This window comes from Notamacropus eugenii, chromosome 5 (assembly GCF_028372415.1).
Source record: "Notamacropus eugenii isolate mMacEug1 chromosome 5, mMacEug1.pri_v2, whole genome shotgun sequence".
Lineage (NCBI taxonomy): Eukaryota > Metazoa > Chordata > Mammalia > Diprotodontia > Macropodidae > Notamacropus > Notamacropus eugenii.
This window is the reverse complement of record NC_092876.1, coordinates 4,192,501-4,256,759: the sequence shown is the minus strand read 5'-3', so window position 1 is coordinate 4,256,759 and position 64,259 is coordinate 4,192,501. Positions and strand designations below refer to the sequence as shown.

Below are 64,259 nucleotides of genomic sequence, written 5' to 3'. Positions count from 1 at the left end.
GGAATTGATCAATTAATTAATTAAATCATAAAATGTATGCATTCAGCTTGTTGCCTTTTCTCTAACCAAGTTTTCAGGTCAATAGTTATGGCGCCCAAACGTGGATTGGAACTGAGGAACAGGAAGGACATTTCCTCATCTCGCCAACGCCAGGACTCCGGCGCCAATTGGAACTGTTTTTCCTAGAGTCCTGGGCCTTGACGGGGTTGGGGTAAGTCCTTCCATTCCCAGCTTCCAAAGGACTCAAAAATTCCCTTTAAAGATAACCGCAGGACAGAGACCACTCTGCGTGAAAACGCCTCTGCATTAATTAGGTCTCCTCTGAAGATCGATCTAGGGAAACCAGCTAGCTATGGGTCAGTCAAAAACTAGAAGTAGAAATCCGGCTGACAAGACCCCTGCTTCTTATGTGTCATGCCGTTACCAACCTGATGATCACAGGTATTACTAGCACTAGTGTTAATCAATTAAAGACAGCCCTAAATTATGTTGGCCACCACAGGGCTCTTTTGGACCGGTCAAAGTTACTTTATCTTATAACCAAATTAAGTTTAAAGACCAACAAAACAACTAGCCAGCAGCGAGAATGTTTCATCCTGGGCTTGCTGACTTGGCTGAGCGAGAACAAAAGACAGGTAGCCTCTTCCCTGTAAGGCTGGGAGCTGCTTCAGCACCTAGCCATGTCCTGGCAAAAATCCTTTCTTCTTCAAGGGCTCCAGTCTGTCCTTCCCTTCACTCCCTCCATCCTATTCCTTGCCCCTTTCCTCCCTCCCCCTTCTCTTGAAGGCCTCTGATCTAGGGAAACCGATGGCACCTAGATGCAGTCTTTCCCCCTCGCCTTCCCCTACCTTAGCCCTGAGGAAGGCAGCCTCTGTTCAAGCCTCTGTTGCCTCCCTCCTCCCCATTCCCCGTCCCCACCTTCCTTTAAGGACTCTGGTCTTGAAGAGGACAGTTACAATCCACCTAAGAACTAGAGGCCTTGAACTTATTCCCATAGGGCCTGTTTCTTTAAGGTACTCAGAAACTTTGGGGCACCAAGGCTCCCCACCCCTCCAACGACCACAGGGGTGCTCTGAGGAAAGGCTGTAGGATTCCCCTTTACTATCAGGTCTTGAATTCTTGAAACCTCATTGTCTCAAAATAATAATAGCCAATTCATGATGGGGATTTCTAGCAAGTTTCTAATTGCCTTCTCTCTCTGGGTTGTTTTTTTGTGAGCTCAGTTTGTATTTGTCCTGTTGTCAATCTGTCCATCAGTATATGTCCCTGTCCATATTGTGTGTGCTTTGAATGTCTATTATCTTGTAAGATTTAAATGCAAGCAGCCAGACTTTAGGAGCTGCAGCTAGGGAAATAGACAAAATTTTAACACTTTTCTTTGTTGTTCCGGTCTGGCCAACCTGGAATTACAATGAAAAGTTAGATCATCTGAGGTAAAATCATTTTAGCAGATTTGTACGTTGTGAGATTAATCATAAAACATATCAGGAACTGATCATTTGAAATAACTCCTGCCAGGCCTAGAGGCCTGAGGGCTACCCGAGTCTTACCTTACCTGTCCCAGGTCTTCGGTTGGCCAAACTGGATAAACATATGAGAGAAGAGACTTTCCAGAGTCGAACAAGGGTTAGGCTTTATTCAGGGTCCTGGTTACATGTGCAGGGGAAACTCTTCCTTAGGAGGGAGAGAGAAGTCTCCCAAGGAGGCAAAGATCTTACAGTAAGAGATTGGAAGCAGAAGTGTAAGTGGGGAGAGAGGGGAAGGGGAGAGCGAAGAGAGGAAAAACGGAGCCTTCTGTCCTGTCAGGGCCCCTCCGCGCTAAGAGTGCCTTCAGGCTTTCCTGACCCTAATTAAGCTCTCTGGCCGCGTAGTTTGCACCTGAATACTGTGCCTGTTAGATAACAATAGGTGTGCCCAGATCCGGGACAGTCTTGGGGGCGGGGATGCTCCTCCCATCACGTTTCTCACAGGAAGAGGCGGAAATACACGAGATAGCTCGGTCTCACTCCTCGATTCCCTGGTGTTTCATGGGGGGCCTCATGAGAACTCTAAGATTTAGAAGTTCCCACCTTTACCCGCCCGAGACTGTCCACATGGAATTGAGCTTCCATCCTCAACAAACTCCTAAGATTGTGGGTAGCCCACCTTTCTAGGTAAAGCCTGGAAATGCCACCTAGGTCCTAGACATTCCGCCCGCCCTGTCCCAGCACTTGCATATCGCCTTAGGGGCTCAATAAATTCTGCTGCTGTGGGAGGCTGGGGGAAACATGGAAGAATCAGGCCTGTAGCGAGCCTTCTCTACACTCTGCCTGCGAAAGTCACCACTGGGATATCAGTTTCTCTGCTCTTGGTAAGCTTCACTTCTCTGTTTCAGTTGCAAAAAGTATTTTATCTCTGTTTGACCCATTTTCTGATTTGTAAAAATAATTGTGCTTGTTGTTATGGGATCAAAATGATAAAATGATTGTAAAATGCTTAACATAATGACTGGTATATGTGACATACAACATTATTATCTCTCTAAAGTAATTGTTACCTTTGAAGTGGTTTTAATTGCTAAAAGTAATAAGATCAATAATTTCTGGAAATGCAGATTATACCATCTGCAGTTATTGTTGTGTTAAAACTGTATTTCTAGGATTGTATTTCTGAATTTCTCTTAGATTGTGAAAACTGAGTGACCACTGTAATCTAGAAATAGTGTTAGACAAAGCAATTTTTAATTTGAATTTTGTTGAAACTAGAAGATGTTGGGAAAATTGTGTAACACCAGTTATGTTACTTTATCAGTCCTGCTAACTTTGTCTTATAATGTTTTGTAACTGTCATTTAGAAAACCAGGTATTTTCACCCTTGTCTTTTAAAAAAGTTAAAGCTTAACAATTTGGCTATCTTCTGTGAAGCTGTAGGATTGTTAACTAAGTTATTTGGGATTACTGTTTGAATGCCGAAACCTAAAATTGTTAAGTGGTTCCTATGTATGGAAAGGAGGGAATGGAGTGAAAACTTTATTTAGATTCCCTCTGCCCATTCAGAACAGTCCTCCCATTCCTGTGGGTAAGATCATCAGTTCTAGTAAAGGAATTTGGTTGGTTAATGCAAATTCTAAACAATGAATATTACTTGCACAGAAGTTGTAATAGATAGAGAGAATTTTTAATAATTGGCTTTTACATCAGGACAAGTTTTAAATTTGAGAAGGAAAGATGTTAAATGGAATCCCTTATGTGTGTGTGTCCTGGTAAATCTTCATTGCTTATTGTAACTCCAAGAGAGTGGAAATAACTGTTATCTGACTGTAGGTTGTGATTAGTGAGACTTGCTGTTTAAGGTGAAGTCATTTGGGACCACAACTATTTTTGGTTTTGAGTTTGAATTTGGGTGTAGTTGTCTGCATTAAATCAGTATCTGAGACAAATGCCAAAAGCTACTCAGAGGGAATGTGATCCTGTACTGTTAACAGGTGAAGTTTGTATCTGGAAAGGAAACACCGAGGGGACAATTCTAAACTCAATCTAGGATGGGATCCCCCTGGCTCAGTTTCCCTATTGTGTTCCTTTAAAAAGGAATGTTTCTCACCTGTCTATTCCTGAGTCTGGCTATGAAACAGATACTGCATGATTGGAGAATTTCACTCGTATCTGAATTCAAACAGAGTAAAGGATGTTTTATCCTGTCACATTTGATATGTCACATGTCCCTGCTTTCTCCTTCTATAGCAAATTTCTGTGGTCAATAACAAGGGACCAGCAAAATATGTGAGCCTTTTGTATAATCTTACTGGGAAATCTAATATTATTTTTATCTGAAATTAGAACATGTGCAGAAGTTTATGTAAACTACTTAAGACTCACCTTAAGATGTTCCCATTGTTTAAAAAAGGATTTTAAAAGCAAGTGTTTTTCTGTGAGTCAGACTCTTACATCTAAGAATACTGCAGTAATTAAGAATTCAGTTTGTTATAATACTTTGGAAATTCATATTACTCAAGAACATTTTGGTAACAACTCAGCTTTAATGAATTCCAGTTTTAAAGGTTTATTTTTGCTTGAGAAAAAAAAAAGAGATATCAAGCATTTTAAAAGTTTCCAACTAGTTTTCTTCATAAGAGTTTAGTGAACATCAGAGTAAATTCTAAACTGTTTTTAAGGAAGGGAAATACTTTTAGAAGAAATGTTTTGAAAAATCATGTGTGATTCTTAGAAGGCCTGCTAAAGCTTCAAAATAATATACTGTTAAATTAAGCTGTTTTGATCTGACTATGTAGTCATTTTATGGCCTAAATTAGAGTTAAAAGTTTGCGTTTGAATTTATTATGTAAAAGATTTAATTCCTGAAGTATCTCATTCTTCCAGAGTGAGTATAATTAGGGAAGAATAACAACTTGTGAAACAGACATAATTCCATCAAACTATAAATTTAGTCATTAACCTCTTTGTTTTGTTTAAGCTGGAATGAGATTCCAGTACAGTTATGCTAGTAAAAAGTAATAACTTATGAGCTATCTTGTCTTATGGTTAAAATGTAAAAGCAAGTGGAAGAATAGGATTGAGAGATTTGGAAAGATAAATTAAGTTCTGTTTGAAACTATGAAAGGTAGATAAGATTTGGGAATAAATATGGGTTATCCAAACCCCTCTTGCTCCTAGATAGTTGTTCTGGACACTTTTGTGTCAGTTTCAGATGGTTTAAAGTATGAGGAAGTAGTTTATCTGAGGGATAGCAGCCAATATTGATTTGCTGTATGACTGGGACTGCAATTTACTACTGTTTGAAGCTCTGATTACAGGAATACTTGTCTAAGTTATCATAAAGCCAATTGACATGTGCTGCAGGCTAATGGTGGATGCATGGAAAGGTTTTGAAGACGACCTTGGACACGGCCAAGGTAGGATCTTCCTAACTTTATTTTCCAAATGTGCTATTTCCTTTCTGAAAAAGGAAATTCCCCACCTGATTACTCTGAAGCCCTGCTTTCAGCACCTGGTGACCTCACGTGTCAGATAATAGCTTATTCCTGGAATCAACCAGAACTAAGGAAATCCTTTCCTTCTGTTAATATTGTCCCTCTCTTTTTCTTTTATAGCAAATCTTTGTAATTAAGAAGTTCTGTAAGTACAACTAAATCTATCAAATAGTAAATGGAAATTGGAGCATCTCTGAGTTACTAAAATGGGACGCAGGAATGAATAGCTTACAATCTTAACCTGCTTCCTGGCCAAATAAAAATAAATATAATATAGAGATAATATCAAGGAAATGATTAGACAAAGTAATAAGAGCAAATTTTGAGAAAAAGTAACTGATTCCTCTAAGAATTATATACAGGAGTATATGATTGGCTTCTAAAATTTATCATGCTTTTGATAATAAGATCTCAAATCTGGATTTTTGCACAAGACTGTATAAGACAGTGGTAAATTATTTCTTCTCTGTTAAAGCACCTGTCCAATAATTTAAGGGACAGATGAGTTCGTTTTATGGTTATATTTTAAAAGATTCTTATTGCAGGTAGAAGATTTAGGTAAAAACAGAAACAGCAAATAAGATAAACTGAAATTTTCTGAAATTTCAAAAATGGAGAACAAATTTTAAGTAATTGTACTAATTTATGTTGTCAGAAGTATCTGGGAACTTCTAGATCTGAACTAGAAAGGCAGAATTCTCTTTTTGAACTGTCCCAAGAATAAAACCTATTGTCAAAGAAAAGATATCTAGGTATCAGATAACTACATGAGAAATCTGGGATTCAAAGTTTTGTTTAAGAATTGGTTACTGGGATACAAGGAACTTCATGTTAGTTAACATTGGTAATTGTTTAGTTAGCACTGATTTGTATGGTTCATGTTTAAGCTTTCTTGTTTATCTTGATGACATGTGAATCTCCTTTTTTCAAAACAAGCCTATTGTGAGCCATCTAAGTTTAATTGTACCTGACTTAATGTAAAAATGCAATTTTGTGAACTGAAAAAAAAACTTCACTGTGTTGTTTGAGCCTAGCCCTGCATGGCTGGGAAACTGAACTATTGCTAAGTGCCTTTAGCCATATTAACTATGTTGTATTGTTTCATGCCAACTATCAAATCATATGTTTTCTGGGAGACCGTGTCAGGTTTTCTGTGTAGACTCTTGGATCCGTCTGTCACCTGCATTGCCCCTGCTCCTGTGTGGACCATGCCCTCCAAGTTTGAAAGGGCCTGAAGAAGATGACATCAGACAAAGACAGCTTCCCCAAAACCTACATGAAGATTTAGTTTTTCATATCTTTGTTGGTCTGCAGGTGAAGCCTTCGGCTTGCCTTTGACCAAAAGGAGGGAATGTTAATATTTAATATAATTTTTAGACTTTAATAAGGGCTAAAGTTTGAATTAAGAAGAGTCTGGACCTAATAGTCTCCTTTGTTTAGAGGATGCCTACACCTTGGGTTGTGAATAAACAATTTCAAAGGCCTGTTTAGGACAGGATGTCTGCAATCTGGGTGATGGGACTTTTCCTTACCTTGAATCACAAAGGCATGCTAAGAAAGGAAGATGCCCATAGCCTGGGATCACAAAACCCAATTACAATGTGTTTACAGTGTGAGAACTCCTTTCTCCTGGCAAAATGTACTTAAGACAGTCAATTTCTGTACTAAGTCAGCCAGTTCTGATCCTGGCTCCGTAGCGCTATGTAACTGTTATCTTTATGGGGAATTGCTTAATTAATTAAATCATAAAATGTATGCATTTAGCCTGTTGCCTTTTCTCTAACCAAGTTTTCAGGTCCACATCCTCTAGAAATCATTTTTCCAAATTAAGAGCATAACTTAGAGCATGATTTCCTCCACATCCCCAAATGGAAAAATGTGAAGCAAAGTAAAAACACAAACAATGTTACAGTTTCAACACATGAAACAAAGTTGCCAGTCAAAGAATCATTCAGTTAATTATTTCAGATATGAAAACCACTGTATCCATTTCTCCTTGACCCTGTAGCCTGAATGCATTCAAAGAGAACAACAGGGTGATTCGATCCACTTCCATTTAATTTTCATTCTTTCAGCTCCTAAACGCATCCTCTCACAATGCAACATTCATCTGCCCTTAGCTGGTCAAACATCCCAATGATCCGAAACGTGCTGATCCAAGTGACTGCATTTTGGGAACAACATCCATTATGAAACAGCAGAACTCAGCTTGGCTGGGAATCATGTGCTTTCCTGGCCACCTCCAGGTCGTCTCTTCCTCGCTCTCCCCCTCCCATCTCCTAAGTCCCCAATCAGGTGGTAGTGATGACGGAGAGCTGACGGACCTGGTGGGTGGCGGCCCAGGTGGAATCAGAGCCCGGGGGAGGAGTTTGGAGGCCTGGGAGGGCTCTGGGGCAGGGGAGGGATCATCCCACTGAGGAAGGTAATTGACCTGAAGGAGGGCAGGGCTTGGGGAGGAGGGGCAGGCAGGGTCCTGAGCTCCTGACCCTGGGTGTGACTGGAGGAAAGGGCCCACCCTGGGACCTCGGGGGCCGGGCAGAGGGTGGGAGGAACCTCCCCAGGGGGCTGGCTGCAAACAGGAACTTGTGCTGAGGTGGCTCCGCCTTCTTCCTCCCTCAGATCTGAGATTTCTGTTCCAGAACCTAAGTCTCGCCGCCTTCTCCTGGACCTAAGATCTCTACCCTCTGGACGCCAGCTCTGTGCGTGCAAGTCCCAGGTAGGTTCGATCCGTGCTGGCTGTCTCTACCCCTGAGTCTCCTCCTCTGACCGCGTGATCAGTGCCCCCTTGGTCCGATCCTCCCTCCAGGCCTGGCTGCAGGACAAGTTTCCCTCTGCCCACGCTTTTCCAGACTCCCAGTCACCTGCCAAATGACCAGGGTCAGCCTCCCCAGGCTTAAGATGGGGTCACCCTTTCCCCAAATTCAAACCTTAACCACCGGGACCCAGGAATCCTGTCTCCCTGCCCCCATTTTCGGTTCGGGACTCAGTAGTTCTTCCTTCAGAGCAGTCCCCTGGAAGGATCCAAAGTTCTACCTGCCCTGAGAGTAAGTATTAAAGATCTTACCCAGAATTCCAAGGACAAACCAGTGAAGCCAGGACAGGAATTAGATTTTCGGATCCTGTTGTCTATAAGTAACTGGCACACTGGCCAGGGGAAAATACAGCTTTTTACTCCCTTTCCCCAACGCAAATCCTGCCCCTGATGCCCCAATGGATTGGGGAGGAGGGAGGTTAAAGAGGCTGTTTTCTAACAAAAGACGGTTGACAACCAGTGGGAGCTGAGGATTTAGCTCAAAGTGTCCACAACGAAGGTGCCACTGTCCGAGGTGACGAACCTGGAGTTAGTGGATCTCCTTCTTAAATGGACTTTCCCTGGCAGTTTTTTTTACACAGAGAACAAAGAAAAGGGGAATCCTGTTTAGATATGTTAATCCCCCACAGCTTTCTTTTCCAATTCAGTTAGCCTTAAGCATACTGTGGAAAGAAAATCTAATCAGTTCTTACCTGGGGACCCCACTTCGGATGCTGGAACCTGGCCCGCCCTTACCTGGACCTGCAGCTCCTGGGCTGCTTCCCTATCAGACCCCAGCCTCTGGCTCCTGAGCTCTCCCAGAGAGTCCCAGAGTCCTCCCCAGCTCCTAGTTAGACCCCAGAACACAGCAGTTTTGCTCTCCCAAGCTCAGTGTCCCCTGGACCCTTCTGTCTTTGCAGTGTCCCTGACCTCCCAGCCATGAGCTGGGGTAGAATGTCTTCTTGCCAGACCCTACCTGGGCTCCCCTTCCCCAGGTTTCCTGCTTTCCTGACCCTTCTTCTTGCAGAACCCTCAGGGTCTGAATTGGGTCTCCCAGCCTCAAGCTTCCCCTGGACATTCCCTGGGGGCTCCATCTCAAAGCCCTCCCCATCCCTAAGGTTCCCTCCTTCCTAGGTGAGGCAATCAGTCTGTTGTCTAGATGTGTGTGCATTAGTTGGAGAGATGGGGTACAGGGAGGGCAGTGGACCAGCTGGAGGGAGATCTCTGATTCAGGAACCAGTGATACTCTGACTGGTCTCATCCCCCCTGGGATCCCAAGCCGCTTCTGAATCCTGGGTCTCTGAAAGAGAATGGGGGAGGGGAAGGGGACAGAAGAGGAGGAGCAGGAGAGGGTGGGACCATCTACCTTACTGGTAGGTTAGAGTCTCTGCACTGAGGGCAAGGCCTGACCCTCTGTCAATCCCTATAGCCCAGCCTGCTGCCTTGGAAGAAAAGGGAAAGACTCTGCCCCTCTGGGATCCTCCCTCTCCAGCTCAGCCTGCAGAGCACCAAGGCCTGGCCCAAGCAGGGAACCTACAGCTAGAGGAAATGGCCCCTGGGAGTCCCAGCACCCCAGCCCAGGTGAGTGTGCTCTGACCTCAGACTTGACCAGCATCAACCAAAGAAGCCATCTCCGTAGACAAACAGGGATTGCCTTGAACGCTGCAGTCTCCTCCCTACGGAGTGTTTCTTTACCAAAATAGGCAGAAAATTGAGAACGGTAGGAACAACATTGCTCTGTTCTCTCCTTCTGTATTTTGAACTGATTCAAACGCATCACAGGCACTAACTCCCTCCATCCCAATGGCTGCCTTCCCATGTGTAAGGTTTCCCTCATGATCCCTGAGGCACAGGGATGACTACTTCACTCATTCCTCTCTGTGCTGTAGGGATCTTGCCTCTGCTGCCTTTATCCATGCCTAGCAGCCCTCCCTTCATCCATAGAACTGCTTCCCCTTCCTCTTTGCTTCTTTGGCCAGGCTCTTCTTGCCCGGCCTGGAAGACAGGGGGCTGTGCTTGTCCCCCAGGGTCAGAGCTACACAAACAGTTTATCTGTCTGGTGCACACTGACCAGTCCTGCCCTGTAGCTGGTTAGACTCTCAAGGGCACACTGAGAGGGCAGTGAGGGCTGAAAGGACCAAATGCTAGGAGCTGGGGCTGGGGGTTTGGGGTCCTGGCCTCCTGCATGCTCTGGTCCAGTGTTTCTGGAAAATACACAACTCAAGAAAACAAATTAAGTTAGGTTCTGGGTCACATTCACAGGTTCCCAGGCCCTTAGCAGAGCTGTTTGGACCAGGCCAAAGGAAACAGTGCCTTCTTTAGTTATTACTTAATTATCATTAGTCAAGGGTCTAGCCCTTCCCTTGTTAGAGAGGATGCAGGGAAAGGACTGAGTTTGGGGAGCTATTCAAAGTCCTAGGAGTTTTCTTTTCCAATGAGGGAAGGGGGATACTGAGGGAGACACTCCATTCTTGTCAGAGGCGTCAGACTGGAAGGTAAAGACACAATGCTGTGATTTATTTTCTCCCCCAAATCTACTTTTGACCATCTCACAACAACCCTGTATGGGAGGTGTTCTTAGTATCTTTATTTCACACTTCAGGATACTGAGGCAAACAGAGATTCAATGATTTACCTGGGTCTCACAGAGAATAAGTGCCTGAGACTGGATTTGCACTCAGATCTTCATGATCTTCTACTATTTCCTAGCCACCCCAACATTGTCTTTATGTGCCCATCTCCCCACAACCCTTCCAGCATTGATTGCTTCCAGTTTTTGTCATTTTTCTCAATTTTGTACAGTGTGAGATGAAGCCATCAGGTTGTTTTGGTTTACCTTTCTTGTCTCAGTGGTTTGGAGCATTTTCTCCTGTGGTTGGGAATATGTGGTAGTTCTTCTTTTGAGAAATCTTTGTTATGTCCTTTGATCATTTATGTATTGGGGAATGGATATTTGATGGTGTTTTTGAGTTGTTTCAGTCATGTCTGATTCTTTGTGACACCTTTGACACAATCCACCAGCAGTGCATTAGCGTCCCAGTTTTCCTACTTCTTCCAATAGTTATCATTTTCCATTTCTGTTTTATTAGCCAATTTAATAAATGAAGTGGTAACCTAGAGTTGTTTTAACTTTAACTTTCTGTAATCAATAGGAATTTGTAGTATTTTCATATGACTATACTTTTGATTTCTTTGTCTGAAACCTGCCTGTTCATATCCTTTGACCTTTTATTAATTGGGTCATGACTGGTGTTCTTGTAATTCGACTCAGAGCTCTATATGTTTGAGAAATGAGGTCTTTATTAGAGATACATGCTTTAAAAATTTTTCCCCAGTTGTCAGTTTTCCTTCTAATCTTGGTTTTTTAAATTTTGTTTCTGCAAAAAACATTTTTAATTTGATACAATCAAAATTATCCATTACTAGTAATGGAGTTTATGGGTAAGTTCATTCCATTCATATTTACAGCTTTGCTAACTGTGTATTTCCTTCCATCTTATTTTTCCTCTGTTTATCCTTCTCTCTCTCTCTCTCTCTCTCTCTCTCTCTCTCTCTCTCTCTCTGTCTTTTACCATCTCCCCTCACCAGTGCTTTGCTTCTGACCAATGCTTCCCCCAATCTGCCCTTCCTTCTTTCAATCCTGCCCCTTATTTGTCCCTGTCCCTTTTTACTTCCTTATAAGATGAGATAGATTTCTGTGCCAAACTGAACATGTACATTATTCTCTCTTTGAGCCAATTTTCATAAGAGTAAGGTTCAGATCCTCCCTTCCTACCTCCCCCTTCACTGTAATAACCTTTATTTGCCGCTTTTATGTGAGATAATTCAGCCCCTTCTACCTCTCCGTTCCCTTTTTGGGAATGTAATTCTCTTTCTGATCCCTTAATTTTATTTTTTCTTGAATATCATCTCATCACTGTCAGTGTATACTCCTCCTCATTGCTGTCATATTCATGAAGGCCTTCAGAGTTTCGCATGTAGGAATGTAAGCAGTTTAACGTGTTTGAATCTCTTCTGTTTTCTCTTTCCTGTTTACTTTTTGATGTGCTTCTCTTGAGTCTTGCATTGGAGATCAATTTTTTTGTTCAACCCTGGTCTTTTTGTTAGGAATGCTTGATTATTTTTTATTTACTGAATGTTCATTTTTACCCTGAAGGGTTTCACTCAGTTTTTCTGGGCGTGTGATGACTTGGTTATAATCCTAGTTCTTTTGTCATGCTGAATTATCATTCCACACCCTCTGATTTTTTTAATGTATAAGTTGCTCAATTTTGTATTAGCCTGACTGTGGTTCCATTATTTTTGGGTTGCTTCTTTCTGGCTACTTACACTCTTTTCTTCTTGACCTGGGAGGTTTGGAATTCAGTTATAATATTGCTGGGAGCTTTTATTGTGGGATCATTTTCAGGAGGTAATTGGTGGGTTCTTTCAATTTCTATTTTACCCTCTGGCTCTAAGATATCAGGGCTGTTTTCCTTGATAATATTTTTGCCCAGAAAATACCAAATGAGGTCATGGAGGGTAAGACACAACTGAACAACAGCGACATCCTTATGGAATGTCTTGTATAATATGGTGTAAGATGTTGGTCTACTCCTAATTTCCTTCCTGACTGCTTTCGGGTTTTCTCAGCAGTTTTTTTTTAACCTAATAAAGAGTCTTGCCCTAAGGAGTCTGTTTTCCACTTTACCAATCTCTGAGTTAATGAGTTCTAGTCATTCTGAATCTTCCTTGTTTAGTCTCTTCCATTCCTTTCTCTTTCTCTCTCTTTTTTTAATTTTGCTGATACCTTATTGTTTTGATGACCAGTGCTGTATACCATAGTTTGAAGTCTGGAACTGCTCTTCCCCCTATGTCCTTACTTCTTTTCGTCATTCCCCTGAAAACTATAGGTCTTCTGTTTTTTCTGGATGAATTTTGTCATTTTTTTCAGCCCTGTAAAATAACTTTTTCATAATTTTCTTGTTATTGATGTTCCTGGCACAGATACTGGAGTGGTTTTCTTTATCTCTCTCCAGCTCATTTTATAGATGAAGGAACTGAGGCAGAGTTAAATGAACTGCCCAGGATCACACAGCTAGTAAGGATCTGAGGCCAAATTGGAACTCATATTTCATTGTTTCCAGACCCAACATTCTATCCACTCTGCCTGCTAGCTGCCCCCCAAATTTCATTACTATTAGAAGTGTAAATAGCATTATTAAGTATACTTTTACGTTTGTATCTTTTGTGGCCCCTGAACCAATTTCCATTCTTATTTTCTTGCGGAATGAAAAGATATATTGATAATTTCTGCCTTTTTACATTTGTTTGGAGGATCTTTGTGCCCTAATCTATGGTTAATTCTTGCTAAAGTTCCATGTGGTGCAAAGAAACAAATAATGTCTTCTGTTCTGATTTTTTTTCTAAATATATTTCAGACTTTTTTTAAAGTCCTTGAACATCCACTTTTTGTCCCACATTGCTAAGCCCATATGTGCAGCATAGGCCACCCTGGGCTCCGTACTGGACTTCACTGCTGTCTGAAACACATTCCTCCATTCCGTCCTCATTTCTAGTGGTTTTAGAATAGTGTTGCATAAAGCTAGTCCTTACAGCTAAGCCAGACTAACATAGATATTTTCTCAAGTCTAGGTTATCTATAGATTTAGTGAATACACAGGTTGATAAGACTTTATCATTTAATAGGAGATAATTTACAGTGAAACATATATCTTTGTAGGACTAAAATCATCATGAGATAGTAAGACTCAAGCTGAAAGGGGATATTGAAAGCCTGAGTTCCTCTTCCCAGTCTTAGTGCATTGGCTCCTTTTCACTTTCTACCTTGAGTAGTGGAGTCTTCCAAGGTTGGGTTTCCCTTTCTGGCAGCTGGAGGATGGGGTGTGACTGCTCACTGGAAATCACAAGCTCCTCATTTCCAGGCTTTCTTCAAGCTACAGGCTCCTTTGAAGTAATATTTTGGGTGCAAAACTCATCAGTTACAGAGCAGGGAGTATACTCCATGTGATAGATAGGTTGATTGACACAGGATGAATCTGGGTTAAGAAAACCCAGGTTTTCTTAGACTTGTCTAATTTCTTTATTTTCAAAACATGCTTCCTAAGATGGTTGTAATTTTTCTCTTCCATTTTCTGTTATAAAAATAAACTCTATAAGTCACACCTTTGTCAAGAATTACTGAGGAATTAATTGACCTTACAGATAATCTGTCAATTGTTACAATTAAGTAGTTATTTACTAGCAAATTTGCACCTCAGATTATTTTCTATTTCAGATAGCTAATTTTAATAGTTGACCTCCTGCTTTGCCAGGGCTAGCTCAGTGTTCAGAGGCTTCCAAGGAAAGTATGGGAAAGAAGAGGTATTAGGCTGCCTACTAAACTGGAAGTTTACCAAACTATTGTGTTGACCTCATTTTTGTGTGCCTATGAAAGCCACACAGTCTACCAGTGCCATGTAGGAAACTGAATCACTTCCATATGAATTGTCTTAGGAAGATTCTGAAGGTCACCTTGCAGGATAAAGATACCAGACACTGAGGTCCTTTCTCAAGTTAGACTGCCAAGCATTCCCACTCTACTGCATAGAGCACAACTCTGATGGACTGGCCATGTTGTTCAAATGCCAACAGCATGTTTGCCTAAAAGACTCTTTCATGGAGAACTCATGCAAAGAAGGTGCTCATACTGTGGTCAGAAGAAGGGATACAAGGACATTCCCAAGGTCTCTCTGAAGAACTTTGTAATCAATTCTGAGATATGGGAGACACTGACAAGAACCACCCAGCATGGCCTGCCCACATCAAAGAATGTGCTGGGCTGTGTGAGCAAAGGAGAAGTATAGTAGCTCAAAACAATGGGGAACTGTGCAAATTTGGAGCCATCTCCACCCCAGATGTTCACATGGATTATTTGTGCCTGACCTTTGGGGTCTTCTGGGCCCCATTAGTCTGATCCTCCATGGTCAGACACACCTTGACCCTGACATAAGGATTTCATTTGGTCCTCTTGGAGCAAAACGAACCACAGAAATGACCAACTATGTAACTAAATATAATAATAAAAAATACAGGTTATTGACGAGTGAAGGATATAAAAAACTGAATAGATGTATGCATCAGTGTAACCACAGGTAACTCTCCTTCACTTGAAAGGAAAGTCTCATATCCTTCAGTTCAGTCCAGAATGTAATGACTGTGTCTCATGAATCCTTTTCATGTTTGATCTAGAGAAGGCTTTGTTTCAGCTTCTCAGGAAATAAACAACATCTTTTCTTTTTCTTTCCTCTCTTTTCTATAATTGCACATAAATGCCTCCCCCCAAATGCACTGTCCTTGCCATCTTCTCACAAATTCCTCACACAACCTGCTGTACAACATACCACTTTCATTTCTAAGAAGGCAGAAATTTCATATCATCTTCTGTCCATTTCTTCCACAATGCCACTTCCAAAACACATACTTTGTTTGAGATTCCAGAGACGCATTCCACAGTAAAAGGTTTCTCAACTTTATTCCAGCTGATCACATCAAATGCTTTTCTCAACATTCCACTGGGCTCTTAGTTACTGGTTTCAGGTGTTGACTCTGACACTCAGCAGGGGTACAACCTTTGGGTAAATCTACTTTTTCAGTTTTCTCCTCTCACTTGAAAGTTAGACTGTATGAATTCTGGAGTCTCAGCTCTAAATCCTGTGACTTTTGATGGTTTAGGAGTGGGTGACATTCAAGGATGTGGCTGTGAACTTTACCCCAGAGGAGTGGGGCCTCTTGGACCATTCTCAGAAGGAATTGTACAAGGAGATCATGTTGGAGAATGCTGGGAACCTGCTCTCCCTGGGTAAGGACACTTCCCCTGGCCACTCTGAGTCTGCTACAAGCGGGAATGACTTCATTTCTGAGTTTGCTGACTTGGGAGCATTTATCAGTTTCTAGACAGAAAGTGTTGCTCTCATGTGTCCTAGAGACAGGGTCCTGCTACTGCCTGGGTTTACTATAAAAGGTCAGTACAGTGGGTGAAGAGAAGGTGGAGTTTTCCTGGTTGCTTCTGTCTCTTGCCAATTCTTGGGAGTTTGAGGTCAAAGTTCAGATCAGAGTTGATGTGGAAGGTGTGGAAGTCCTCCTCCATCAGGTAGTCCAGCCTGTCCCTGCATGTGAATTGTGTCTGCCCAATATATCTGCACGCTGCTCAGGTGGCTTTGCCCTGCACCCCCTTCCTCTTTGGGGAGGGGCTAAGTATTTAAGACATTCGCCTTTGGGAGAAGCCTGAGTTGGTAGCTCCCAGCTCCCACCTGTGCCTGGTAGGGCACGTTTGTCCTTCCCCTTCCTTTCCATTGCCCCAAATTCCAGCCCAGATGGTGGGAAAGGAAGGAAGGAAATCAGCACTTCTGTTCAGCTGCTGTTCCCCAGCTGTTGTGCTCGGTGCTTTCTTTACAATATGATGTCGTTACGTGACATTATCTCCATTCAACATGTGAGAAAACTGCAAAATTTGCACTAAGATTCCTTGAGTTCCCCAGCAGGAGAATGTCACCAGCAGAGGCAAAGACTCCCTGAATGAACAGGAACAAGGTTGTTATAGCTTTCAGAGAGTGAGGAGCAGGGGAGGGGCCAGGGCTAAAGCTGACTCAGCAAGGTCCCTTTTGCTGGAGCTCAAGGCTGATCTGGCATGACCTATTCTGGGTTACTTGCATGACAAGCATTGAATAAACCAAGTGTGAGTGAACATGAGGGAGTGATTCTCAAAGCAGAGTAACTTTCTCCTAAAGAGAAGTAAATTCCAAGGTTTTCTCCGTCCTCAACCCTGATTCTCCATGCCCAGGGCTGCCAGTTCCCAGAGAAGATCTGCTTTCTTGTTTGGAGGGAAGGGGAGCACCCTGGCTGCTGAAGCAAGAAGTCCTGAGCAGCTGCCATCCAGGTGAGTTAGGGGAAAACAGGTGTGAGAAGTATGGTTACAAGAAGCTGCTAGGTGTAGAGGTGAAGCAAGTGCTAGAGCTGGGGGCAGGAAGATCTTTCTTGGAAATCTTTTTGAGACACTTTTTGGCAGTGGGATCCTGGACAAGTCACTGAGCCACTGAACTTCAGTTTCCCCATCTATAAAATGAGGGAGTTGGACACTATGTCCTAGAAACTCTCTTCCAAGGAAGAATCTCTGATCCTATAAAAAGGCATTATTTGGAATTTGGGGGCAGGAAGTTCCTGAAAGTGCAAAAAATCATTAGCCTTTCTAATATGGGCTTTTTCATAGATCTTCTTCAAAGTCAGTGAACGTTTATTAAGTGCCTGCTGTGTGCCAGACCCTTTGCCAAGCACCAGGGGTATAAGGGATACAAGGAACTTCCCCTGCTCTCCTGGAGATCAGACTGGGGGGGCAGACAACATGCCAACAGCAATATACAAACCTGGCATGGACAGGACAAATTGGAGCTCTTTGAGAAAGGGAAGGCCCTAAAGGGAAGGAGGATTGGAATGGCTCATTGTGGAAGGTGGCTTCCAGCTGGGGCTTCAGGGAAGCCAGGGCAAGCATTCTAGACATGGGGATGGTGAGGAAAAATGGTGAGGTGCAGGGAGGAGGGAGAGGTTCCTGTTCACAGATCAGAAGGGAGGCTCATTCCACTGAATGGTAGCATATATAGAGGGAAAATAAGATGAGGGAAGACAGGAAGTGTAGGATAGAGGTAGATGATTAGCAGCCCTAGAGAGGATTTCATATTTGATCCTTTTGCTAGGGAGCCACAGGAGTTTGTTCAGTAGATGGTGACATGGTCAGTACAGAACTTTAGGAAGATTGATTTGACAGGTGGTTGGAGGAATGACTGGTATGGAAGAGACTTGAGGCAGCTGTAGCAAGCAGCAGGTTCTTGAAATACCTCAGGTGTGAGGTGATTGGGACCTCAACCAAGACAGTGGCTGTGTTGAAAGAGAAGGGGGTGTATGGGAGAGACGTTAGCAAGGTGGAATCACAGGACTTTGCAGCAGATTGAATGTGGGGCTCAGGAATGTGAATGTGTGAGAGTCAGTGACAACTGTAGGGTATTTCCTTAACAGCCCACAATATTGGCACGCAGCCTTGGAGAACATTAGGAAAGCAGAAAGAGGGGAAGGCTGGGTGAAGAAGTTTAGTTTGGAGAACAGTAGGAGAAATGTCACAGAGAGAAAGAGACAGAGAAAGAGAGAGAGAGAGACTCTGTCAGTGGCTGCAGAAAAATCAAGAAGCATGAGGATGATGACACTGCCAGTGGATTTATTAACTTGGAAACCTTTGGTGATTTGGGGGAGCAGAGTTTCCATTGAACAATGAAGTTCGGCGCTAGACTGCCACGAATTTCAGAGAAACCAAAGGAGTTGGAGACCCCAGATGTCAGGGGGTGGTGTCTCCTGTTGTTCGGCTGTGAAATAGAAAAAGAGAAGTGATAGGGATATATTTCTTAGGCTGAACGGATCCAGTGACTATATGTTGAGGTTTAGAGAGAAATGGTTTTATTTGTGGCACTAGGGGAGGAGTCATTAGTGCAGGAGAGATTGAAGAGCAGGGAAATAATGGGTGTGCTGGAGTGGCAGTATACTGAGGAAGATGACATGCTGGAATTTGCTGATTTACAGGGAAAGGAGTTTGCTTTAGTTCAAAGAGGGAGGCCCAGGTCATCTGATAGTGGTATCCAAAAGGAAAAGAAGGCACCTGATTTATGGAAGGAGGAGGCTCAGATAGCTCTTGTAAAGTATCCAATTGTTTTTTTTTACTTTTTCAAGGATATTTTATTTTTTCAAGGTGGGTTTATGTATAGTCATGATCATATACTTATATTTCAATTTGTAACAAGATTATACAGTCCTTTGCTACAGTTAACTCCATGAAGGCCAGTATTGTATCTCTATACCGTTGCATCTCTCCTGTTCCATAGCACAAATTTTTTCTAATATAATAATTTTTTATCTAATATGATAATTTTTTCTAAATAATTTTTTCCCCAATTACATGCTAAAACAATTTTTAACCTTGGGGTTTCTTTTAAGCTTTGAGTTCCAAATTCTATCCCTCTCCCTTCCCTGAGATTTTAAGCAATCTGTTAAAAGTTATACGTGTGTAATCATGTAAAATCCTTCCATGTTCATTTTGTACCAGAAGACTCAAAAAAATAAAAAATAAGGTGGAAAATATGTATGATTCAATATGTTTTCAGACAACATCGGTTCTTTCTTATCATGAGTCCTTCCAGATTGTCTTGGATGGTTGTGGTGCTGAAAACCTCCAAGTCATTCACAGTTCTTCACTGTACAGCGTTGTTATTGCTGTGTGCAGTGTTCTCCTGGTTCTTCTCACTGCACTTCGCATCAGCTCGTGTGTCTTTTCAGGTTTTTCTGAAATCATCCCACTCACCATTACTTACGATGAATAGTATCCCAAGAGTATTCCATCACAATCATATACCACAACTTCTTCAGCCAATCTCCAGTTAATGGGCATGCCCTCAATTTCCAGTTCTTTGCCACCACAAAAAGAACCACTATAAATATTTTTGTACTAATAGGTCTTTTCCCTTTTTCTTTAAAAAACTTAAAAGTAATTTTTGGGGATTTTGGACCCAGCAGTGCTATTGCTGGATGAGAGAATATGCACAGTTTGATTGCCCTTTCATCTAGTTCCAGATTGCTCTCCAGCAGTTCACAACTCCGCCAAAAGTGCTTAGCACAAATTTCACATGTAAATGTATTTTAAAATCTGAATAGTGGCTTATTTTCAATATTATGTAGCTCTTAAGAAATTGTATATGCAGTAGTAACAATCATCTACTTGTTAATTTTTTAAAATCAGACTCCCTCCTGTGCTTTCCCTAACTAACATCTTGGACTTTGCCAATGCAATCACTTAAAAATATTAGACTACGTTGTGTTTTTAGTGCTTAATTATACTATATCAGTCACTCTCCCCTCCACCTATGGGATTTAGTTTGAGAAACTGGGGCCTGCTCTATCTGTGTAAATCATCTGGTGGCTCTAGGATTGAGCTACTGCATAGGATCAAGCAGGACTTGGTAGTCCTAGTTTGACTCATCATTAACTGAGAGTTCTCTGTCTTTTGCTGACCCTAGTTGTCTTTCCTGTGTTTACCTTTAAGAGATTTGAATTATTTCCCCTAGACTACTTGGCTCATTTTCTTTTCTTCCTTTTTTAATACACACACACACACACACACACACACACACACACACACACACATATATAATTTATTTATTTTTCAGTTCCCAACATTCACTTCCACAAGAATTTAAATTCACAATTTCCTCCCCATCTCCCCCCACCCCCTACCCCAGGATAGCATACATTCTATCCACCCCTTCCTCCAGTCTGTCCTCTCTTCTGTTTCCCACCCTTCTTCCATCCCTCTTCCCCTCTATTTTCCTGTAGGACAAAATAGATTTCTATAGTCCATTGCCTGTATATCTTAATTTCCAGTTGCATGCTAAAACAATTTTTAACATTCATTCTTATAGGTTCCAGTTCCATATTTTCTCCCTCCCTCCTCACCCACCCTCATTGAGAAAACAAACAATCCAATTATAGGTCATACATGTATAACAGTACAAAGCATTTCCATAACAGTTATGTTGTAAAAGACTAACCACATTTCCCTCTGTCCTATCCTGCCCTTCATTTATTCCATTCTCTCCCTTGATCTGTCCTCCCACAATAATGTTTGCTTCTGATTATCACTTTCCCCAATTTGCTGTCCCTTCTATTATCTTCCCTCTCCTATGCCCTTCCCCCCTGCCTTCCTGTAGGGTAAAATATATTTCCATATCCAATGAAGTGTGTGTTATTCCCTCCTTAAGCTAAATCCCATGAGAGTAAGGCTCAATTATTTCCTTGTTTCTCCCCTCCATTGTAAAAGCTCCCTCTCCCTCTTTTATGTGAGGTGATTTGCTACATTCTACTTCTCCCTTTCTCTTACTCCTAGTTCCATTCAACAGTAGACTTTATTTTTTGGGGGGGGTATTCTCCTTTCATAATCAGCTCACCCTGTGTCCTCTGTCTATGTATGTATATGTGTGTGTATACACACATACACTCATGTACGTATACATACCTACACATATATAACATATACATACATACATACCCATACACACCTACACATATGTATACCCTCTAACTACACTAATATTGAAAAACATCTCATGAGTTACAAATAATACCTTTCCGTGTAGAAAATAGTTCAACTTTAATGAGTTCCTTAAGGCTTCACTTTCCTGTTTACCTTTTCATGTTTCTCTTGATTCTTGTATTTGAAAGTCAGATTTTCTATTCAGCTCTGATCTTTTCAGGAAGAATGCTTGGAAGTCCTCTATTTCATTGAAATTTCATTTTTTTCCCTGAAATATTAAACTCAGTTTTGCTGGTAGGTGATTCTTGGTTCTAATTCTAGCTCCTTTGACATCTGGAACAGCATATTCCAAGCCTGTCGATCCCTTAGTGTAGAAGCTATTAAATCCTGTGTTATCCTGATTGTATTTCCACAACACTTGAATTGTTTCTTTTTGGCTGCTTCCAATATTTTCTCTTTGACCTGAGAACTCTGGAATTTGGCTATAATATTCCTAGGAATTTTCTTTTGGGATCTCTTTCAGGTGATCAGTGAATTCTTTCCATTCCTATTTTACCCTCTGGTTCTAGATTATCAGGGCAGTTTTCCTTGATAATTTCTTGGAAGATGATGTCTAGGCTCTATTTTTGATCATGGGTTTCAGGTAGACCAATAATTTTTAAATTATCTCTCTTGGATCTATTTTCCAGGTCAGTTGTTTTTTCAATAAGATATTTCACATTGTCTTCTATTTTTTCATCCCTTTGGTTTTGTTTAATAATTTCTTGGTTTCTCATAAAGTCATTAGTTTCCATCTGCTCCATTCTAATTTTTAAAGAACTATTTTCTTCAGTGAGCTTTTGAACTTCCTTTTCCATTTGGCTAATTCTGCTTTTTAAAGCATTCTTCTCCTCATTGCCTTTTTGGACCTCTTTTGCCATTTGGGTTAGTCTGTTTATAAAGGTGTTATTTTCTTCAGCATTTTTTTGGGTCTCCTTTAGCAAGGTGTTGACTCACTTTTCATGATTTTCTTGCATCACTCTCATGTCTCTTCCCAATTTTTCCTCCACCTCTCTTACTTGATTTTCAAAATCTTTTTTGAGCTCTTCCATGGCTTCAGAGCATTGCATATTTATTTTGGAGGTATTGGATGCAGAAACCATGACTTTGATGTCTTCCTCTGATGGTATGCTTTGTTCTTCCTCATCTGACAGGGTGAAAGAAAATACATTGCCCAGCCAAGTTTGGGCTGGGTTCTACTCCGAGCCTGGTGTGATAGACCTTTCCTGTCAGTCTTCCAGCCTGTCTCAGTTGGAAATTTATTTTGTTCTCTCAGTTTGTGGCTTCTGCTGCTCTAGAATCTCACCCCTTAATTTCATTTTTTTAGATATCATCTCTTCCTATTCAACTCATTTCAACTGCTCTGTATCTACGTGTGTGTGTGTGTGTGTGTGTGTGTGTGTGTGTGTGTGTGTGTGTGTGTGTGTAATCCCTCCAGCTCCCCAATTACTGAGAAAAGTTTAAAGAGTTACAAATATTATCTTTCCATGTAGGAATGTAAACAGTTCAAATTTAGTAAGTTCCTTATGATTTCTCTTTCCTGTTTACCTTTTCATGCTTCTCTTGATTCTTGTGTTTGAAAGTCAAATTTTCTATTCAACTCTTGTCTTTTCATCCAGAATGCTTGAAAGTCCTCTTTTTCATTGAATGACCATTTTCCCCCCTGAAGTATTATACTCAATTTTGCTGGGTAGGTGATTCTTAGTTTTAATCCTAGTTGCTTTGACTTCTGGAATATCATATTCCAAGTCCTTCAGTGCTTTAATGTAGAAACTGCTGGATCTTGTGTTATCCTGATTATAGTTCCACAATTCTTGCATTGTTTGTCTCTGGCTGCTTACAATATTTTCTCCTTGACCTGGGAACTATGGAATTTGGCTACAATATTCCTAGGAGTTTTTCTTTTTGGACCTCTTTGAGGAGGTGATCTGTAGATTCTTTGTATATATATTTACTCTCTGGTTCTACAACATGAGGGCAGGTTTCTTTGGTAATTTCTTGAAATATGATGTCTAAGTTCTTTTTTTGATCATGGTTTTCAGGTAGTCACATAATTTTTAAATTGCCCCTCCTGTATTTATTTTCCAGGTCAGTTTTTTCAGTGAGATACTTCACATTGTCTGCTATTTTTTCATCCTTTTGGTTTAGTTTTGTAATTTCTTTGTTTCTTATAAACTCATTAGCTTCCATCTGCTCCATTCTAATTTTGAAAGAACTATTTTCTTCAGTGAGCTTTTGAACCTCCTTTTCCATTTGGCTAATTCTGCTTTTTGAAGCATTTTTCTCCTCATTGCCTTTTTGGACCTCTTTGGCCATTTGAATTAGTCTGTTTTAAAGATGTTATTTTCTTCAGCAATTTTTTTGGGGGGGCTCTCCTTTAGCAAGGTATTGACACACTTTTCATAATTTTCTTGCATCACTCCCATTTCTCTTCCCAATTTTTCTTTTACCTCTCTTACTTGATTTTCAAAATCTTTTTTGAACTCTTCCATGGCCTCAGACCATTGCACATTTATTTTGGAGGTTTTGGATGCAGAAGCCTTGACTTTGATGTCTTCCTCTGATGGTATGCATTGTTCTTCCTCATCAGAAAGGATGGAAGAAAATACCTGCTTACCAAGAAAGTAACCTTCTATAGTCTTATTTTTTTCCCCCTTTTTTGGGCATTTTCCCAGCCAGTTACTTGACCTTTGAGTCTTTTGTCAAGAGGAGGGTATACTCTGTATGTCCTCAGTTCCTCCAAGGTGGCACAAGCAAGGGGGAGAGTTTACTCCTCTCTTTGTCTGTGCTCTGGTCTGGGAGCAGCCACAAGCTTTTCTGCACAGGATCTGTGAGTAGAATTACCCCTCCAGAGCCTCTACTAGCTTTACCAGTAAGTGCTCCTCCTCACCCTAGGACTGCCACTCAGGGGTGAGATTCAGATCAGCTGCTGAAGTCCTCCAGGGTATTTAGGCTGAGGGGCACCAAAAATGGACCCTGCTGCCACCTGGGGCTGCGACTAGGACAGTACCCTACTCCCTTCTCACCCAGGTGGAAGAGCTTTAGAAAAGTCTAACTGACCTTTGAAGCTGTCTTTGGTGTTGGTAGGTTGAGTAATCTGGGAACCACAGCTGCTGCCCGTGATTCCCCACCCTGAAGCCTGCTGTGGTCCTGTCCCTGCCATGCTGCACAGCCAAGGCTGGGCTCTGCTCAGTGCTGAGCCTGGTGTGATAGACCTTTCCTGTCTGCCTTCCAGGCTGTATTGGGCTGGAAATCTATTTCTTTCTGTCATTTTATGGTTGCTACTGCTCTAGAATTTGTTTAGAGTCATTCGTTACAGGTATTTTATGGGCTGTGATGAGGAGAGCTTCTACAGGTCCATTCTTCTACTCCACCATCTTCAACCCTTCTTTTTCCTTGAACTTAAATCTCCATTCCAGGGTTATTAATTGGCCTAATTTCAATGTTGTTGCATCTCAAGAAATAGGAAGATGCAAAGGGAGGGAGAAAACAATCAACTTGCATTAATAAAGTATTTTTTTCTTTAAAAAAACAAAGAAAGGAAAGTGCAAAGGAGAACAACCATCTAGTACTGTGGACAAAGCATGCCTATTTGCAAGGATGAAGTTCTTGTCTCAGCTGCAGGGATGTTGGGCAAGTCACTGAGTCATTTTGAGCCCATGGCCTGAGCTGAGACTGTACTGAGAATTTCTGGGTCTGCCTGTGTCACAGCTGTTTGTGAGGATCCAGTGTGATTGTGTGTGAAGCTCTTTGTAAATCAAGTTATCCTGCTGCTGTGACCTAATGGCATTTTGCAATGATGGATTCTGTCCATTGAACTTTGAAAAGACTTTACACTTAGCCTGGGGAATATACAGCAGTGAGTTTCCTTTCTGGCAATGGAGGGAAGGGCTTATAATTATATGTGTGTATACAAGTATCTCTGTATATGTTTTATTGTTTTGTTTTTCTTACAGAGGGAGAGCTTACATCTGAAATGAAAGAGATAACTGAAAAGTTAAGCATTTCTATGAAAGAAACTAATGAGGAAGGTTTAATGTGGGGTGGTCCTTTTAACTTCCCTGGGAGACAGAGCTGCACTGTACTTCACAGGATCCACCCAGGAGAGAAACCTTATGAATGTAATCAATATGAAAAGGCTTTCAGATACAACTCTTATCTTGCTGCACATCAGGGAATCCACACTGGAGAGAAAACTTATGAATGTAATCAATGTGGAAAGACTTTCAGATGTCACTCCAGTCTAGCTAAACATCAGAGAAATCACACAAAACAGACATCTTATAAATGTAATCAGTGTGGTAAGTGTTTCAAACAGAGGTCCGGTCTTGCTATACATCAGAGAATCCATTCTGGAGAGAAACCTTACAAATGTCATCAGTGTGAAAAGGTTTTCTATTACAACTCCAGTCTTACTGCACATCAGAGAATCCACACTGGAGAGAAACCTTATGAATGTAAGCAGTGTGGGAAGGCATTTAAACAGAGATCCCATTTTTCTTATCATCAGAGAATCCACACTGGAGAGAAACCTTATGAATGTAAGCAATGTGGGAAGGCTTTCCTTTGTAGCTCCAATCTTGCTGCACATCAGAGAATCCACACTGGAGAGAAACCTTATGGATGTAATCAGTGTGGGAAGGCTTTCAGATGCAGCTCCACCCTTACTGTACATCAGAGAAGCCATGCTGGAGAGAAACCTTATGAATGTAATGTGTGTGGAAAGGCTTTCATACTGAACTGCAAACTTGTTGCCCATGAGAGAATCCACACTGGAGAGAAGCCTTATGAATGTGATCAGTGTGGGAAGGCTTTCTGTTACAACTCCAGTCTTGCTGCACATCAGAGAATCCACACTGGAGAGAAACCTTATGAATGTTATCAGTGTGGAAAGGCTTTCATTTGTAGCTTCCGTCTTGCTGTGCATCACAGAATCCACACTGGAGAGAAACCTTATGAATGTAATCAATGTGGAAAGGTTTTCTGTTACAGCTCCAGTCTTGCTGCCCATCAGAGAATCCACACTGGAGAGAAACCTTATGAATGTCATCAGTGTGGAAAGGTTTTCTGTTACAGCTCCAGTTTTGCTGCACATCAGAGAATCCACACTGGAGAGAAACCTTATGAATGTAATCAATGTGGAAAGGTTTTCTGTTACAACTCCAGTCTTGCTGCACATCAGAGAAGCCACACTGGAGAGAAACCTTATCAATGTGATAAATGTGGAAAAGCTTTCTCACAGAGCTACACACTTGCTCTACATCAGAGAAGCCACACTGGAAAGAAACCTTATGAATGTCATCAATGTGGAAAGGCTTTCTGTTACAACTCCAGTCTTGCTGCACATCAGAGAAGCCACACAGGGGAGAAACCTTATGAATGTGATAAATGTGGAAAAGCTTTCCCACAGAGCTCCAAACTTGCTCTACATCAGAGAAGCCACACTGGAGAGAAACCTTATGAATGTAATCAATGTGGGAAGGCTTTCAGCTCCAACTACAGACTTACTTATCATCAGAGAATCCACACTGGAGAGAAACCTTATCAATGTAATGATTGTGGAAAGGTTTTCTGTTACAGTTCCAGTCTTGCTGTACATCAGAAAATCCACACTGAAGAGAAACCTTATGAATGTGATAAATGTGGAAAGGCTTTTAGAAGAAGCTCTAATCTTGCTGTACATCAGAGAAGCCACACTGGAGAGAAACCTTTTCAATGTCTTCAATGTGGAAAGGCTTTCTGTTACAACTCCAGTCTTGCTGCACATCAGAGAAGCCATACTGGAGAGAAACCTTATGAATGTGATAAATGTGGAAAAGCTTTCACACAGAGCACCAAACTTGCTCTGCATCAGAGAGTCCACACTGGAGAGAAACCTTATGAATGTAATCAGTGTGGAAAGGCTTTCAGCTTCAACTTCAGTCTTACTTATCATCAGAGAATCCACACTGGAGAGAAACCTTATGAATGTGATAAATGTGGAAAAGCTTTCACACAGAGTTCCAAACTTGCTGTACATAAGAGAATCCACACTGGAGAGAAACCTTATGAGTGTGATAAATGTGGAAAAGCCTTCACACAGAGCTCAAAACTTGCTCAACATCAGAGAATCCACACTGGAGAGAAACCTTATGAATGTAATCAATGTGGAAAGGCTTTCACCTCCAACTATGGCCTTACTCATCATCAGAGAATCCACACTGGAGAGAAACCTTATCAATGTAATCAATGTGGAAAGGCTTTCCCCTTCAACTCCAGTCTTACTTATCATCAGAGAATCCACACTGGAGAGAAATCTTATCAATATAATCAGTTTTGAAAGGCTGAGGGCTCATTTTGCTCTACTGGAGAGAAGCCACATTGGAGAGAAACCTTATGTATGTAATCTAAATGGAAAGACTTTCAAGCAGACAGTCCATTCTTATGGAAACACTTTCAGATGGGGATGGCACCTTCCTCTTCTTCAGAGAATCCATACTGGAGAAAAACTTTTTGAATGTAATCAATGTTTCATTGTTTTCTTCTATTTCTCTGCATTGTTATGTAAGAAAACCTTATCTCCCCTTGCTATTGTCTGGAATTCTGCTTTCATCTGGGTGTATCTTTCCCTTTCTCTTTCACCTTTCCTTTTACTGCTTTCCTCAGTTATTGGTAAGACCTCCTCAGGTGACACTTCGCTTTCTTGCTCTAATTTTACTTTTGAATATTTTCAATTGCTGCTTCCTGTATAATATTAAGAACCTGTCCATAGTCCTCAAGCATTCTGTCTATCAGATATCATCCCCTAAATCTATGCATCACTTCCAATTCATAGTCATAAGCAATGTCATGTGTGTGGGGTCTGTTGATTTTCCCTATTTTCTTCAATTGGAGTCTGAATTTTTCAATAAAAATTCCATGATTAGAGCCTCAGTCAGCTCCAGATCATGTTTTCAATGATTATCTAGATCTTCTCTACCTCTGTCTTTTTTCCCTATAAAATATTCAGATTTTCATAGAACTGAGCAGCTTTGGCCTCTTTGGAATCATTGTTGGAAGATAGACTTGTTACTGTGACATTGAATGGTTGCCTTGGATTTCAACAGTACTTGCATAGACATTGGAATAATCTTGCTGGAGATCATACTTATGGATCTAATTAACAAGGCTAGATCTCTTCAAGACCTCATTAAATTTCCCAGTATAAGAGACCTCATTAAACATCCAAAATTACTTGCTGTAAATAAACCCCTGTAAATGTCATGGCTTTTCCCTCTGACATCCAGATGTTTCTCATTAGTCTTCCATCACATTCCTTTGAATTCATATACTGTCATTTCTCTAGCTATTCAACAATTGATAGGAACTCACTTTGATTCCTGTTCTTTGCTGGCACAAAAAGTTCTGGTATGAATATTTGGGTAACTGACTGCAGTCAGTCTAGAGTTTTAAAATCCTTGCTGGACAGATTGATTTTCTTTTTAAATAATTTGAAGATATATTCAACTGAATTGATGTAATTTGATTGGCAACAGGTTTTTGTTTCCAATCTCTCTTGTCAAAACAATAAGATTTGTTTGACATCTGTAATAGTGCTTTTGTTATTATACTTCAAAATTTCCTTTTATTGTGATTTTGGGAAATTATTTGATGAGAAATGTTGTTAATTTTAAAAATGATATGTAGAGTTTGATACAGTTGTATTCTTAGGAAATCAACTCCTTTTGATCTGAGTCCTGAAAAATGATGAATTAAACTGTTAGAGAAATGTGGGCACCATGTTTAAAAACTTAGTATTTAATCGTGTATATTTGGCTTTTAAAATAATAAAAATAATAACATTTTGGGGAAAGTGGAAAAGACTTGTAAATTCTCCTTATGCTTTGGGGACTTACCAAATGCTTTGATACCTTCTCTTTGGGCAAGGTCAACCAAGATTAAATCTTAGCAGCCCTGGGAAAGAAGAGGTTGTCCAATTCTAGAGTAACACAGTGCTTTACTGAGTTATTAGAACCTCTAAGAGCCAAAGTAGGGTTTGGAGAGAGGGATTTTACAACTTTGCTTATAATATCCAAGTTTTATGAGAATTTTGTGGTCTATGATTATGGAAATTATGAAAATCCATCTGGAGTATTATGTATGACTGTTACACCTTTGAACCCACTCAGGCTGAACAGATTCTGCCAGATTCAAAAAAGAAAGTAAGAGAGAATTTGCAAACAACTACATACATTTTCACAAATATACACATACATACATAATCACTAGGAGATACAGTAGATAGAGTGCTGGGCCTGGAGTCAGGAAAGCCAAGCTCAAATCTGGCCTCAGACACTAGCTAATTTGCCTCAGTTTTCTCTACTGCATAATGGAGGTAACAGGAGCTACATAGTAGGGCTTTTGTTAGGATCTGATGAGATAATGTTTGTATAATGCTTGCGCTTGGCACAAGCACAACACTTGGCGCTTGGCACATACAAGCTATATACTATAGAGGGCCAGTACTGATGGAATGTGAGGTCCTGTCTAGGTTTTACTTGAGACTTGTACTAACAGGAGGGCTGACATTATCTGGAATTTGGCTCACCATCCCACTCTTGATATGCAAGGATGAGAACATCCTGACCTCCCATGTGCACCCCAAGGTTGTCTCACTGGAGCAGCTAGGTTAGGAAGTATAAGAAATAAACTAAAGATGTTCTCATGGGAATAACCCTGCTTGCTTGCCTGTAAAAACACTGTATAAATCCTTACCCTCAGATTAATAAACAGGAGCTGTTCTTTACACTTTCTGCCTGGCCCATGTCTTTTCTTCTTTCATGATCTCTCACCATTCACAGTTGGCAGTCCCCGCAGCAGGTCTGTGGCAAGTGGTGCCTGAACAAAGACTACTGTGACCAGTGCCTGATTGCCATCAGCAGCAGACATCTGAGGGATCGCCCTTGAAAAACCGAGGACAATGCAAAGGTAAGGGCAAAAACTGTGCCTCCTTATCAAGGAGGAAACTGTGCCTCCTCATCAGGGAGGGCTTTTTTGGGCCACTCACCAGGCTTACCGGGATAAGGCACACAAAATGAAAGTAGAATCAGAAAATAGTTTTACAAAAGACAGTTTTAACAAAAGAAAGTTTGGCAAAATGAAAGTAAAAATGGGCCAGGTACAATCAGGCCGTAAAGACAGGGAATATTGTCTAAAAGTATTAATGAAGCTGGTTAGGGAAAGCAGGATATTAATTACAACTTCATAATTAGAGGAATTTCTCCAGTGTATACAGGAATGTTGCCCTTGGTTTCCTAAGGAAGGGACTATAGATCTTGAAAAGTGGGAAGTAGTAGGCAATAAAATGAGTGAGTGTTATAGGGAGGTTGGACCAAACAATCTTCCTATTATAATATTTTCAATTTGGAATGTGCTTAAAATATGTCCACCCAAGCAAGTACCCTTATCCACAAAAACAATAAAGGTAGATGCAGCCTCTGGTACCAAAGAGGAGGAAGACCTGATGGAGTGTGTCACACAAAAATTTAAAATAGAGTCACCTCCTCCCACTGCTCCTCCATTATACAGGTCTAGATCACAAGTTTGTGAAGAAATCTAGGAGCCTGAGGGATTGTACGAAAAGCCCTTTGACAAGCCATAGAAAGAGGAGAAGAAATACCTTTGGAAATGAGGCTAGCATTGCCAGTAATAGAAACTTCAGATCCCAATAACCCAGGAACGGCTATAAGAGAACACACTCCTCTGGATTTTGAATTCTTAAAGAAATTAACCAATTATGGATCAAATAGCCCTTACATTCAATCCCTTCTAGAGAGCATTTCTCAAACAGCCCTATGCCCCACTGGTTGGTGCAATTTAGCTAAAGCCACTCTTGAAGGAGATTACTTAGTATGGAAATCTTAATTTAATGAAAGATGTTTAAAGCAACGTATAAGAAATCAAGCCAAAGGTCTAATTTGTGCAGAGGATTTCTGACAATCTTTTCTCAGTTTTTGGATTCTTTTTTTTTATTGTCTGTATATGTGTTCTGTCTCTATGTATTCTGTGTGCATGTGACAGTGTGTTATTGCAGCCAGCCCCATTGCAGCTGAACCTTGGAATGCAGTTATCTCTTTCCCTCCCCCTCTTCCCTTCTCTCTGATGGCTGCAGCATCAGGGAGGAGAATGGGAGAGAGAAAGAGAGAAACAAATCTTACATTATTTAGTTTACATGATTGCTAAAGGCAGTTTCAGGTTAAAAATACAAAGAAATAATGTATTTGCAGTTTTAAAGAGTTTTTGATCAAAGCCCACTAGGAGAACAACTTGGGTACAAAATTTAAGGAAAGCATGAAAGTTTTGGAAATTGTTGAAAAGTTTTTGGTAAAATTCTCTCTCTTTTTCTACCTTCTAACCCTGGACAGGTTGTGAAAGTGGGGAGAAAGACAAGAAGAAATCAGGGAAACTTTTCCCCTCGTATCAGAGAGGCAGACTGACTAGCATTTTAATTATCTCATGCCTCACCTGAAAGAGAAAGGTTTTTGTTTAATGGGAGACAATCAAAAAGTAGTTATTCTGGTCATATTTTAAGTGAAACATATCACTCCTAATTGGATGTCTAAGACAGGTCAGAATTTGTTATATTATTTGGTACTAAGGCAAAGTGGCAAAATGCATAGATCTGAAAAATAAAAAGAGACACCTCAGAGATAAAGCTTTGAACTCTCCAGTAGAGAGGAGGGGACTAGGTGCCACTGGATTTTTTTTTTCCAGTCTCCCACACTTCAACTGACAGTTTCATAGCCCCCTTTTAAAGATTTTTTTAAGGACTGGACACAGAAGTGAAATTTACTTGAGTAAAAGTTAGAACCATTAAGTTTTTTTTACCCTGTAACCCTGACTCTGATCATCAACCTAGGGCTGCAGTGAATACTTAAAACAGCTAAAAACATTTTAATAGATTCTGTTAACTCCTCTCATCCCAGATTAGATCAAGTGAAGAGAGTGCTAAAGTTATCCTCTCCCAGAGTAGGGGATGGGCCAGGGCAGTATGAGATCACAAGCCAACCAGCCTCTACATTTAGTAAGCTTGGTCTTCTATTAATCATTTTTATATGTGATGGTTTGGAAATGTAAATAATGGCACCTGAAGTTCACTCTTTGTATTACTATTGTGCTTCTAAATTATAATAAAATTTGTTTGTATTGTAAAAATTGAATGACCACTGTAATCTAGAATTGATGCTTTCAAAAAACAATTTTTAATCTGAATTTTGTCGAAACTAAGATTTTGGGGAAAATTGTGTACAACCAGTTATGCTATTTTAAATTTTATCAGTCCTGCTAATTTTATCTTATAATGTTTTGTAATAGACATTTAGAAAACCAGGTATTTTCACCTTTGCCTGTTAAAGAGGTTAGAGCTAAAACAATTTGACTATCATTTATAAAAATTGTTAGATTGTTAACTGTTAGATGGAGTTACTGTTTTAATGCTAAACCTAAAACTGAGTGAAAACTTTATTTAGATTGGTTCTGCCCATGCGGAACAGTCCTCCGGTATGTTTGGGGGTTGGCAGGCATGGGGTCTGTGCCAATCTCCTATACTTTGTACAACTGCTAAGGCCCCTGGAAACCATCCATGTGGGCAAGTTCATCAGCCCTAAGAAAGAAACTTGTTTGGCTTATGTAAATTCTAAACAATGAATATGACTTGCTCAGAGGTTGTAATGGATAGAAAGGATTTTTAACAATTGGTTTTTATATCAGGACAAGTTTTAAATTTGAGAAGGAAAGATCTTAAATGGAATCCTTTGTGTATGTGAGTCCTGGTAAATCTTCATTTCTTATAGCAACTCCACGAGAATAGAAATAACTGTATCTGGCTCTAAACTGTGATTAGTGAAATTTGCTGTTTATGGTAAAAGGCATTTGGGACCATAACTATTTTTGTTTTGAGTTTGAATTTGGGTGTAGTTGTCTGCATTAAATCAGTTTCTGAGAGAAATGCCATAATCTACTCAGAGGGAATGTGATCCTTTACTGTTAACAGGTGAAGTTTGTATCTGGAAAGGAAACACCAAAGGGACAATTCTAGCCTCAATCTAGGATGGGAACCCCCTGGTCAGTTTCCCTATTGTGTTCCTTTAAAAAGGAATGTTTCCCACCTCACTATTCCTGAGTCTGGCTATAAAACAGATACTACATAATAGGAAAATTCCACTCTTATCTGAATTTAAACAGTCAAGGATGTTTTATCCTGACATATTTGGTATGTCACATGTCCCTATTTTTTCCTTCTATAGCAAATTTCTATGATCAATAGCAAGTAGTCAGTACGTGTGAGCCCTTTTGTGTAATCTTACTGCAGAACCCAATATTATTTTTATCTGAAATTAGAGCATGTTCAGAAATTTATGTAAACTACTTAAGACTCACCTTAAGATGTCCCCATTGTTTAAAAGGATTTTAAAAGGGGTAGTGTTTTTTTTCTGTAAGCAGTCTCTTACTGTGAGATTCCATTGCACATTTTTGACTAAAGCATTTTGTGATATGTAGGAATTCTGTAATAATTAAGAATTTGGTTTGTTCTAATACTTTGGGAATTCATATTACTTAAGGATATTTTTATACCAACTAAGTTTTAATGAATTTTAATTTTAAAAGGTTTATTTGTTTCAAAGTGAAAAGAGAACTCTCATTTTAAAAGGTTTTAACTAACGTTCTTTTTAAAAGTTTAGTAACTTAAAATCAGGATAAATTTTAAGCTGTTTTAAAAGAAAACACTTTAAATGTTTTAGAAACAATTTCTCTTGTAAAGCCTACTAAATCTTCTAAAAATCTACTAAACCTTCATTTTCAATACAACGTATTGCTAAGTTAATATGTAATGATCTATAAAGCAGAAAAGATCTTACCGTTTTAATCTGAATTTGTAGTCATTCCATGGCCTAAGCAAGAGTTAAAATTAGTGTTCCAACTTATTAACAACTTAACTTCTAAAGTTTTTCTTCCAGAATGAATATAATCAGAAAAGGATAGACAAGCCTGTGAAACAACGATAAACATCTATTCAGTTGTGAGGTTCCAGTTAGAAATCTCTTTTGTTTAAGATGATACAACTATGCTGGTGAAAAGTAATAACTTGTGAGCTGTCTTGTCTATGGTAGAAATATAAAGGAAAGTGAAGCTGTCTGAATAATGGATTCAAGAGATTTAGAAAGATAAATAAAAGCTTGATCAGAAATATGGAAAACAGATAAGGAGGTTGGGAACAAGTGGGAGTCATCCAAACCCTTCCTGTCCCTGGATAGTTACTAAGTATGTCATGAGAGTGTGTGAGGAAGTTTGACAGTATTTTCACACCCACCTCACTTCTAGTCATTTTCTTCCTACTCCTTTTTGGTCTTCATTCGTTTAATCTCTGTGCCAGATTTGTTAGGCTCAATACTCTCCACTTGCAGATGACAGCTCAGGCCGCATACCATCCTCTTTGTCCAAGACCATGACCCATCACCCTCTGAACCAGACACTGGCCAAGTTCCTCATATTGACTAAAGACCCAACCCCTCCAAAAGGGGGATCCCGTGAGGCAGGGACAGTTCTACATCCAATCTCAGCAGGAAGCAATTTCGGGAGCTGAGACCTTCATACTTTACCCCCAAAAGATTTTGGATCCCATCTGTTTAAGGGGGGAATGATGGGGTGCTTGGGCGCATGTACTTGGGCCCCAGTTCTAATATTACATTTCTCTTTACAAATCATTCATATTACAGGAATACCTTATAATCCAACAGGTCAAGCAGTAGTGGAAAGAAAAGACAGGAACATAAAGATGATTTTAGAAAAACTAAAAAGGGGGAAATATGCTACACAGGCCAAAAAGTAGGCTAGATCAAGCAACATACACAATAAACTTTTTAACTTCAGATCATGAGGGCTGTACCCCAACTCAAAAACATTTTAAAGAACAACTAAGAGGAGACATGCCAGGTATTGTGGTCATGTGGAAGGATCCAAAGACAAGGTTATGGTCTGGAAAAGCAAAATTATTAACCTGAGGATGAGGGTATATTTGTGTGTTTTCCACAGGAGAAATAAAAGCAGTGTGGATTCTAGAAAGGACTGCGAGGATGTTGGCAGACCCGAGGATGGAATTGGAGAATTGCATCAGAAAACTTTTACAATTGATGCTGCAGAAAGAACAAGGGGAGGGAAAAGGTGAGACTAATGTCAACAACATTAGTGGAAAACACCAATTGCAGATATTACCAAAGGACTTTTATTTCTGACTATTCAAATAGGATTGTGTCAAAGAAGAGAGGAAGTACAACTATGGACATATATGGACAATCCTCCATTTCTAAGACTGATCACATGGGAAAGTAAAGTAAATGGTACTGTAACAACAGAAAATCACTCAGAGATTTTTGGGTATAAGGCAGTGAGCTACGGAGGAGTGCCAAACACAACTTATACTTACTCCAGTCAGGCATTTCACCCCCCTATTTGCTTGACCACTAGTAATAATATTGAACACTGTGTTCAAGTGAAAAATAAGACCAAAATTGCTCATATAGTAGATCAGAATCAGAGCTCAGGTATATATTGGAAGGTCAGTCTTCTCTCTGTAACAACACAGGAAAGCACCCTAGAAAAGATAATATGGTTGAATATATCATCATGCTTCCAAAGTATAATAAACTGACCTCAGAAGAATTATCCACCATGTCAGACACTGTATCGGGGCATATACAATATGAGAGTGACACTATTGCAAACTTGGATGCTCTATGACCATATATGGTCATGGTATGAACCTCGGTGGGTCATTGATGTCATTGAATCCCCAGGAGGGATACAACATGATCAGATTTGAAAAGCATTCTCTGCCGTAAACTATACTGTGGTGGTTCAAAAATGTACAGGTACAGGATGCTCTAATTATCCTGGTACGTATACCAGAGCCAGCATATTTGCCTGTCTGAGGGGAAAACAAGCATTCTTGATTTCTAATAGTTCCATTACAAATTTCATAGAGGAAAAGGATATCTATAATCGAATTTGTCCAAATGGTGGTCCAACAATGTTGAAACCCCAGTATACCAGGAGAATTGATCTTTATTTTAGAACAACCCCAATATGAAATTTTCCCTGTAAAAATAAGAAAGGGATGGTTTGCACCATCTGATGAAACATTTTATATGTTACAAAAAAGACTAAGAGAAAGGAGGTTTATAGACTGGGTTATTGGTGGAATTGTCTCACTTGTTACTATATCGCTTCTTTAGCAACTTCTGTAACTACTATGCAAAATTCTATTCAAACTGATGACTTTGCTCAAGATTTAGCAAAAAAATATATCTTTGGCACTTAAGACACAAACACATATTGATTGTGATTTTGAACAGAAATTGAATATGTTAAAACAGGCTATTGTATATGTAGGAGATGAGCTTGAACATGTGAAGTTTTGGATGAATTTGCATCGTGATTATCGATACTTATTTCTCTGTGTTACATCTATTCTCTATAATAGGACTCACATCCCCTGAGATAAGATAAAGAATCAGCTAAATGGCATATGGGGAAATTCCATGCTTAGTGCAGATATACAGAGTCTGGCTAACTACTAATCAAATTGCTAACAGTCAGATACCGGGAATTGGTCTTGAGACTATAGCTGAGGATATTTGGAATGCATTGAAGGTCAATCCATTGCAAAATATGAACTCTTTATTAATACATTTTATACCACCATTGATAATATTGGATATCTTTGCCCTCTGTGGCATACCTTTGACCAAAGGCATTATATGCAACTCTCTAACATACTCACAGACTGCACCTTTATAAGGTTGCAAAGAAAAGAATGGGGAGATGTAGAGGGCCAGTACTGATGGAGTCTGGAATGTGAGGCGCTGTCCAGGTTTTACTTGAGACTTATACTAACTTGAGGGCTGCCATTATCAGGAAAATTGACTCACCATTCCACTCTTGATATGCAAGGAGGAGAACATCCTGACCTTGCATGTGCGCCCCAAGGTTGTCTCACTGGAGGAACTAGATTAAGAAGTATAAGAAGCAAACTAAAAATGTTCTCATGGGAATAACCCTGCTTGCTTGCCTGTAAAAACACTATATAAACCCTTCTGCTCAGATTAATAAACGGGAGCTGTTCTTTACACTTTCTGCCTGGCCCAAGTCTTTTCTTCTTTCACGATCTCTCAGCATTCACAATTGGCAGCCCCCGCGGCCTCTCCCTGGCAATATACAAGGAAAATTGCAGGAAATCAGAGACCATGGACCAAGGAAGCCTCCTTACAGAAGATGGCATTTTGGAGGAGACTTGAAGGCCGTCAGGATGCTGAGACAAGGGCCAGCATTCAATGCTTGGGGGGGTGGGGTGGGCAGGAAGGGGTAGGAATCAGTAAAGATGCAGAGTTAGGAGATGTAGAGTCATGTGTGACAAGCCTTAACTTAGCTAAAACCCATTAATAAAGTAAAAAATCTACTTATTTCTGTTTATGCGGAGTACCTAACATGATTATATAAATTTGCCATAAAAGAAGAATCAGGGACACAGCTTCACAGTAGGGGGATAATGGTTCCCTAAATTCATCTCAATTCCAGGCAAAAGTTATACAGATCACCAATTGCATTGAGCCAAAGAGAAAATGTCATACTGGAGAAACTGAGTCAGGGGAATCCTTTCTCAGCCCATGCTGTGAGTTTCTCCCAACTTTTCCCATGAGAAGTCCACCAGAAGATCATGAATTTCAATCCCACAAAGTTACATCATGGATTATGGGTTTAATATCATAATTAGCTTCAGGTGGATTCAGCTCTCAAGGATCACATATGCCTAATAAGAATTGACTAATTTCACACGGGTAATAGTAAGAGATCCATCATGAAAAATCATAACTTATGGTATAACTTAGTACTCATGGTAAATAGATGCTTTTTCATCCCTGGGGTTAACATTACACAACTGACTTCACTTTCAGATGCTTAATAGGAAGAACAAAACTCTTTGCATGGTATGTATAATTATAATCATCCCAAACTGTGTACTGAGAACAGCTGATATGAAAAGTTGTCTGTAGTAAAACATGTTCAGTTATTAGCCACGTCCAGATGGATATAAACATAAACTACTGCCCCCAGAATCCTTTAGAAACGGGAACATCTTTGAGTTTGCATGCCCTTCAGAACATGCTCTACACATATGTTCTATTCTAGCTCAAATAACACACATAAGTAAAATCAGTTTTTTTGTTAAATTACAGAAGGTAGCTCAGAAGTGACTCCTCTTCACTAAGATAACTGGCCATACTGAAATCCTATTCCTTAAAACATAAACAAGAGATTCCTGACTTTAACCTCACAACTACATTTTTATTTCATAAGTTTCTCTACCTTTATCTAATTATCCTTACATCATTGTGAAAGAATGAGATCCTTCAAGTACCGAATTTTACAGATATGGCAAGTTCAAGCACTAATTTAAGTCTTGCTTAGGACATGGAATGGCTACAAATTCAAACCCAGACAGCAAGCTCTTTCACACTTTAATCAGTTTATTACAGTCATCCAGATGCCTTAGATCTAATCTAATGACTGATAGATCCAGTATTGCAATAATAACTTCCATTGTTTACCTACCCTGATAATAGGAATTTTCTATGAGACTGATGAGCAGGGACATGATTATAGCAACACCAGAACTGGTCCTTACAGTCTCCTCCACTCTAAGTAGCCCAGTAGATGGAATCTGGGAGACGGATTTCTTGTATGGGAAAATGAATCGAGTCCAACTAAGCTTAGCCTTCCCAAGGCAACCTCCCTACCTAGTTCCCAGGGATAGATAATTCCTTAGTCTTAGATCTCAGATGTTGCTTAACTTGTGCTGTTGACTGCTGAGATTTTCCTTTAAACACTCAATTAAGGTGGGTCTAAGGACACAACAGATCCAAGAATGAAATTCATAAAGAATTTCAAAAAGCCTTCTCCTTGGCCACAATTGTTTTCAATCCCATCAAATAACTTCAGTTAATTGATTTACAAATAAAATTTATCAGGCCTTCCAAAGTCACACAAAAGATCTTCCCTTAAACATGTAAATAATTTTTTTTACTTAAACGTTCCTTCCTAAAAATATTTGTCTTTAAAAAACAGCTTAAAACGTATCCTGATGTTAAAAAGGTAATCACTAAACTTTCACATATTAAATTAGTTGGAAACACATAAACCAGACCTGCATAACATCATGGGCCACTAATCGTTCTTGCGAATGATTGGTCTTGCAACTTGGTCTACAAAAATGCAAATTCCTGAGCAAAACTGGAGTGAGGGAGAGAGCAGCCAGTTCAGACTGATTGGTCAAGAAGTTTGACCAAGGAAAAGTGGTGAGAAAAAAGATAGCTTGAGGGCTGGAAAGGGTCCCTTATATATGTATGTATGGAGAAGGCAGGTGTATTGGAAGGCAACAGGAAAGGACCAGCTGGTATAACAAGGGTGAAAGTTTGAGAAATTGGGGAGATGAGTGAGGCTGCAAACTGTAAAAGACTCAAATGGCCATGTAGAGGACTGGCCTGGGTAGAGAGAAGGGCAGCCTCCCGAGAGCCTGGAGGAAGGAAGCTACCAGATCACATGGAGGGGTTTGGATATGGAGAGAAGCGGAGTATGTAGCCATTCGATAAACCTTTCATAAGTGCCTACAATATGCCTAGCACTATGCTTAGGGCTGAGGATAAAAAAAAAAGTGTAAAAAAGTCTGAGCCCTCAAGGAGCACCCCTAATAATGGGGGAAAAAACAAGCAAACAAACAACTTGCCAACAAGCTCTAGACAGAATAAAACTAAGGGAAGACACTGGCAGAAGAGTGGTTGGGAAAGGCTCCTTGTGCAAGGAGAGATTTTAGTTGGGTCTTGAAGGTAACTGGAGGCAGACATGAGGAGAAGAGGTCTGTTGGCCATGAAGGATGGAGGGAAATTTCTTGGAGCTGAAAGAAGGGGAATTGTCTTCCTGGAATAGTAAGGAAGCCAGTGTCGTCAGATCGAATAAAAAGTAAGATGTAAGAAGAATGAAAAGGGAAGTGGTGCTGAGCTCAGAAACATCTGTGAATGCCAAAGGATTTTGTATTTGATGCTGGAGGTGGAAGAAAATCACTTGGGACCATGGAGTAGGGGCGTGACAAGATTGGATCTTTGATTTAGGAAAATCACTGTGTTGGCAAACTGGAGCATGCGTTGGAGTGGGATAGTCTTGAACCAGGCCAACTAAGCAGCAGACTCTTTTAGAAGTCCAAGTTTGAGGAGATGAGGGTCTGCACCAAGAAGGTTGGAGCATCAGTGGAGGAAGGGTCATATTTCAGAGATGTTGCAAAGGTGAAAGTGGATAAGACTGGATGAGAGAGGAGTCATAGAGAAGGACTTGATTGTGAGCCTGAGCGACTGGGAGGATGGTGTGGCCCTTGACAGGAATAGGGCAGAGAAGGAGAAAGAAAATGAATTCAATTTTATACTTGTTGATTTTGAGACCTCTCAAATTAGTCATCTATTTGGGAGGCAATTGGGAGCAGAAGGGGCTCAGCTTCAATGGGCTCATCTTTTAAAGTAAGACACAAGGTACCTAGATGAGAGTGATTGGGTGGAATTATCAATTAATATTGCTTAAATGGGTACTGTGAGCCAAGTTCTGTACTCAGGGCTAGCCAAGCAAACCTGAAGAAATATAAATATGCCTAAACTTTCACCATCTCATGGTGAAAGATGACACCCTGAAAAAAAGCAGGAAGTAGGGAAGGGAGAAAGTACCCAATATGAAGGAAGGGGAGAGAAGTGAGTCTGAGAAGGTTCCAAAGTGGTAGAGCCAGTTCAGAGATGGAGAGATATCTGAGATGAGGTTCCTCCTTAAATGGAGGTTGGGAGTTCATAACCTGGCCCAGGGTGGTGAATGATATATGTGGAAAGACAGGGAAGGAAAGAGATTTGGATAGCTTCTCTTGTGAGTGTTTTCTTAGAGGGATCAACTTGGGATTAATTATTAATCAACAAAAGGGGTGACTGCCCCTCCATATTGAGAGACCGTGCTATGAACAACTACTATCCAAAGGACCCTAGTATAAAGGAAAAGTTGGTCAATTCTTGGGAATTTCCAAAAGTGGAAATGGATCAATAAATTCATTACTTGTTTAGAAGTTAATTAATAGAAATAAAGGAGGTTAAAAATAAAATATGGATTACAAATAGAGCATAAATCAGTGTTTTCAGGAAGAAATCATAGCAGCTAGTTGGCAATAGAGTAGCTTAGGTGGCACAGAGCATAGAGTGCCTGGCCTGGAGTCAGGAAGTCTCATTGCCTCTAGTTCAAAACTGACCTCCGAAACATAATAGCTGTGTTATCCTGGGCACATCACTTAACCCTGTTTCCTCATTTGTGAAATAAGCTAGAGAAATAAATGGCAAACTACATATTTATTATTAACAAGAAATTTCCAAACATGGTCTCAGAGAGTCAGACATGATTGAAAAAACTGAACAAAGGAAAAATAAAAATGAGGAAAAATGGAGAATAATTTTATATACATGACAAGGATTGCTTCCAAATAATAGAAGTCCAGAACAAGTCAACGATATTACTATCAAGGAAATGGCAGAAAATGAAATGGAAAAGCATCAAAGACCAAGCACATTGGCCAAATGTGTGTTCTGCTTGTAGCAGATTGAAAAAATAGATGATCCCTGGAAAGGATCAAGATCTTTTCAGATCTGGCCAAGCTCTCCACCATGTTGTCTCCCATCATCCCTATTTCTAAACTTGTTCTCTTGACCTTTGTTCTCCAATGTTCTAAGAGTTCTGAGGGTTGTGTTCTAATCATTTTTTTCTCATAAAGAACCTGACAATGAGTTTCATGAATTAGCTGCAATTTCCAACCCCACTTCATAAAATATTATATTTTTGCTAAGTGAAGGAACTCTCCTTTCCCCATTGAAAGCATTCATTTCTACATAAACAACAAAATTAATGAATATATGCCATTAGGAAATGAAAGCAATTGTTAGCGAAGACATAAGATATTTCGTCTCTTAACACATCATAACCAAAGCCTCTTTAAGCCCTTGGATTAATAATAGACGTCCCTGCCTCTGTCATTTAGGTGACTCAGTGGTACAAAGTCAGGCCTGGATGCAAGAAGACCTGAGTTTTCAAATGCAGTTTCACATATTTACTAGCTGTGTGGCCCTGGGGTGGTCACAAAATCTGTTTTCCTCAGTTTCCTCATCTATAAAGTGAACTAAAGAAAGAAATGACAAACCACTACCATACCTTTGCCAAGGAAACCCCAAATGGGGTAAGGAAGTGTTGGCTGTGGCAGAAACGACTCAATCACAACAAATGTCTTCTTCACTTGCATGGAAACAGTTTCATACCACTCCGTTCAGTTGAGATTGTCATTAATATTGGGTAAGAATCATCCTCCTGTTTTCATGTAGAAAAGACTTTTTTATCTGACTTTAAGGAAATTAACTAGAAGAGTCCTTGATCAAACAAAAGATTAGGGTTTTCAGGAGATAAAACAGGTAATTTTGATTACATAAAATGTAAAAGGTTTAATGTAAACAAGATAAAATGGAGCCAAAATGAAAATAAAATCAGGAAACTGGGGGGCTGGAATTTTTACTTGTTTTAAAGTTTCAATGAGAAGGTCTCATTTCTCAAATATGTAGAGAACTGGGTCTAACTTATACATTCCCTAGTTGACAAATGGTCAAAATATACAAAGAGGGATTTTTTCAAGGAAGAAATCTAAGATAGTAATAGTTACGTAAAGAAATTACCTAAATCACTAATAGAGAAATGTAAATGAAAAACCACTGAGGTCCCACCTCCCATCCATGACATAGGATAAGATGGGAGAAAAGGAAAATGACAAATGCTGGGGGTAGGGATGGGAAAGTAGCTAGAGTAATACCTTGTTGGTGGAGTTGTGAACTACTCCATCCAATCTGGAGCAAAATGTGGCTGTTTTCCCAAAGGGCTATGTAGCTTTGTTTGCCCTTTGACCAGCAAGGTAGTTACATGATCTTTTCTCAGTGGAGATAAGAAGAAAAGGGAAAGGCTCTAGATGTACAAAAGTGTTTCTAGCTGCTCTTCTTGTGGTTGCAAAGAATTGGAAATGGAGGAGATGCAAATCAGTTGTGGAATGGCTATGTTATGATATGAGAATGTGAGGGCACGTAATTATGCTGTGAGAAATAACAAAGGGAAATTTAAAAATTACTTGAGAGGAACGATGTGAACTGATGCAAAGTGAAGTGAGCAGAACCAGGAGGACAATGAAGACAGGAAGAGCAGTCTTGTAAGGAAACACAAAGGGAAAGGACTGTTTAATCTTACTTTGTATCCTCAGCAGTGAGCATAGCACTTGGCACATAGTAGGTGCCTAAAAATGTTTATTGATGGATGTGTAAATGCTTCTTGAATGAACATCATCAAATCCCCCAGTTCAAAAAAATGTGAGGCAATCTCTTATTTTCTGCCCCTCAAGATCTGACAATACCACCTCTAGTGAGGGAAGAAGGCCCTTTTGGAATCAAAGTTCAGGTTTCTTGAGACTAAGATGACTCAAAGATGTCAGTTCAATACATAGTGTTCCAAATGAGATTTATACTTTTCAAAATCAGTGGACCAATAGATAGTCCATCAGATAAAAGTCCCTTCTATATTAGATACAAACTTGTAAATGACAAAGGGGAGGTTTAAAGTAAAGCCTCCTTCCTCTGGAGGTGGTATGTCTCTGCCCTCCTCCCCTGGGCCACAGCTCCCTCTGCCTTCCTTTGGAGCTGAGATATCTCAGCCTTCTGGAAATCAGCTCTGCTGATGTAGGAACCAGGGTGGGACCCTGAACCACACACAGTTCCTGCCTTTACTTGTTGCCCTTTCCACCAGGTCTCTCCTGCCACTCTGCTCTCCCTTCCCCGCCTTGAGCTGTGAGAGGTCTTGGTTACTCAGTGGAGCACTTCATCATTTTATAACAGGATGCCCACTTTTCAGCAGCTTCTTCTTGAGGACCAATAAGATTTAATGAGCTTGCCCAAAGAGAAGGGGTCAAAGCCCTTGGTAAGTTCCCCTAAAGCTTTACAAAAAGGGAAAATTGACAGAGTCCTTTGTACTTTTCTCAAACAGTAAGTTCATATTATTAGTCGTTTTAAAGTAAAATATGCCCAGTTAAATATTTCAGATTGCTCTTCAACGTCAGGTTATATATGGTAACCTCCTTCTCTCACAGCTTAATTCATAATTTCACAGCATCCAGACCAAAAGAGGAGTTCATTACGTAAGGACACATTGCATCAGCCTCTAGCACTCATTTTTCAAATTAGCATTTTTCTACCATGGTTTCCCCAAAATCCCAATCTGAGAAAAATTAGATTCATAATAATAGTAACACAAACAAAGTTATAGATTTAAAACATGAAAAGAAATGCCCACAGAATGACATCCATTCATTTCTGAACAATCTTCCATAGAAAAATCATTTTATCTTCTGTCCATTTGACACTCAAGAGTGTTTGCATTCAGAGAGTAGGATAGAGTAATTCTCATTCAATGCCTTTTAGTTCTTGTTCTTACAGTTCCTAAACATATCACCTTAATGCCAAATTCTAAGTGTCTGATCTACCTATGGAGGGCCAACCATTCCAGTTGTGGCTTTGGTAGAACACAGCACTCATCATAAGGAGAAACAGTGCAATCAAATCTGGATTTACAGTTGCAGCTGCCATATAGAATTTCAAGTTTCCTAAGGGCCATTTGCCTCCAGCACCTCAAAAGTATAGCGCCAGCTACTTTCTTTTTTTGTGATTTTATATTTTTTAAATTTAATTTATTTATTTTTAGTTTTCAACATTCACTTTCATTAGATTTCCAGTTCCAAATTTTCTCCCCATTGCTCATCTCTCTGAACCCCAAGTCAGCATGTAAATTGATATTGGCTCAACATGCACACTCATATTAAGTCTATTTTCACATGTCATATTGTACAGAGGAAATTAGAATCAATGGGAGAGACCAAGACAAAGAATAAATTTTCAAAAAGAGAGAGACAAAATTATATGCTTCAATCAGCATTCCCATTCCATAGTTCTTTCTCTGGAAGTTGTAGTGCCAACATGATATTCACTGTGGTTACAGCTATGAATATGCTGCCACAATTCTGAAGCATGAAATAAAAGACTCTTCACATGGAACACAGAGCCAAAACTTTTACTTAGAAACCAGAAAGCCAAATCCACTATAGTAACAAAGAAATCTGTACACAATAATCATGCAGAGGGCAACACCATCCCCCAGCCTTCCTTCTAATAAGTTTCCCACAAACCATCTCCATTATACCAATCATAAACAAGCTCTCCCACTCATGCTAATCAGCTGCCTTTCCCAGCTGTATGGGCTCTCTGACCAACTTCCTCTCAGTTCTGCTCCACTCTTCTTTCTCCACCCCTTCCTGTTCCACTCATTCAGCAAGTTCCTCCCACCACAGACTCATGTGACTCAGGCTTCCATGTGAACCAGGCAGGTCACATGGGCTTATTAATGAATGGAAAAAAATCTTCCCATTTAAATTACTATTATATTCTTTAAATTACCATTACAGATGTGGGAAGCATTTTCCATCATGAGTCTTTTGGAGTTGTCTTAAATCCTTGATAAGTCTATCAAAGTTAGTTATCATATAATGGGGCAGTTACTGTATACAATGTTCTTCTGGTTGTGCTCATTTCATTCAGCATCAGTTGATGTAAATTTTTCCATGTTTTCTGAAGGTTGCCTGCTCATAATTTTCATTCTTTTTAAAAATTTATTTATAGCTTAAAACATTCAGTTCCAGAAGCTTTGGAGTTTTTAATTTTCTCCCCCTCCTTCCCTTCCCACCTCCCCAAGACAGCACACAAAGTGATATAGACTCTACATATATATTTGTATTAAACACATTTTCACATTAGTCATATTGTAAAGGAGAGTTATAACCAATAGAATGAACCACAAAAAGAAGAAACAAAACAAAAAAGAAAGAGAGCAAAGAGCATGCTTGGATCTGCATTCAGACTCCATAGTTCTTTCTCTGGATGTGGATAGCATTTTCCGTCATGAGCCTTTTGGAGTTGTCTTAGAACCTTTCATTGCTGAGAAGATCCAAATCTAGGAAATTTAGCCATCTCACAATGTGACTGTAACTTTACAATGTTTTCATGACTCTGCTCACTTCACTCAGCATCACTTTATATAAGTCTTTACAGGTTTTTCTGAAGTTTGTCTGCTCATCATTTCTTATAGCACTATAGTATTCCATTACATTCATATACCACAATTTGTCTAGCCATTTCCCAACTGATAGACATCCCCTCAATTTCTGATCCTTTGCCACCACCAAAAAAGCTGCTATAAGTATTTTTGTACACTGGGGTCCTTTTTCCATTTGTATGATCTCTTTATGATACAGACCTAGAAGTAGTATGGATGAGTAAAGGGTATGCACAGTTGTATAGCCCTTTGTGTATAGTTCCAAATTGCTCTCCAGAATGATTGGATCACTTCACAATCCCACCAACAATGCATTAGTGTTCCAATTTTCCCACATCTTCTCCAGTATCTATCATTTTCCTGTTTTATCATGTTAGCCACTCTGATAGGTGTGATGTGGTATCTAAGAGTTGTTTTGATTTGCATTTCTCTCATCAATAGTGATTTAGAGCATTTTTGCATATGACTATATAGATAGCTTCAATTTCTTCATCTGAAAACTGCCTGTTTGTATCCTTTGACCATTTATCAATTGGGGAATGACTTGTATTCTTATAAATTTGACTCAACTCTCTTTTTATAAGTGAGGACTTTATGAGAGACCCTGGTTGTAAAAATTCTTTCCCAGTTTTCTGTTTCCCTCCTAATCTTGATTGCATTGGTTTGTTTGTGCAAAAACTTTCCAATTTAATGTAATCAAAATGATCCATTTTGCATATCATAATGTTCTCTGTTGCATTTCATCATAAATTCTTCCATTCTCCATAAATCTGACAGGTAAACTACTCCTTGCTCTCCCAGTTTGCTTATAGTATCACCCTTTATATTTAAATCATACACCCATTTGGACATTATTTTGGCATACGTTATAAGATGGTGGTCTGTGCCTACATTCTGCCATACTATTTTCTGGTTTTCCCAGAAGTTTTTGTCAAATGAGTTCTTATCACAGAAACTGGAGTCTTTGAGTTTATCAAACAGTAGATTACCATAGGCACTGACTACTGTGTTTTCTGTACCTAACCTATTCTACTGATCCACCACTGTATTTCTTAGCCAGTACCAAGTAGTTTTGATGATTGCTGCTTTATAATACAATGTAAGATTACCAGTTACTTTCAATTAGATTGCTGTCCAAGTTTCATCTAGGCAGTCTTTCTGCTCAGGAGGGAGACTGAGGTCCAGAGCTGAATGAGTAAGGGATGGAAGTGGTCAAGGGATGAAGGAGGAAGAGCTCTCAGAGATGCCCAGCTTGGTGGGTGGTGGCCCAGGTGGAATAAGAGCCCTAGGGTGGAGTTTGGGGGCTTGGGAGGGAGTGGAAAATGTATTTCAAGTTATGGAGGGTAGGGCTTGGAACAGGGAGGGTGTCAGGGTCCTGAAGTACTGACCATAAGTGTGATTGGAGGAAAGGGCCCACAATGGAACCCTCTCTGACTTGGCAGCGTGGGCCTCTTGGGACTAGGAGGACCCTCCTATAGTGGGCTGGCTGAAAGCAGGAACTCTTGGAGCTGAGATTATGCTATCTCCTGGAAGCCAGTGGGTGCAGGTCCAGGGTCCCTGGTCTGAGCCAGGGCCCCTCACACCTTTTGACTTCTGGTGGCTGTCCTTCCCACTGGCTCTTATTCTCCTCATCTGTCCTCTAGGACTTTCTAGGTCTCAGAAATAGGTTCCAGTCTAAAGCACAGTGATTACATTTACAAGGCCCTTCTCCAATAATATTGTCTCATAGTGACAGTGAAAAACAGATTCAACTCTTTTCCACATCCATTATACTTGTTGGGAATAGTCTCTACTGTAAATTATCTGATTTAGTAGGATTTATGCTCTAGGCAAAGTTTGCCTTTATACCAGCACCATTTCAGAGGCAAACAAAATTTCTTTTTCTCTCCAGACTAAATTTTCTCTTGTGACAAACAAAAATAACTAGGTGAAGGAATCCAATCCCATGGTCACACTGGCTAGTGGAGACAACCTTTTATCCTGGTAGCGGGTCCCCAGGGCCTCTTGGTGAAGAGGGAGGTACCTTTTTTTATCTGATCCCTGAGACATACACTTTATTGGACAGATACTCAGAGGGCTACTTGCTTTTGTCTTTCCATCTACATCAAAGTAGTCATTGTGCTTGTATAGTTTACATTAGAATGGTTCATGAAGGTTCTACTCATTTCTCTGTGCATCAGTTCATACAAGAGGAGCAAGAAGCAAAGTAGATAAGGAGAAAAAACCCGGAAGCCTTGAATGCAGTGGCCCAGAATTTGATGAACTAAAGAACAGAAATGTTAAGGGGAAGGAGCACCACTTTTTACAAGGACTGGAGACAAAACTAGAAAGCAGTTTGGTAGAAATCATGTTTGAACTCCCAGCCTCCAACTGGGAGCTGAAATATTGAACTCCAAATGGAGACTGGACCTGACTATTGTTCAGATGTTTCAGTCACATCCAGTTCTTTATGATTCCATTTGGAGTTTTCTTGGCAAAGACTACATTGACCTGAGACCAATTCACATTATTCTTGGAGGCTTTGGATGTACAAGTTTGAATTGGTCATCTACTTCTAAGTGTGTTTTCATCTTCCTTGCCACCATAGTAACTTTCTAAAGTAATTTTTTTCTGTTATTTCTTTATTTTCCCAACCTATTATGGGATTTTAAACCCTTCATTAAGATAAGGCTTTGCTTCTAGGGTGGAGGGCTCACTGTTCCAAGTTTCAGGGCCTTTGTGCAGCTGTTTTCAGAGATACTTCTAGGGATCTGTAATTTTCAGTTCTTCCAAGGTGGTATGAGGAGAGGTGCTACTCCTCTCCTGGCCTGTGTTCTGCTCTGTGAGGACCCATAAGCTTTCTCTTCTGCTCTGGACATGTAAGAAGGGTCCCACTCCCCTGTGACCATAAGCTCTACTATGCCAGTGGTCCTCCTTGCCCCAGGACTGCCACCCAGAACTGTGACCCAGGTGTGAGTGCTGGCAAAGCAACAGAGTCCTGCCTCAGTGGTAGCAAAAGGACCCTTGCAATCTCCTTCTGACAAGTTTTTCAAGCCTCTTGCCATCTGTGGGCTGATAGCTTTGGAGGCAGCTGCTGGTGCTTCCATGGCTGCCCCTCATTCAGTCACTCCCAAGGCCTGCTCCTGGTTTGCTGGGGCTGGGGCTGAGCTGGAATGGCCTGCACTGGACTGTGCTCTACTTTTCCCCAGGTGAGACAGACATTTCCTCCTGACCTTTGTCAACCATTTACCAAAGATTTGGCCCCAAAACAGAAAGAAATAGAGGCTTGAAGATGGTGGAGTAGAAAGACACACATATGCAGGGTCTCCCCACACAACCCATAAAATACCTGTAGAGAGGGACTCAACAAATTTTGGAGCAGCAGAAGTGGAGAACAACAGAGTGGAGGAGATTTCCAGCCCAGAGTGACCTGAAAGGCCCACGGGAAACATCGTTTTCACCAGACACGGAGCAGACAGCCCTTGGGGGTGGGATCTGCAGTCACGGAATCCCCAGTCCCAGCAGCAGCAGGTTCTCAGATCCCTCAACCCACAGGCACCAAAGGTCAGTGATGGGGTTTTTCAGCTGGCCAAGAAGGGAGAAGGACTTTCCCATAGCTCCAGCCTCACAGAGAGGCCCGCAGAGGCCACATTGGGCAAGTGGCAGGAGTTCTCACAGCAGCCCCTACAGCAGCCTGAGACCATTGCTGGATGTAATCAATGTGGAAAGGCTCCATTAGCAGCTCCAGTCTTGCTGAACATCAGAGAATCCACACTAGACAGAAATCTTATGAATGTGATAAATGTGGAAAAGCTTTCACACAGAACTCCAAACTTACTCTACATCAGAGAAGCCATATTCGAGAGAAACCTTATGAATGTAATCAATGTGGGAAAATTTTCACTTTCAGTTCAAGTCTTGCAGTATATCAAAGAAGCCACACGGGATAGAAACCCTTTAAATGTGATAAATGTGCAAAGACTTTTAGTTGCAACACCAGTCTTGTGGTGAATCAGAGAAGCCACAGTGAATAACATGAAGCAGAAAGAAAAAAAAATAGTCTGCTTCAATCTGCATTCAGAATCCATATTTCATTGTCTGTGGATGTCATTTTTCATCTTGAGTCTTTTGGAATTGTTTTACATCCTTGCATGACTGAGAAGCGCTAATTCTCTCAATCAGTCATCACCCACTGTGGCTGTTACTGTGTAAAGTGTTCTCCTGGTTCTGCTCACTTCTCTCAGCATCAGTTCCTATAAGCCTTTCCAGGTTTTTCCAAAGTCTGCATGCTCATCATTTCTTATAGCACAACAGCATTCTATTACATTCATATACCACAACTTGTTCAGCCATTCCCCAACTGATGGGCAAACCTCAATTTCCAGTTCTTGGCCACCATAAAAATTAGAGCTGCTACAAAATTTTTTGTACATGTGGGTCTTTTTCCCATTTTGAAGATCTCTTTGGGATAAAATGTTAAAAAAAATGAACATGTAATTGGGAGGAAAATAAAAAGTGTTTTTAAGTTAAAAAAAATTGAGGTTCTCCACCATTCAGGATAGTGCCATGTATTGGTTACAGCAAATGGACAAATTTAAACAGGTGAATAAGTTCACTTACCTTGATGGTACATGTTACAAAATGTACATACAGCTGATGAGGTTGTGAAAAGATCCTTTAAGTCAGTAGGTATGTAATTACTTTGATTCGTTTTTAGTTTGATTGTAGGATTATGTTCCCTTCTTTGGGGGAAAAACTATCCCTACCCTCTGAGCCAGACTAATGTAGATATTCTCTTATGTCTAAGTTATCTATAGATGTAGTGAATACACAGACTGATACAACTTCATCAGTTAGTAGCAGATTATTTAGAATAAGACACATATATTGGTAGGACCAAAATAATCATTGCACTATAAGACTGTTTTCAAAGCTAAGTTCCCCTTTCTGGCTGCTGGAGAAAGGAGGTTGGTGAAAACAGGAGTTTCTCATTGCAGTCTTAGTGGATTAGCTGCTTTTTCATCTTTTCTTCAACTGGAGATTGTCTAAGTTGAGTAGTGTAATCTAAGGTTGGGTTTCCCTTTCTTACAGCTGGAGAATGGGGTGTGACATAGGGATGTCATTTGGTCCTCCTTGAACACAAAGAACAACAAAAATGACCAACTGTGGTAGCCAAATTTAATAATGAAGAAATACAGTCTATTGTTGAATGAAAACAACCATAAAGCAAAGGCATAATATCTTTTCACCATGACACATCATACCCAGGATAGCCTCAAAACCTCAAAATAACAACAGATAATTCTGCTTCACTTGAGTGGAAAGTTGTATCCCTCAGTTCAGTCCAGATTGTATTAGTATGTCTTGGGAATCATTTTCATGTTTTATCCAGATAAGACTTTCTTTCAGCTTCTCAGGAAATGAATTGGATCTTTTCTTTTTCTTTCCTCTCTTTTCTATAATCACACAAAAATTTCTGCCCCTTCCCAGAATACTCTGTACTAATGAGATTCTCACAAACATCTCACAGAATCTGAGAAAGAAGGAATTTCACATCATCTCTCTTTCTTCTCCCCAGTTCTTGCTGCCTCGCAGTAAGGATACATACGTCCACACTCATTTCATAAGGAGGCACATTCCATACTAAAACCTTTCTCAGAGTTATTTCATCTGTCCTTATCTACTGCTTTTCTCAGTATTCCGTTAGACTCGTAATGACTGTGGTTTTAAGTGTTGACTCTGACACTCATCAAGGGTACAACCTTTGAGTAAATCCTCTGTCATTGCTTCAGTTTTCTCCTCTCACTTGATGCTGGTGAGACTATATGAATTCTGGAGTCTCTTCAGCTCTAAGTCTTGTGACTTTTGATGGTTTAGGAGCTGGTGACATTCCAGGATGTGGCTGTGGACTTCACCCCAGAGGAGTGGGGCCTCATAGACCATCCTCAGAAGGAGTTGTACAAGGAGGTCATGCTGGAGAATGCTGGGAACTTGCTCTCCCTTGGTAAGGACACTTCCTCTGGCCACTCTCAGTCTGATATCAAAGGGAATATCTTCATTCCTGAGTATGCTGCCTTTGGAGCATTTATCAATTACTAGAAAGGGAAAACTGCTGGTCTCCTGTGTCACAGAGTCAGTGTCCTCCTGCAGCCTAGGTTTCCTATAAAAGGTCATTATATTGGGTGAGGAGAACATGGAGGTTTCCTCGTTGCTCCTGAAACTGTCTCTTCCAGGTAGTTTGAGGTCTAAGATCAGATCAGTGTTGAAGCATGTCAGGTGTGGAAGTAGTCCCCCATCATGTAGTCCAGCCTCTTCCTGGACATGAATTGTGTCTGCCCAATGTCTGCACCCTGCTCAGGTGGCTTTGCCCTGCCCCCCCTTCCTCTTTGGGAGGGGCCAAGCGTTTAGGACATTCCTCTTTGTGAGAAGCCTCAGTTGGTAGCTCCCAGCTGTGCCTCTGGGGCACATTTGTCCTTCCTCTTCCTCTTCATTGCCCCAAGTTCCAGCCCAGAGGGTGGGAAAGGAAGGAAGGGAACCAGCATTTCTGTTCAGCTGCTGTTCCCCAGCTGTTGTGCTCAGCGCTCTCTTTATAGTATCATGTCATTATTATCATGATATTATTATCCCCCTTTGACATTTGAGAAGACTAGAGTTAACAGAGGTTAAGTGACTAGTCCAGCAACAAAGTGCTCCTAACTATCTGAGCTGGATTTAGAGCCTGGCCCTCCAGACTCCAGGCCCAGGGCTCTCTCCACTGCTCTACCAGCTGCCTCTAAGTTGTACATAATGGAAGCTATGCGATGGGTCCATCCTCCTATGAGGAAGGAGAACCAAGACCAAATTTTCTGACTCGAAACTGGCTCCATGATCTTCTCCCCACCTCTCCCCAAAGCTCCCAAAAATCAATGCTTTGGAAACCTTCCTTGAGGACTTCTGGGAACCATCCTGTGGACTTTCTTGCAAGCCTCATTCAATGGTAGGAAAACAGGCTGGGTCAGAGGCATAGTTTGACTAACTAAGGTTCACTGAGTTCCCCAGTAGGACAGTGTGACCAGCAGAGGTAATGACTCCCTGAATGAACAGGTCCAAGGTTTTTATGGGTTTCATGGAGTGAGGAGCAGGGGAGGGGCCAGGGCCAAAGCTGACTCATCAAGGCCCCCTTTGCTGGAGCTCAAGGCTGACCTGGCACATCCTATTTTGGGTTAGTTGCATTACAAGCATTAACAGTAGAATACAGCCAGATTTGTGTGAACATGATGGAGTGATTCTCTAGTTGTGCAAGCATTCTCTTTTCTCTAAAGGGAACTAAATTACAAGGTTTTCTCCATTCTCATTCCTGATTCCCCATGCCCAGGGCTGCCAGTTCCTAGACAAGATCTCATCTTTTATTTGGAGGAAAGCGAAGCATCCTGGCTGATGGAGCAAGAAAGCCTGAGGAGCTGCCATCCAGGTGAGTGAGGGGAAAGTAGGTATGAGAGCTGAGGTTACAAGAGTCTTCTAGGTGTGGGGGTGAAGTTATTGTTAGATTTGGGGCTTAAAGACCTTATGTGGAATTCTCTTTGAGATGCTTTTTAGCAGTTGGATCCTGAACAAGTCATTGAACCACTGAGCCTCACTTTCACCATCTGTAAAATGAGTGGGTTGGACACCAAGGCCTTTAATCTCTCTTCCAGTCATAAATCTATCATCCCATAGTTAGTCATTGTTTGGCATTTATGGGCATGGATCTCCCCTGAAAATGCAAAAGGGGTTGGGTGTCTTCAAGTCAGTGAGCATTTAGATCCCTGTAATGTGCCAGACCCTCTGCTAAGCACCAAGGATTTAAAGAGATACAAAAAACATCCTCTTCTGTCCTGGAGCTCACAGAGTTGTGGGGCAGATTCCAGAAACAGTGTCAAAACCTGTCATGATCTTGACAAACTGGAGCTCATTGAGGGGGGAAGGCCCCAAAGTGAAAGAGCCTGGAAAGGTTCTTTGTGGAAGGTGAGCTCCAGCTGGAACTTCAGGGAAGCCAGGGAGAGCATTCTCAGCACTGGGATGGTGAGGAAGACCTATGGAGGCAGGAGGTGAAGTGTCCTGTTCACAAATTGTAAGGGAGGCCCTTACCACTGAAATATAACATATGTGGTGTGAAAATAAGGTGAAAGAAAATTAGGAGAGTAGGAGAAGGGGAGATGATGAAGGGGTAGGTGATTAACAGCCCTAGAGAGGATTTTATATTTGATCCTTTTATTAGGGAGCCACAGAAAGTTGTTGACCACGGTGACATGGTCAGTTATAGAACTTTAGGAAGATGAACTTTGTCAAGAGCGTGGAGCCATGACTGGAGTGAGGAGAGACAGTTCAAGCAAGTAACAAGTTCTTATAATACCTCAGGTGTGACGTGACTGGGGCCTGAACCAAGATAGTTCCAGTACTGGGAGAGAAGGGAGTGTATGACAGAGGTGTTACCAAGGTGGAATCACAGGACTTTGCAGCAAATTGAATATGGTGGTCAGGAGTGTGAATGTGTGAGAGTCAGTGAGTCAGAAATTGGAGGTAATTCATGAAACTCATCGCCAGGTTTTTTATGAGAAAAAAATGATAACACACTCCACGTCAGGCACTCTCTGCTCTGTGCCACCTAGCTAACCTGTTACCAACTAGGTGCTGTGATTTCTTCCTCAAAACACCTGATTTATGCTCTATTTGGAATCTATATTTCATTTTTAACCTCCTTTATTTCTATGAATTAACTTCGAAACAGGTAATTTATTGGTCCTTTCCCACTTTCAGAGATTCCCAAGAATTGACCAACTTTTCCTGTATGCTAGGGTCCCTTGGATAGTATTTATTCATACCATGGCCTCTCCATATGGAAGGACTGTCACTCCTTTTATTGATTAATAATTGATCCCAAATTGGTCTCTCTAAGAAATCATGCACAAGAGAAGCTATTCCAACTCTCTTTCCTTCCCAGTCTTTTCCCATATATCATTTGCCACCCTGGGCCACGGTTATGAACTCTTTCTCCTTCTCTGCCCTATTCCTATCAAGGTCCATACCATCCTCCCAGTCCCTCAGGCTCACAACCAAGGCCTCCTCTATGACTCCTCTCTCATCCAGTCTTATCCACTTTCACCTTTGCAACATCTCTGAAATATGACCCCTCCTCCACTGATGCTCCAACCTTCTTGGTGCAGACCCTCATCTCAAACTTGGACTTCTAAAAGAGTCTGCTGCTTAGTTGACCTGGTTCAAGACTATCCCACTCCAACGCATGCTCCAGTTTGCCAACACAGTGATTTTCCTAAATCAAAGATCCAGTCCTGTCACTCCCCTACTCCATGGTCCCAAGTGATTCTCTACCACCTCCAGGATCAAATACAAAATCCTTTGGCATTCACAGATGTTTCTGAGCTCAGCACCACTTCCTTTTCCATTCTTCTTACACTTTACTTTTATTGCATCTGATGACACTGGCTTCCTTACTATTCCAGGAAGACAATTCCCCTTCTTTCAGCTCCAAGAAATTTCTCTGCCATCCTTCATGGCCAACAGACCTCTTCTCCTCATGTATGCCTCCAGTTACCTTCAAGACCCAACTAAAATCTCTCTTTGCACAGGGAGCCTTTCCCAACCACTCTTTTGCCAATGTGGTCCCTTAGTTTTATCCTGTCTAGAGCTTGTTGGCAAACTGTTTGTTTGTTTTTGCCCCATTATTAGGGATGCTCCTTGAAGGCTCAGATCGTTTTATACTTTGTTTTTGTCTTCAGCACTAAGCATAGTGCTGGGCATATAGTAGGCACTTATGAAAGGTTTATTGAATGGCTACATACTCCCCTTCTCTCTGTATCCAAACCCCTCCAGGTAACCTGGTAGCTTCCTTCCTCCAGGCTCTCAGGAGGCTGCCCTTCTCTCTACCCAGGCCACTCTTCTACATGGCCATTTGAGTCTTTTACAGTTTGCAGCCTCATTAATCTCCCCAATTTCCCAAACTTTCACCCTTGCTCTACCATCTGGGTCCTTTCCTGCTGCCTTCAAATACACCTGCCTCCTCCATACATAAGGGACCTTTTCCAGTCTTCAACTTATCTTTCTTTCTCAGCACTTTTCCTTAGTCAAACTTCTTGACCAATCAGTCTGAACTGGCTGCTCTGTCCATCACTCCAATTTTGCTCAGGGATTTGCATTTTTGTAGGCCAGGCTGCAAGCAGCACATGAATTATTAGTGGCCCATGATGTTGTGCAGGCCTGGTTTATATGGTTCCAACTTATTTACCATGTGAAAGTTTAGTGATTACCTTTTTAACATCAGGAAACGTTTTAAGCTGTTTTTTAAAGACAAATATTTTTAGGAAGGAACATTTAAGTAAAAAAAAATTATTTACATGTTTAAGGGAAGATCTTTTGTGTGACTTTGGAAGGCCTGATAAATTTTATTTGTAAGTCAATTAACTGCAGTTATTTGATGGGATTGAAAACAATTGTGGCCAAGGAGAAGGCTTTTTGGGGAACCTGAATGTTCTTTATGAGTTTTATTCTTGGATCTGCTATGTCCTTGGACCCACCAGAATTGTGGGTTTAAAGGAAAATCTCAGCAGTCAACAGCACAAGTTAAGCAACATCTGAGATCTAAGACTAAGGAATTATCTATCCCTGGGAACTAGGTAGGGAGGTTGCCTTGGGAAGGCTAAGCTTAGTTGGACTCGATTCATTTTCCCATACAAGAAATCTGTCTCCCAGATTCCATCTACTGGGCTACTTAGAGTGGAGGAGACTGTAAGGACCAGTTCTGGTGTTGCTATAATCATGTCCCTGCTCATCAGTCTCATAGAAAATTCCTATTATCAGGGTAGGTAAACAATGCAAGTTATTATTGCAATACTGGATCTATCAGTCATTAGATTAGATCTAAGGCATCTGGATGACTGTAATAAACTGATTAAAGTGTGAAAGAGCTTGCTGTCTGGGTTTGAATTTATAGCCATTCCATGTCCTAAGCAAGACTTAAATTAGTGCTTGAACTTGCCATATCTGTAAAATTTGGTACTTGAAGGATCTCATTCTTTCACAATGATGTAAGGATAATTGGATAAAGGTAGAGAAACTTATGAAATAAAAATGTAGTTGTGAGGTTAAAGTCAGGAATCTCTTTTGTTTACGTTTTAAGGAATAGGATTTCAGTATGGCCAGTTATCTTAGTGAAGAGGAGTCACTTCTGAGCTACCTTGTGTAAAATAACAAGAAAACTGATTTTACTTATGTGTTATTTGAGCTAGAATAGAACATATGTGTAGAGCATGTTCTGAAGGGCATGCAAACTCAAAGAGGTTCCCATTTCTAAAGGATTCTGGGGGCAGTAGTTTATGTTTATATCCATCTGGACGTGGCTAATAACTGAACATGTTTTACTACAGACAACTTTTCCTATAAGCTGTTCTCAGTACACAGTTTGGGATGATTATAATTATACATACCATGCAAAGAGTTTTGTTCTTGCTATTAAGCACCTGAAAGTGAAGTCAGTTGTGTAATGTTGACCCCAGGGATGAAAAAGCATCTATTTACCATGAGTACTAAGTTATATCATAAGTTATGATTTTTCATGATGGATCTCTTACTGTTACCCGTGTGAAATTAGTCAATTCTTATTAGGCATATGTGATCCTTGAGAGCTGAATCCACCTGAAGCTAATTATGATATTAAACCCATAATCCATGATGTAACTTTGTGGGATTGAAATTCATGATCTCCTGGTGGACTTCTCATGGGAAAAGTTGGGAGAAACTCACAGCATGGGCTGAGAAAGGATTCCCCTGACTCAGTTTCTCCAGTATGACATTTTCTCTTTGGCTCAATGCAATTGGTGATCTGTATAACTTTTGCCTGGAATTGAGATGAATTTAGGGAACCATTATCCCCCTACTGTGAAGCTGTGTCCCTGATTCTTCTTTTATGGCAAATTTATATAATCATGTTAGGTACTCCGCATAAACAGAAATAAGTAGATTTTTTACTTTATTAATGGGTTTTAGCTACGTTAAGGCTTGTCACACATGACTCTACATCTCCTAACTCTGCATCTTTACTGATTCCTACCCCTTCCTGCCCACCCACCCCCCCAAGCATTGAATGCTGTCCCTTATCTCAGACTCCTGGTTTCACTGACTACCTTCAAGTCTCCCCCAAAATGCCATCTTCTGCAAGAAGGCTTCCTTGGTCCTCCATCTGTTTGATTTCCTGCAATTTTCCTTGGATATTGCGGCAGGGGCTGCCAATTTTGAATGCTAAGAGATCGTGAAAGAAAAGACATGGGCCAAGCAGAGAGTGGAAAGAACAGATCCCGTTTATTAATCTGTGGTTAAGTGTTTTTATAGTGTTTTTACAGGCAAGCAAGCAGGGTTATTCCCATGAGAACATTTTTAGTTTACTTCTTATACTTCTAATCTAGTTCCTCCAGTGAGACAACCTTGGGGCGCACATGCAAGGTCAGGATGTTCTTATCCTTGCATATTAAGAGTGGGATGGTGAGTCAATTTTCCTGATAATGGCAGCCCGCATGCTAGTACAAGTGTCGAGTAAAACCTGGACAGTACCTCCCATGTTGGACTCCATCAGTAATGACCCTCTATAGCATATAGTTTGTATGTAGGAGGAAAGGAAACAGTTTTAAGAGCCTGCTTTGTGCCAAGTGCATTTTACAAACATTATCTCATGAGACACTAACAAAAGCCCTACTGTGTAGCTCCTGTTATTTCCACTGTACAGTAGAGAAAACTGAGGCAAATTAGCTAGTGTCTGAGGCCAGATTTGAGCTTGGCTTTCCTAACTCCAGGCCCAGCACTCTATCTACTGTATCTCCTAGTGATTATGTATGTATGTGTATATTTGTGTAAATGTACGTAGTTGTTTGCAAATTCTCTCTTACTTTCTTTTTTGAATCTGGCAGAATCTGTTGAGCCTGAGTTGGTTCAAAGGTGTAACTGCCAAACATAATACTCTAGATGGATTTCCATAATTTATTATGAATTCACAATTATAGGCCAGAAAATTCTCATGAAACTTGGATATTATAAGCAAAGTTGTAAAATCCCTCTCTCCAAACCCTACTTTGGCTCTTAGAGGTCGTAATAACTCAGTAAAGCACTGTGTTACTCTAGAATTGGACAACCTCTTCTTTCCCAGGGCTGCTAAGATTTAATCTTGGTTGACCTTGCCCAAAGAGAAGGTATCAAAGCATTTGGTAAGTCCCCAAAGCATAAGGAGAATTTACAAGTCTTTTCCACTTTCCCCAAAATGTTATTATTGTTATTATTTTAAAAGCCAAAAATACACAATTAAATACTCAGTTTTTAAACATGGTGCCCACATTTCTCTAACAGTTTAATTCATCATTTTTCAGGACTTAGATCAAAAGGAGTTGATTTCCTAAGAATACAACTGTATCAACCTCTACATATCATTTTTAAAATTAACAACATTTCTCATCAAATAATTTCCCAAAATCACAATAAAAAGAAATTTTGAAGTATAATAACAAAAGCACTATTACAGATGTCAAACAAATCTTATTGTTTTGACAAAAGAGATTGGAAACAAAAACCTGTTACCAATGAAATTACATCAATTCAGTTGAATATACCTTCAAATTATTTAAAAAGAAAATCAATCTGTCCAGTAAGGATTTTAAAACTCTAGAATGACTGCAGTCAGTTTTCAAAATGTTTATACCAGAACTTTTTGTGCCAGCAAAGAACAGGAATCAAAGTGAATTCCCATCAATTGTTGAATAGCTAGAGAAATGACAGTATATGAATTCAAAGGAATGTGATGGAAGACTAATGACAAACATCTGGATGTCAGAGGGAAAAGCCATGACATTTACAGGGGTTTATTTACAGCAAGTAATTTTGGATGTTTAATGAGGTCTCTTATACTGAAATTTAATGAGGTCTTGAAGAGATCTAGCCTTGTTAATTAGATCCATAAGTATGATCTCCAGCAAGATTATTCCAATGTCTATGCAAGTACTGTTGAAATCCAAGGCAAACCATTCAATGTCACAGTAACAAGTCTATCTTCCAACAATGATTCCAAAGAGGCCAAAGCTGCTCAGTTCTATGAAAACCTAAACATTTTCTAGGGAAAAAAGGCAGAGGTGGTAAAGATCTAGATAATCATTGAAAACATGATCTGGAGCTGACTGAGGCTCTAATCATGGAATTCTTATTGGAAAATTCAGACTCCAATTGAAGAAAATAGGGAAAATCAACAGACCCTACAGACATGACATAAATAGCATTGCTTACGACTATGAATTGGAAGTGATGCATAGATTTAGGGGATGATATCTGATAGACAGAATGCTTGAGGACTATGGACAGGTTCTTAATATTATACAGGAGGCAGCAATGAAAAATTTTCAAAAGTAAAATTAGAGCAAGAAAGCAAAGTGTCACCTGAGGAGGTCTTACCAATAGCTGAGGAAAGCAGTAAAAGCAAAGGTGAAAGAGAAAGGGAGAAGATATATCAAAATGAATGCAGAATTCCAGCGAATAGCAAGGAGAAATAAGGTTTTCTTAAATAACAATGCAGAGAAATAGAAGAAAACAATGAAACGTCAATTACATTAAAGAAGTTTTTCTCCAGTATGGATTCTCTGAAGTAGAGGAAGGTGCCATCCCCATCTGAAAGTGTTTCCATAAGAATGGACTGTCTGCTTGAAAGTCTTTCCATATACATTACATACATAGGGTTTCTCTCCAGTAGAGCAAAATGGGCCCTCAGTCTTTCAACACTGACTATTTTGATAAGACTTCTCTTTAGTGTGGATTCTCTGATGATAAGCAAGGCTGGAGAGGTAGGCAAAACCTCTTCCACATTGATTACATTCATAAGGTTTCTCTCCAGTGTGGATTCTCTGATGATGAATAAGGCCATAGTTGGAGGTGAAAGCCTTTCCACACTGATTACATTTATAAGGTTTCTCTCCAGTGTGGATTCTCTGATGTAAAACAAGTTTTGAGCTCTGTGTGAAGGCTTTTCCACATTTATCACACTCATAAGGTTTCTCTCCAGTGTGGATTCTCTGATGTACAGCAAGTTTGGAGCTGTATGTGAAAGCTTTTCCACACTTATCACATACGTAAGGTTTCTCTCCAGTGTGGATTCTCTGATGATGAGTAAGGCTGAAACTGAAGCTGAAAGCCTTTCCACATAGATTACATTCATAAGGTTTCTCTCCAGTGTGGACTCTCTGATGTCGAGCAAGTTTGGTGCTCTGTGTGAAAGCCTTTCCACATTGATCACATTCATAAGGTTTCTCTCCAGTGTGGATTCTCTGATGTGCAACAAGATGAAAGTTTCTTGTAAAAGCTTTTCCACACTGATTACATTGAAAAGGTTTCTCTCCAGTATGGCTTCTCTGATGTGCAGCAAGATTAGAGTTTCTTGTGAAAGCTTTTCCACATTTATCACATTCATAAAGTTTCTCTCCAGTGTGGATTCTCTGATGTTCAGCAAGATTATAGCTTCTCTTAAAAGCCTTTCCACATTCATCACATTCATAAGGTTTCTCTTCAGTGTGGATTCTCTGATGTAGAAAAAGTTTGGAGCTCTCTGGGAAAGCTTTTCCACATTTATCACATTCATAAGGTTTCTCTCCAGTGTGGATTCTCTGATGTGCAGCAAGAGTAGAGCTGTAACAGAAAGCCTTTCCACATTGATTACATTCATAAGGTTTCTCTTCAGTATGGATTCTCTGATGCAAAGCAAGACTGAAGCTACAAATGAATGCCTTCTCACACTTATCACATTCAAAAGGTTTCTCTGCAGTGTGGATTCTCTGATGTGAAATAAGACTGGAATTATGACAGAAAGCCTTCCCACATTGATGACATTTATAAGGTTTCTCTCCAGTGTGGGTTCTCTCATGGGCAACAAGGTTAGATTTCATTATGAAAGCCTTTCCACACACATTACACTCATAAGGTTTCTCTCCAGTATGGCTTCTGTGATGCAGAGTAAGACTGGAGCTGCGTGCAAAAGTCTTTCCGCACTGATTACATGCATAAGGTTTCTCTCCAGTGTGAATTCTCTGATGTACAGCAAAATTGGAGCTGCAAAGGAAAGCCTTTCCACATTGCTTACATTCATAAGGTTTCTCTCCAGTGTGGATTCTCTGATGATAAGTAAAATGCGAACTCCGTTTAAATGCCTTCCCACACTGCTTACATTCATAAGGTTTCTCTCCAGTGTGGATTCTCTGATGTGCAGTAAGACTAGAGCTGTAATTAAAAACTTTTCCACAATGATGACATTTGTAAGGTTTCTCTCCAGAATGGATTCTCTGATGTACAGCAAGATTGTACCGCTGTTTGAAAGACTTACCACACTGATTACATTTATAAGGTGTCTCTCCTCTGTGAATTTTCTGATGCTTAGCTAGACTGGAGTTGTGTCTAAAAGTCTTTCCACACTGAGTACATTCATAAGTTTTCTCTCCAGTGTGGATTCCCTGATGTGCAGCAAGATAAGAGGTGTATCTGAAAGCCTTTCCATATTGATTACATTCAGAAGGTTTCTCTCCTGGGTGGATCCTGTGAAGCACAGTGCAGCTCTGTCTCCCAGGGAAGTCACAAGGACCACCCCACATTAAACCTTCCTCATTAGTTTCTTTCATAGAAATGCTTAACTTTTCAGTTATCTCTTTCATTTCAGATGTAAGCTCTCCCTCTGTAAGAAAAACAAAACAATAAAACATATACAGAGATACTTGTATACACACATATAATTATAAGCCCTTCCCTCCATTGCCAGAAAGGAAACTCACTGCTGTATATTCCCCAGGCTAAGTGTAAAGTCTTTTCAAAGTTCAATGGACAGAATCCATCATTGCAAAATGCCATTAGGTCACAGCAGCAGGATAACTTGATTTACAAAGAGCTTCACACACAATCACACTGGATCCTCACAAACAGCTGTGACACAGGCAGACCCAGAAATTCTCAGTACAGTCTCAGCTCAGGCCATGGGCTCAAAATGACTCAGTTACTTGCCCAACATCCCTGCAGCTGAGACAAGAACTTCATCCTTGCAAGTAGGCATGCTTTGTCCACAGTACCAGATGGTTGTTCTCCATTGCACTTGCCTTTCTTTTGTTTTTTTTTAAGAAAAAAATACTTCATTAATGCAAGTTGATTGTTTTCTCCCTCCCTTTGCATCTTCCTATTTCTTAAGATGCAGCAACACTGAAATTAGGCCAATTAATAACCCTGGAATGAGGATTTAAGTTCAAGGAAAAAGAAGGGTCTAAGATGGAGGGGTAGAAGGATGGACTTGTAGAAGGTCTCCCCACCACAGCGCCTAAAGTACCTGTAAGAAATGACTCTGAACAGTTTCAAAAGTCAGTTAGACTTTTCTAAAGCTCTTCCACCTGGGTGAGAAGGGAGCAGGGTCCTGTCCTGGTTCTGGCCCCAGAGGGCAGCAGGGTCTATTTCTGGTGCCCCTCAGCCTAAAGACTCTGGGGGAATTGAGTAGCTGATCTGAATCTCACCTCTGAGTGGCAGTCCTAGGGTGAGGAGGAGCACTGACTGGTAAAGCTAGTAGAGGTTCTGGAGGGGGAATTCTACTCACAGATCCTGTGCAGAAAAGCTTGTGGCTGCTCTCAAACCAGAGCACAGACAAAGAGAGGAGTAAACTCCTCCCCCTTGCTTGTGCCACCTTGGAGGAACTGAGGACATACAGGTCCCTAGAATATACCCTCCTCTTGACAAAAGACTCAAAAGTCAAGTAACTGATTGGGGAAATGCCCAAAAAAGGGGAAAAAAATAAGACTATAGAAGGTTACTTTCTTGGTAAACAGGTATTTTTTCCATCCTTTCTGATGAGGAAGAACAATGCATACCATCAGAGGAAGACATCAAAGTCAAGGTTTCTGTATCCAAAACCTCCAAAATAAATGTGCAATGGTCTGAGGCCATGGAAGAACTCAAAAAGGATTTTGAAAATCAAGTAAGAGAGGTAGAGGAAAAATTGGGAAGAGAAATGAGAGTGATGCAAGAAAATTATGAAAAGTGTGTCAATACCTTGCTAAAGGAGACCCCCCCACAAAATTGCTGAAGAAAATAAT

General features: G+C 40.4%; 2 protein-coding genes across 3 annotated transcripts in view; one reads left to right on the top strand and one right to left on the bottom strand.

Annotated features, from left to right (window-relative positions):
- Positions 1 to 7,593: 7,593 nt before the first annotated feature.
- Positions 7,594 to 37,042, top strand: LOC140508145 (uncharacterized). Of its 2 annotated transcripts, none has more exons than XM_072615908.1 (6): positions 7,594 to 7,682; positions 9,187 to 9,338; positions 15,471 to 15,597; positions 16,579 to 16,674; positions 24,855 to 29,844; positions 34,948 to 37,042. In XM_072615908.1, the coding sequence occupies exons 2-5, from the start codon at positions 9,306 to 9,308 to the stop codon at positions 27,215 to 27,217; spliced, it is 2,619 nt and encodes an 872-aa protein (XP_072472009.1). In that variant the 5' UTR covers positions 7,594 to 7,682; positions 9,187 to 9,305; the 3' UTR covers positions 27,218 to 29,844; positions 34,948 to 37,042. The 2 variants fall into 2 exon arrangements, with proteins under 2 accessions (XP_072472009.1, XP_072472010.1); XM_072615909.1 differs by lacking the exon at positions 34,948 to 37,042 and having other exon boundaries at positions 24,855 to 27,396; positions 29,718 to 29,845.
- A 21,415-nt stretch (positions 37,043 to 58,457) lies between these two features.
- The window catches only part of LOC140508149 (uncharacterized), a 19,868-nt gene continuing 14,066 nt past the window's right edge, over positions 58,458 to 64,259 (bottom strand). The window contains exon 5 of the mRNA XM_072615916.1: positions 58,458 to 62,863. Within this exon, the coding sequence (XP_072472017.1) occupies positions 60,921 to 62,863 (1,943 nt within the window). The 3' untranslated portion in view covers positions 58,458 to 60,920. The remainder of the gene's footprint in view (positions 62,864 to 64,259) is intronic.

Excerpts from the sequence above, each read along its gene's own strand:
- LOC140508145 (XM_072615908.1), top strand. The coding sequence starts at position 9,306 with ATGGCCCCTGGGAGTCCCAGCACCCCAGCCCAG. Across the intron at positions 15,598-16,578 it reads TGGGAACCTGCTCTCCCTGG|GGCTGCCAGTTCCCAGAGAA; the intron begins GTAAGGACACTT and ends CTCCATGCCCAG. Across the intron at positions 16,675-24,854 it reads CCTGAGCAGCTGCCATCCAG|AGGGAGAGCTTACATCTGAA; the intron begins GTGAGTTAGGGG and ends TTTTTCTTACAG.